The sequence below is a fragment of the Spodoptera frugiperda genome, chromosome 27 (genome assembly GCF_023101765.2).
Source record: "Spodoptera frugiperda isolate SF20-4 chromosome 27, AGI-APGP_CSIRO_Sfru_2.0, whole genome shotgun sequence".
Classification (NCBI taxonomy): domain Eukaryota; kingdom Metazoa; phylum Arthropoda; class Insecta; order Lepidoptera; family Noctuidae; genus Spodoptera; species Spodoptera frugiperda.
In genome coordinates, this window is record NC_064238.1 from 738,743 (window position 1) to 810,831 (window position 72,089).

Consider the following 72,089-nt stretch of genomic DNA (forward strand, 5'->3'; position numbering starts at 1 on the left):
ATATTCCATTCATATAAAGCATTCAAAACTACAGTACTGAAACACTCAATTCATATACCACGTACGAGTATATAAAAATCAATTCGACCCGATCCATGTTTCACGTTCAATTTCAATGTTTTTTCGTGGAATAAGTTTTGTATGTGGTCTCTGCATGTTTGATCATGTCGCCGGTATGCGGGGTACTGTAAACAAGTTGAACCGCGAGTTCTGTTTGAGTTACACACTGGAACTCCCACCGTCGAGGAACAAAGGGACCCACTCTTTATAACTTGTTATCTTGATATGTAGCTAATACATAGGCTTTCATAAAAGATTCTTGAATCTTTTCACTTAGTTCCCAAGTTAATTGTTTTGAAGTTGGTATTTGGAAAATATGCGGAAATTATGTAAATTAAAATAGTTCAAATATAGATAGGTATTTGTGGCTCAGTTATAAATTGATATAATAAGTACTGGTACTAAATATTACTTCATTAGCCTTTAAGTGGCCACTGCTGACCAAAGCCTCTACTCACACGGAGAAGGTTTGAGCATTAATCACCACGCTTGCTCAATGCGGGTTGGCGATGATATTGGTACTTAATATTAGGACTATATATAAGTAATTATAAACCTATTAATATTTATGAATATATTAACATAATTGTTTAGCAGCATTACGTGCTGTAATGTGCACCTCTGCCTACCCCTTAGGAGATAAAAGGCGTGACGTTATGTGTGTGTGTGATTAATATAATTATGAATTTGATGTCTGATGACTTCCTTAAATCCGCCTATTGCACACATTTTGCTTTTCATATCTTTTCTTTCTGTTATGGTGTAAAACAAAGCGTATACATAGAAAATTAAATGATTATAATACCGTATCTACCATATTTCCATGATCCTAGTACTACCCACTTAGTGTACTTGTGAGTTGGTTGTTGTTGTCTTTATTTTAATTGAAATGTTGTGTTCTTTCCCTAGCGCGGAACTATGGCGATCGGAACTTTCATCCTCGTAAAATATGTTATGAAATTCAGTTATTATGTAGGGAAAATTAATTTCGTATTACTTGTATACCGTACTAGTTTGTAAATTGTGATGTTAATTTTTTATATGGAATAGGAGGCAAATGAGCAGACGGATCACCTGATGGTAAGCGATTAGCGCCGCCTATGGGTACATCATCATCAACAGTCTTATGTAATAGTCTCCAAAATTTAAACACAGATCATTAAAAATTGGAATACCCAAACGTGATGGTCGAGTGACCAAAAAGGCAACTTTAGAACAAGAGACAGTTTCATTCGCGGGTCGTCAAAGTATTTATTATTGGTCATCATTATAGCCTAAAACTACGTGAAATAAAATAAGTTTACAACTAATACTACATACTTTTATCACAGTCTTCAAAACTACATTCTACAACAATAACTTAAAACGCCTTGTTTGAGGGGCCCCCGAATCTGTGTGAAGAGTTATTGCGGTTCAGTTCCATAAGACGGTGGTCACAACTCAGGCCCCTGTCAATTTACCCGCACTATTTATGTCCACCAGTGTCAAGTGATTTAAAAGTTTATGCCACCACTATTCCCGCTATTAATATGCCCAAGTGTTCGGCGAGGATTTTCTTTATTTTTCTGAGTGTTAAGTGAAGGGTTGACGAATTCTTGGTTAAAGGTTTGAGTTGATAGTTTATGTTGGAACATTGTACTGTTACTTGCATGTATTGAGAAATGGAATATATTTTTTGTGAATAGTGAATCATAATTACACTACATCATAATCATCATCATCATCTGATAGGGTTTTTGATGGGGGAAATCATTCAATGACTTCTCCATTACTATATACTCCCCAATGGTAATAATCCTCTACTACACGGAGATCGAAATGTGTGCCTACTCTTTATATTAAAAATATTTTAACAACAGGTAACGACCATTAATTACCAGTCCTAGTTTATTTATTTTCTACAAAAAAAAAACAGGATTTCGTAACCAATCCAACGCTGACAAAAGCCGGCAATTGTAATAAATCTATAGATGACTCCTCCACAGGGGAGATTATTGAAATATGATATACGAGTACTATGGTGTTCCACCATGACATGCTGTAATTGTTTTGGCGGTTCCATAGCGTCCCATGGGGGTAGTTACGGCGGATTATGGCGGGGGCATGGGCAGAGTCCACCTGTGAATTATTTACTAACCGGTCGTTTACCTTTATTAGTACGAGTATTACCATTATATTCTATAATATTCTCTGTTATTGCGCAACTGTATGCATAGGTACACGCACATATTTGGGGGCCCCATAGTCGTAATGGTATTATGTTAACTAATCGGCTCGTTAAACCACCATTGCCTTTTTGCCTCAGATCATCAACGTTTACTTTCTAAGCTATTGCTTATGTTATACTTTCTTGAGGATATTAAAACAAAATCCAAAAGCCATATCTCTGACTCACGGATCAAAATCAAAACACCACACATACAATCACTACACTAAACCATACAAATTCAAGTATTAAACCAAATTCTAAACATTAAATAGTCAGGATCCCTCTCGAATTCGATTCAACAACGCTCTCACAATCAGCGCCATATCCACAGTTATTTTGATGTTGACCCAAGAGCGTTGTCACTTGAAGCGAAGTGGTGTGCCATATTGTCTTAAATCCGGATCACACGAGTTCCGGGGCCCCCCGTCCTGACAAGGGGGCCCTCACATCTGTGGATGAGCAAACACAATGCAGCCCAACGTGGCGAGGAATAGTGTCGGCGTGGCAGCAGGCTCGCAGCTCCATTCTAGTGGCGCCCCCTGTTAGGAACTCTATCTAGTATTTAATGTCTGTCATTGTTGTTAGTTTGTAATATGGAGTGGTTAGAATTCCTGTTTTTGTTGTTTTGTGCTTCTTGCTTTTAACTATGTGTATGTATTGGAAAAACATTATTTTTATTTACTAATTAGTTTTGGTTTTGTTACATGGATGAAGCACAGCTTATAAAATAAGGTCGTATACTTTCTTAACGCAATTTTATTACCTTGTCTGAAAACTTATTCGTTTCATACAAAAGTAGCATCACTAAATAAAAATATCTTTCTTCCAGAATAAAAATAATGCTTATAAATCCGTCGAGATAGTCCAGATCAAAGCACAAGAACTAAAGATGGTGTCTATATTTATTTTATTGTCGACTCATGGTCTCAGGACTGAAGTAATCCCATTGAAATACACCGCACTGGTCCCGCTTGGCTTACTGCTGTATGAGGGAAATCCGTAGTGACATAAGTCCGGCCCCAAAACCTGTGTGCACACTGCACACTGCACTCGCATTCACTGAGAAATAAAACGCATAAATCTGACGGAATTCTGTAGCCACACAAAACAATTACTTATTTCAGTCCAGTCATTTGTCAGCTTGAGAAATGTAGGTACATAGTGTACACCACGGATTATTATCTTATGTACGCATTAAAATCACGTAATATCATTAATTACAACACCGAAGTCAATATATTAGTGCTAACGAGCGACCATTATCGCGCCTAAATCACGGCTAAATAGCTGGCAAAATAACAAAACTAACTAAATGCAATATATTACGGAACAATAGGAGTTAAACAATTCTAACCGAAATTAGAGACTTCATTTAACAATCGTTTAAATTTAGTGCGCCATTAGCGATCAACTGCGCGGAACATGGCCGGCCAAGTGTTGCTGTTCCGCGTAAAAACGAGAAAATACCAATCCGGCCAATATTTACTTTAAAATGTTTAAAACGTTGCGCGCCGCTCAATTTACTACTTTGAAACGACCAAATTTCGTTCTGATACCAATTTGTGCGGGATACGTACACATAAATGTCGGCACCGCACTCTCTGCCTACGCGAGATTGAAATTACCAAACATTATTTGTTCCAAATTAAAACTTGATATAGCAAATACGGCCAGGAGTCCCGCAGTTAAGTACAAATGTTACTATCGCATTCCCTATTATTGCTTGTGACCAGCGGTGTACGGAACATTCCAACTGTTGCCCACTCTAACAAATACCGCGCCGCGCGCCGCTGCACTATTACCGATACATTATTACTTGACACACATTACAAACTAAATTCGCCTCTAACACAATGGGATAAAGATTAGCGTGTGTGCCATTTTACAGTGAATAGATGTCCTAAGTCATTGTTCAAACTGGATTGTTTTGGAACTGCGTTGTTACATAACTTAAGATAAGTCCTGTACACAAATAGTTTCATGAGCTGCTGTAATTAAGGGGAAATTTTGTTTTATGACAGTCTGGGGATGTGAAGGCTGAATTACGAACTGTTAGCGGAGATAGTGGGAATGGTTCGCGTCTAAGTTTTGCTTAATTTTACAGCTGTGTTAAATAATTTAATGTGTATTATGAGTTTATGACCGGGCCGTAAATAAGTTCAGTCTAATGTTCGTGGTGGCGACCTTGCTTTGTTGAAATATTGTTTTATGGGGATAATTAGCAACTAGGTAACGAGTTAATGGTTAACGGTCACTACTTGATATGGTACTTACAACATTACGAGAGAGTATTGTGGGTATAGTCAGTTATAAATAATTATTTAGCAATTTTCTTAAAGAATTTATTTTTAGATTACATTCTTGCGCATTAAGCCATTGACAATTTTATTCAAAGTCATTCGGACTGCCTAGCGGGTTACCGGGGCTCTGGCTCGAAAAGCAGGAGTAGGAACGGAGTGGTTTTTAGTCAATAAGACATAGAGATCATATCCAGAAGAAGATCATATCCAGGTCTAAGTTCTTAGTGTTTCAAGTACGGAAACTAATTAGATAGACACAAACACAGCCCAATACAAGAGCCTAACAAAAGCCTACTCCATCATATTAGTCCACTTCAGTTAATAGACACGTGGGACACACGAGCACATTACAGAGCCGAAACTAGAACATTTTAATTAACGCAACATCGATAGTGTTGCTGTGTCCACGCGTGCTACTAACCCCCATTTATCATATAGGATTAAGCCGATCCCCCCGTATATTATTTTTATTCATCCCCAGGGGCGAATTGTGTCCGTTTGCTGGACAACGGATGTTTATTATTATTTGTGCGGTGATTTTTTCGGAAATGTTGTTTCTTGGTAATAAGATCAGTTTCGAAGTGGCCGGGTTTTAAGGGGTGGCTTTGGATCCGGAGGTTTTTAAGCTAGCGGGGTGTTTGGGGTTTTATTCGCTCGCGTGAAGGTAAACTAAAGGTTACGGAAGATTTACAAAACTTACACTACTTTTTTATCGATTTTTTAAGTGTGATTTTAGTTGTAATTGTATTGAACATGCCGAAATTGTACTAATAGTCTATCGACCAGGGGACGACAGATTTTGTAAACACAAGTTATGTGCGCAACGTATAGCGGGTTCGATTCCCGGAGCAACTCTTTGTCTGGTCAACAAATTCTTGTTTCGGATTTGGGTGTCATGTATATGTGAACTAGTATGTTTGTAAACGCACCTACGACACAGGAGAAGATCCTAGTGTGGGACATTAAAAAAAAGATATTTTTAACGATCGGAATGTCATCATAACTCTTGCTAACTCTTTAGAGAATAACATGTGTAAGGCTTTTGTTTATACGTCATCGTCATCAGTCGAGAGTCGTCCACTACTGAACAAAGAAACCTCCCCTTAGTCCTCCACGTAGAACGATAAATCAATCATTAGAAAATACTTATTATACTCAACCATCGTTTAAACAAGCGTTTAACTGTTGAAAGAAAGAAAACAACCTTATAGGTAAATAGGTACGAATGGGTGTGGTAGTAAACAATAATTTAAAAGCTAATCTGCAGCTCATAATTCATGTGTGGAGTATTTTAAAACGTGTTTAATATGGAAAAGCAAAAAGTGCCGCAGGATGCTAGTGCCGCCATATTTATGGCACCTTCGTCCATAATGGTGCATTAATCACCAGTCTGGCCAGGGGATTATTTTCGGTTTGGCTTGTTTATATTTTTTTTAGTAAATATTTTGAATATAGAATTTAGAAAGGATGGATAATAGCAGATTTAGGAAAGTTTACAGGGTGAATATGAATGGGGCGGTAGAAGGCGCGCTTTAGGTCTCACATAGAGAGACTAGATTGGCGATACATTAAAGAAGGGCCAAATTAAAATTGTCTCTGCTTACACCCATGGGAGACAGGCGTGAAGTTATGTATGTAGTTAATATTTTGTTAAGTTAAATCTCATCATCTCTTTTTTAGTTATAGTGCTGTGAAAAACAACGAAATCGAAATTGAATCGAAAAACAACAGACACAGCTAGAGGCGGGTGTCCCCATACGGGGCAATTATTCCCATAGAGGAATTGAATTTAAACTATAAATATTATAATATTCTATTATCATAATAATTGACTAACTTACTAGACATTTTATTGAAGCAAAACATTCATTGCAGTACTGAGCTACTGCAATCTACAGCAAAGAAAATTATAAAGTTAATTGTAAAATTAGCTTCGTTTAATAATCTATATCTGTGAGTAGCGACGTAACGAACAAAGGGAAAATATAAATAGAAGATGTACTAATGCAATTTGCTAAGTTATTAACTGGGCTCAATGTACGCGGAGATCAAATAATACCTAAGAAACCGTTTCACTCAGTTTGTGTTCAACCTAAATAGAATGTGGGCAGGACTGCCCAAGAGATGTGCGCTGTAGCATTACCGAAATAACTTTATGTAATGGAGCCTCCAGGCTTGGGTTGTTGTTGAGACAATTTCGGCCTCACAAATTATTCGAAATTAAGGCAGTACCGTGCTCGCTAAAACTTATTTAGACGCAAAATTTGTATGTTGTTATAATTGCTAATAATTGTACTGTCAGTATTTCTTACACTCATACCTATCTATAGTATCCGTGTTTCCATTAAAACAGGAAAACAAACTAATCAATTTGAGTAGCGATTAAACTAAAGGGAGGAACGTTTGTTCCATTACACTTTCTTTGAGGTTTCGTGTCACACTCATTCTATCTCACACTTTAATCTCCACTGGAAGGCACTACACACTACAGGACAAAAGATTCTTAAGCCGAGGCAGCAAAGAACAAATCCAAGTGGACAAATTGAAAAACCGCGCCGGCCCGGGGCCGTGGCGTACCGTTATGACCGCCACTACGCATTACGGCCGAATTCCCGTTTCGGTCGTCCGTATACGGCCCGAAATAACACAGATCGGTAACGAAACACAATGGCCTCTGTTCCGGGGAATCTATTCCGCCCCCTAATCCAGAAAGGTCGCTGGGAGCTATTCGATAACCACTTAGAGTGGGCACGATTGTACGGCGCTGATAACGGGCGGTGTCCGCGCCGCCGTACGCTTTATTGTGATTACAATATGAAGAAGTACACGTTGCCGCAGATTTTATTACTGCAAACGTTGTTGGGACAACGTTCTTAATTTGTGGTTCGTGACAGGGTGTTTTTTAAGTTTTATAATATTAGGCACGTTCTCACTGAAGAGGTAGGTTGCAGATCACAGAATTATTTAGTTTAAATAGACCAGGAAGACACTTTTAAAAGTCAAAACAAATATAATAATATCAAAAATGTGTATCTATCAGTCTGTCCTCTAGTGAAGCCATTTGCTCGTTCCAACGTGTAGATTATTATGGAAAAGAACAAGCAAGGAAATTCCATAGGTTACTCTTTTTCAATCAGGTTCACAATACAATTCTTGTTTACGTTGTTTTTTTTTGTCATGGTGAGATTATTCCGTATTTTCATGTATCAGAATTGCTGCAATTGGTACTTTGGTACAAGTCCCACTCGTCGACTGTCACATTGATGTACCTAGTGGTTACAATCAACAGCGACTGCCGAACACTACATTGAGTTTGATCCTCTTGTCGGGTGAGATTAGCTGATGGGATTACACGGGACTAATAACTGGCGAAAAGTGGCAACACAAAGTACAAACACAGGCCTATGTTATGTCATTTTACGTCATTCGACCTAATTCAGATTGCCTAATGAAGATAATTAATTAGAATGAACATGCAAAAAAAAACATCGTTTTATGAAACGTCATACTAATTCTGAGTACTTTTTAGCACCTAAATCCTTTACAAACAAGCTTATTTTGCTAACTAACAAAAAATACAACGTACGAGTAATAAGATTATGAGCAAGCAAGTAAATGCAAATCTCACATGCACGACTCACAATAAAAGAAGCGAAGAAACCTAAAACAAACGCTAGGATTGGAATGAAGTCTGCTTAATCTGCAAACAGAAGAACTTCACAACGTCTGTTTACTCGTAATACGTTGTCTAACACGACGGTAAGCCTCGAACAAAGTTTCCTTCATAAACGTTTCCCTTTATGCAATAGCTTCGGTCTATTTTGCAGAATTTATTCGAACCATTGGACTGATAATGAGGACCTTTCCAGACCTCGAGTTTCCACTTTATAGATCTGTTTGTATTAATCGACAAGCTTTTTATGGCCACCCTTTATATTTAGCTGCTCAGATTGATTTGAATTTAAATCTGGATTTGAGATAAAAGTCTTTAATTATTATGTTATCGGCTTACTCACGTAACTGTTTGACGAGGAACTAGCTAGAGGCTCATTTTCATAAGCAGAATTCCACGACACACGACGATAACATTATAATCAATTTAGTAGTCTCACAAATATTATAATAAAATTATAAAAGTTTTTCTTGAAATTTGCACTTACGCATGTAGCTTCCCACGTAATTTTACTTGGTCTGGCTTGTTTGTTACATTTCTGGATATAAAATATTTCTACAATTCCTTCACTAGGGACTTTCACATATGTGGGCCTAAACTTATTGAAATTGTTGTATATAAAAATAATTTATAGGTATATATATTCTACAAAGAATACATAAATGTCTCATTAGGACTTGAAATGTTCACCATGTTTATTTATGTCTTTGAGTTTCCTATATTTCGGCACGGTGTTATATTGTTAGTGATCACGTCAGTTTCAAAACTCATACATAAATATGTTTGGGTGCTCATAATAATTAAAATAACCTTCTCAAAATAAATAAATGATATCAAAGACAAATATCTCACCTCTAAAAAAGTGTTTCTCAAGCATCTCAACAAACTTTGTACAACTTGTATCAGTTAGACAATTATAAAGTTAAGATAACAGCATCAGATAACAAGATTATTGTGTTAGTCAATATTGAATAAGCTATCACGCATCGTTAGGGGCGCGCCTACCAAAATATTGTTAATAAAATTAATAACGTTGCAACTAATACGAGTCGAGTTGGGTCGAACTTTTATCTTTTATTAGCCCCGCATCGCACACTGCCATATTGGCAACGAAGTTTCGATATTAATGCCACACAAACTAGAGATTCTGGTCGTTCAATCATGTTTTCTATTGTGGTGTACGAAACATCCATAAATGTATTGCGGATATTACGTATTTAATCTTTTATCTTTTGTTTCCGATGGGTTTTGGGGGACATTGTGTTAGCTTGCTACTTTCGTGGATGGTTTCTTTGTTAATTGTGTTGTTTGTTTAGGTTAGTGTTATATTTTTGTTTTGGGCGTAGTTTAGGCAGATGTTTTGTTGATTTCAATTGGGATTTTTTTACTTACTCTTTCATCTTCAGTAGTTGCATATAAGCTTCCTGTTACAATGCTTGGCTAGTATAAATAGATTTATGACACTATATCCTAGGTGATTGATTATATTTGATATATAATTCTAGTAGCCAAATTACCTACAAATAAGTTACGGACATATCCATACAAAGAGTAACCACCACACCAAATTGATATTTTATGAAAATTAAAGAATAGGGGTCCCAACAGCCATTTTCTGACACTTTTATTGTCCGAGACGCACACAATGGTTAAATGATCGCTGTGGACCATATGTGGTTCATTGGGCTGAGAAAGGGTTAAGGTCGTCAGTCCGTCTAGCTAGCGGGCATGCCACGGTACATTTACGATCTCCATTGGCGGAGAATTAATAAATTGGGGGCACGTCTTTTATTTATTTCTTACAGTTGAAAAATACCCATTTCTTTTCTAATGTTGCTGCGGTTAAAAGGAATTTTATGAAGGAATTCATGTGTGGTTTTCGATTAAATCACTAAGTATTCAAACAGTTTTTAACAGAACTCGAGGATGCTTTTTCACCGGAGATATGCAATTTACCTATGCTACGAAGATGTATTAGCTTCTTCAGCATATAATTGAAAGCTATTCAGTTGTCCTGATAGTTATTATGTCTCACGAAAGTACTTATCCCTACTTCCTCAGTAAAAGCTAAAAATATTCACACATCACATTAATTAATTACCACTCTATTTATAATACCAAATACACTCCATTGTCATTACGAACATGATTTCCGTCCTCTATATTTAACATGGCGGCAAATGTAACAAGACGGCCGAATTAGACCATGCCATATTGCCGTGTTCCCAAATTAGCCGAAGTTTACAATTAATTGCATTGTACTAGCGTTAATTGGTATAGTGTTCTCTATGTCAATGGAATAGGAAGTCTTGTAACGGATTTCCGAACAGATCTAACAAAGGATTGAATTGAAGTTCCACTAGTAATTTGCATTGTTTCTGCTTGAATGGCGTGTCAAAATAATGATCGGTGCTGGTATTTTAGGCAGTACATCAAAGTGAATTTTGTATTAGTTGAATATTATTACTTTGTAACTGTTTTCGAGTTCAGGTTTTAGATCTTACTGAAGTTCGGTTTATTAATTTTTCAGACAATACCTTAGTTACTCATTGGGAAAACAAAGTTTACATTGATTGTGATTTTTCTACCTTTTTTAAGATGTTTGTATTGCTTACTATATGTATAGTTGACTCCACGAATACTCATTATAAAATGAGTATTCGTGTGGTTCATTGTCTACGCCGGAGTCAGACGTCCGTTGTATAGGCGAAAGTAGGCGTTAGCGTAGGTCACTATCGTAGCGAGACCTGCCGCAAATATAGCGGTAGATCGGCCTGCCGGGTATGGCGATTCAGCAAGGGTAACCCGTTGTTCTCACGACGTGGACAGGCAATGAGGATATCTATCGCGATAAAAAAATACTCATTGTATGTCCATTATTAATCCTAAAGCAATCTTAAACGACTAACGATGAACACAAAACGAATACTGTATTTTAGGTACATTATTATTACCACCATCTTATTGAATAAAGCATTGCTTAAGCCTTTACTTTCTGCGTGTAAGAGTATGATCAATATGGCCGCCATAAATTATTAATTCCCGCGCAAAATTTGCCGCGTCATTGTTTTTTAGTTACGGCAACACCTTGTGTTAAACGGTTTGTTGTGTATACTGCCGATGTAATCTTATTGGGAACTTTGTTTGCTTTCTCATTAATAAAAGTGATTTTGGTTGTAAATCACGCAAGACAGAGTTGCAGATCACGCAAGAAACAAAAACAACAGGTAAGATCGTCATTGTTATTGGGAACTTTTTAGTGAGAATGTTACTGACTACGGAAACTGAATCCTTGTAAAATAATCATCTGTATAAGTATAGAAGTATGTATGTATCCTACATCTAAAAATCTAAAAGTTCCTAAGGGTGCTTTTTCACCAGAGATGTGCTATGTTACGTTGCTGTGGATGCGTCAGGCTTTCACCTATCATACTCATTGGTACACATAGCAAAGTGCTCAGTTAAGCTATTTTTTTTATATGGAAAGATGCGTGCTATGGATACGTGCAATGGATATGTGCTAGGAATGGCTTTCCTACTATGTATTAAAAGATCGCATACTCGAGCTGCGCATCTTCCTCACACAGCTACATAACTTGGTGTCAATGGAAACGATCAGCTTTATTACATCTTCGTACCATAGCTGCATAGCACATGTTTTTTATTGTTAAATGGGCCGACGTTTGGCCGCTATCTCGCCTGATGGTAAGTGATGATGCGGCCTACGGTGGAGCGCGTCTGCCCATAAGCAACCTATTCACTCGGGCTTTGAAGACACCCAGGTTTACCCATCAGGAAACACAGACTCCGGCAAGGAGTTCCACTCCCTAGCAGTTCGCATAAGGAAGCTTGAAGCGAAGCGCTTCGTGCGTGTGGAAAAGCACGCTAAATCTCTTGTGGAAAAGCACGCTAACTCTCTACTCCAGTGACATGCATCACTTATGCTTATGACGCGATAAACAAAACGTTCCAACTTCATTTGAGTATAGAATTCACAACAGTTTCCAAACACGAGATTACAGGGATGGGAACGTCGGGATGTTATGGCATTCCGTCGTAAAAACAACAGTATAACACATAAACGCTATTATTATGAACAGGAGGACCATAATACTTCACAATAATAATAAAAATGAGCGGCCAAAGTAAACAATCAAAAACATTTTAGTACTAAACATTGGAAAGTGCGGTGTTGCCATAAAAACTCACATTCCAACTTCTTTTCTTTTTGGCGACAGATGTTTCGATATTAGGGGGTGGTTCTTTATGGTATCATTTAAATAAAGAGCCTCTTAAACTGTACTACGTATGCATATTATAATAATACGTACGGATATTCTTAAATGGCGAGCTGTTTTCATACACACACTTGAACGTTTACTTGCTTGCTTAAATAAAATGTTATACATATATTTTTAAAATAATGCAACGTCATGACTTTTATTATTACATACGTATACTTTTATTATTATTACACGTAATGCCGCTAAACAATGTACAACCACTTTTCACAATTTGTGTTATACGTCCCATGTAATAGGGGGTGAGCCTATTGCCATATACTGGGCATAATTTCAGACTCCGTGCTACTACTGAGATTTTTTTCGAAAAACCGAAAAAAGCCCAGTAATCTTTTGCTCGACCCGGGAATCGAACCCGAGACCCCTTGTCCGGCAGTCGCACTTGAGACCACTCGACCAACGAGACAGTCCAAATTAAAATATTGTTTTAAATAACCTATAGTGATAACCTGCTACTATAGTAATGTTTCATTTTACAAATCGGGCGACATTACAAACTTTTTACGAAAAATTTAACCATATTTCTCCTATTTCAAGACAGTTTTAATTATAAAGTATGAAAGTCACATCTTATCAATACTGCCATCTGATATTATAATAATACTTACTATAAAAACCAAAGTTATATCATAAAAAAATATGTCATTATGTTTTTTAGTTGCGTACATCAAATAAATAAGGCCAGTGGCTCGGAAAATAACTTGCGGTGAAGTTATCGTGAGCTGAAACGGTTTATAAAAGTCATATTTTTCTTGAGAATAATTGGTATATAACATGACGCCAGATTCAGACTCTAAGGAATTGGCAGAAGTATATTTTTATGATATACTTTTGTTTCTTTATTTTAAAGTTGTGTTAAAACATTTTGATGTGTTTCTTTTTATCTGAAACTAGACAAGCATTTGACCGCGGTCTCACCTGTAGGTAAATAATGATGCGATCAAGGTTGGAACACGCCTGTGTTTTCGTGAATTGTTATCATATTGCCACCCAATTGGGACTAATTGTAGCTTTTCTAATTCACATGGTATACATATAGGTACCGACTTACCCGACTTTTTACAAATTGTCATTACCACAAGCACAAAGAAGTGAAACTTATTAGATATATTTTTACATAATCCCATTGATCAACTTCACATAATCCTCATACGGTTTCCTTTTGGAAACTCATTTAAGTAGAAAATGTGTAAAGAATTATAATTCTGTATTTTTTAGTACATTACTGTAATATTTTTCTATGTACTCTGTGTAGCAAAATGTGATACAATTTAATAACATTGCTTCGTATTATAATGAAGACACCAAGTTATTAAAATGCCAACGGTCACGGAATGTGAGGAAAGTTAATTTTAAATATTTAGGTTTATGCTCATTTACATATTTGTTTTTCTTTGTGTTTACAGTCTGGCTAGTGCAGTGGTCAAATGTATGTCTTGAGATTGATATCGGAAATTAAATTGCTTTGAATGTCCTATTTTTTTATCTTAATCAGTGACACCTAAACAATAGTTTTATTCTAAACATTTTAACTTTATCATAGGTAAATTAAGGAAATTGTAAACTAAGGAAATACGACTCTATTCAGGCAGAAACTAGCATAGCTTCACCGCAAGCGACAATAGATCCACATGGCGACACGACTACATGACTACTATCCACCCACAAGTGCCTCCCAGATATGTGAATGTACTAGAAACCAATATCGAAGCACCTTTACCAAATATATTGAATTCCCGATAACACCTCCAACAATTCAAATGGCTGCGTCCTTCCAGCGAACGAATAAAAAAGAAACTAAATTAGGTAAACCGCTACCCGAAAGTACGTGGTGAACTGGCAAACGTATTCAGATTTAAATATCGCAGACGACCTTTGGAGGAGTTTGTAATATTGGAGACACGATGGCCGAAGGTATTGATGCTATATAGTAACGCGCCAGGGATTTCTGAAAGGTCCGGACCGACAGCAAAACGTGTTAGTTCGCCTTATTGAATATCGGGAATATGACGGGGTCCCGCAGGACCGAAATATCAGAGGTCGGCTGAGTTTGGCATACGTTGCATTCTCAGCGGGTTTCCAGATGACTTTTACACGTCCAGGTAATGGATTTCGGATGGTTATTGCTGCTGCGTAAATAAAATTAAAGTGCGTTGTATAGAAACTACATTTTTTTTTTTTTTTTTTTACATTTAATGGGTCGACGTTTGGCCGCTATCTCACCTGATGGTAAGTAATAATACGGCCTACGGTGGAGCACGTCTGCCCATAAGCAACCCATTCACTCGGGCCTTGAAGACACCCAAGTTATACCCATCAGGAAACACAGACTCCGGCAAGGAGTTCCACTCCCCAGCAGTTCGCACAAGGAAGCTTGAAGCGAAGCGCTTCGTGCGAGTGGGTGGGATATCTACCATGAAGCGGTGACGCCTCGCCGATTGTCTTGTGGTTCGATGATGAAAAGGACTAGGGGGAATCAAGTTGTGCAATTCCCCCGCACACTCTAATGTCGTCTTTTAGGCAAAATATTGGTGAAGTGCTGAAATGTTCTTGTGTAGTTGGGTAAAATAGGACCCTTAAAATATACAACAAATAAAAAATACAAAAATGAGCGTTTCACTGTCGTATGACTTCACTTATAAATTGTTTTTTACTTTTATTTGAAATATAATTTTGTTAATATTCCATTTAGTTTTTGAGAGTAAGGTCAAGGTTTTCTTAAAGTTTTCCTGGTTCTGGTTCCAAGGTTTTCCTATAATTTTGTTTGCTAGAAAAGACAGAATATCAAGCCTTTTCTTTTTGTGAGAGCACGGCAGAGATTCAAGTATATACCTACAAATAAAATGTCGCCGTTTCAGTTTAACACATATTACATAAACATTTTGAAGCTCATTTATTCCTTTTTTTATAAGTCAATATTTCTACATACTTTGGCCGTAAAGTGTAATGTTATTAGAACATTTTTGTACATGAATGTCACCCGGGGGCACCAAAGTTATAATTACAGATAACTTAAATTTCTGCGCTCCGAGCTTATTATGATTATATTTTCTTACATAAGGGCTATGTAGCAATATGCAGAGAATCGAAACATCACTTTTAAGACAAAGTAAAAGAATTATGTTATTATGGAACTAAGTACTTCTTTGGGGCGATGTCGGTTATATGCAATTATGCATGGTTTATTTTTGTCAATATTTTAATCTGATAGGTAATACCGAGATATAAATTCCTTATATATACCTAAATAGCCAATGCCTCAAAACAAAAGTTATATTAAAATTAAAATAAAACCCTCTACAATCTACATCTTGTATAATTCCCAAAATCAACACAAAACAATCAACGAAATTGATTTACACAAACTGCAATTCTAAATACGAAACTTAAGTTTGTAATTCCTTTGCGAAACAATTGCACGAACCCAATATCAGAGAGCTGTGGAGAAACTTAGCGAAACAATAATGGTAGTCATATTTCATTGTTTTCCCGTATCGAAGTCGCGCCTACGAACACCGCTCCAGATATTTGAGCGAAACACATTTGTATTAGTTAGTAAGTTTAATACAAACGTTATGGACGCGATGCAGATGCTGCTTACGTATTTTGTTTTATATAATATTTTACTCGTGGTATGTGAGAGTGTGGGTTTTTCGTGAGACACCTACTTTCAACTGTGTGCTATTTCTCCTTAAGTGTGGGATAACCATGCTTGGGCACGAATGGGCCGACTCAACCGGAGTGATGTGGTATCACTCCGGTTGAGTCGGCCTCACAGAAAACCGTCGTGAAACAACTTGTGTGTGTGTGGTTATTGGAGGCCCAATTACTCCCCTTTCCAATCTTTCCAATAATGATTCCTCAACAACCCTTAAATTCTTAAACCCCAAAAGGCCGGCCATGTCTGGCAAAGGCCTAGTGTTTCGGGTTACAAGCCGTGCTAGAGGCTTGTGATCCATGAGCAGCATTCCGCGACACACGATTCGGCGACTGTCGCGCTGCTACTGTTCATTCATTGTTTCATTGAAACTAATTACTTATAGTGCAAGCACTATCAGTAGTATTGACGACACATGATTTCAATCAACGACATACATTATACATATCGTTACTTATAGTCTTGGCTAAATATTATTATACAAAGTTTAATAAAGTGCCCTTTTTCACCACTAACATCCTTGTATCCCGCAAAGATATAGGTATTTCGGAAGGCAATTAAGATAAAGCCCCCATAGTTACGCGTAGATGGCGACACTGGCGCCCCCTCGCTTCATTATTAATGGACAACACTAACTCAATATAATAACTGTATTGGATTACAGGATATTGGAAGTCCGTGGATTATGATATTATTACGGAGGAGACATGTTTTTTTTGCTTTATCGGTTTAAGTTTTTTTGGGGAAAAATGTTGAGATATTATTTATTTTGATGTTAAAAAGAGCACTGTACGATTAACTTGTTATATAGGTCAGTTATTATACGCCCCTGCTTTTGTTAGGATTATAATAATATCTAGTTTATTTCAAAATACAACTTAGATCTCATTCATAATTACTGATAGAGACCACGCTTTAAAATAAACCCTTAACTTCACGGACGGTCTATTATTTACTTCTTTATTTGTTGACATCTCAAAATTACCTATTTATGGTTTAATTGGAATAAATGCTTTGACTTTGATTTTGAAAAAGTATGCTAATTAGACCCTCTTTTCAAAATAACAAAAGGAAAATATTCAAAAATAACTACTTACAATCACTTTATCAATAAAATAATTTCACATACATATTATTACTACCAACTACCATTCACATATTTGCAACACAGTGAAGTAACACACTGGAGAGAACAGTAACCACAATAGCGCTTGGTTTTGTGGTGAAGCGTTTTTAGTTCCAACCTCTGTTAGTTTTAAGTAAATGCGTTCGTGACATATGTGGGAAGGCATCTATGTGTTTAATAAATAATATATTATGTTAGTGTGAATGTGGAGAAAACAACATCAATAAAATTAAAACAAAACCCTTTTCTGTCAGTAGTTACGTCTGTTTAATAATCACATAGTTATTATTTTAAAAAATGTAAGATAAATTAAGGAAGGAGAGAGTCAGGCCCAACACAAGTATTGTATAGTAACTTACTGGGGCTGCTTCAATGTTAAACTGTTGTTGTAGTTTTTGAGATTTTTTTTTCTCACGTTGACGGCCCTGCTTTGGCTTGTATGAGTCGGTTTCACTATAGTGATTCCACGGCCTGACCGCAATCAAGCATGCAACAACGCTTGCGTGAAGAACTTAAGATATACGAGGCCCAACGCACTCTTAGCGGCTCTGGTGTTGCGGGTTTACATACACGGCGTTGATCGCTTTCTGTCGGATGACCTATGTTAACTTGCCTCCCTATCTCATGAAATATGCTACTTTTCAGCAGTCATTAGTTTCGTGTTTAATTTTTTTTTTTTTTAAAACGTGGCCCCGCTTTAGGATTTTCTCCTGTGTCGTGGGTGCGTTTACAAACATACAAGTTCACATACACATCACGCCCAGACCCGGAACAACAATCTGTGGATCACACAAAGAGTTGTTCCGTGCGGGAATCGAACCCGCGACACGTTCCACGGCAGCCAGTTGCCCAGCCGCCGCGCTAACCGTGCAGTCAATGGGCGAGTTTATTGTAGTAAATCATGATAAATTTTTGCCTCATTAAAAATTACTAAGTAAAATCAAATCATACCTTGACTAAACCTGGATGTCAAACCTCTTTCATGGCAGTACCTACTTATGTAAGCCAAATTGAATATCCAATATTTTTTGTTAGTAGAAATATCTCTCTAATTTCATTAATACGATAGCTCGTAGCTCATAAAGAAAAATACCTCGGAGCTGTAATAATCCCGGAGATCCGACATTTTCTTAAAACTGCGCATTTGGTATGTGACGAGATTTTTTCATCTAATTAATTTTCATATAAAAAATTGGAATTTTATTCATGAAACTGTGTACTGACTCGTTGATGGAGTGGTCGTCAGTGTGACTGTTGAGAGAGGCGTCTCGGGTCCGGCAACTGTTGCTGGGATCTTTACGATTTATTCAAAACTTGCTCGGCAATAACATTGAATCAGGAGTTGTGTTCCATATATACCGTATGGGGAGAACTCTTATGACTTAATTTAAACCACATAATATTTGATATCATCTTAAGCCAAAAAGTGCATTAATTTGAACTCTTTACAAATACAGTATTATCATTAACAGCAGCGCCGCATGATAAATGATAATGAAAATGATATTTAATTATTTATCAAGTTTTTTTCTGTTATCGTTGAAATATTTAGTTGTATTATGCTTATGTGGACGAGTACTACTTGTATTTTCATTTAAATCATATGAATGATCTCCATACTATATGTTGGTCATTCCCTATTACACGTGCCTCATAACGTGGGTGTATCAATATAATATGTATGACAATATGTTACATAAACTAATGCTTGTATAACAGGAATGTGGGAAACTTCCGTAACAGTTGTATATTGATATAAATGCTTGTAATATCTATTTTTGGGTTTGTATATTAGTTTTGAACTTCAACATTATTCACACAGGGTGACAGTTAACCATTATGTTTACTTTGATAAAAGCAGTATTGAGTATCAAGATACTATTACCAAGTGCAGTGTACACAGGCATTGTTTACAGTGCGGATACATTTAAAATATTTTAACCAATGTAGTGATTGTTTTAGCCTCATGTCATAGGAGATGCAATTTTTGCCATGCTCTTAATACTAAATCAAATCTGATCTCATGAAGCTTTCTTGTGCGAACTGTTAAGGAGTGGAATTCTTTGCCGGAGTTTTTGTTTTCTGATGAGTATAACTTGGGTGTTTTCAAGGCCCGAGTGAATAGGTTGCTTATGGGCAGACATGCCTTATCGTAGGCTGCATCATCACTTAGGTACCACCAGGCCAATATTTAAAAAAGTCTATTAAAACCACTAAACTAACAACAAAATCTGCCTATCCTTCCTAGAATAAAGTATACGAAGTTATTTCACCGCATACACAATATAAAACCGAGACAGAAAGCAACTGATTCAAGAACCCACCATAAATATCTTTGGGCAAAAACATAAAAGATCGGAAAACTTAGCCGCGGCTAAAATATTTGGTGAAAGATTAAAGCGGAACTCTCGAGGAATTTAGAAAAGGTCCCGACCCTCCGAATGGTTCATAAAAATTTTGGTGCCCCTTTATTGGATATAAGAAAACGAAGAGGTCCGTCTTTACACTAGCACATTAGTGTCAGCGGGAGTGTGGACGGTGTGAACCTAGTACTTACGTGTTGGTTTGTTTCCCGTGTCGTCACATTCTTTGAAGTTATTTTGGAGTTTAAAATAAGCTTATGTTAAAAGCAAGTACATAAGTATCTAGGAAATTGGTATTGAAAACGCAACGTCACGCCTTTTATTCAGAGGTGCATCTTAGCACATTACGGCTCTTAATGCCGCTATACAATGTACACCCACTTTTCACCATTTGTGCAATAAGTCCCATGTAATAAGGGGTGGGCCATTTGCCATATACTGGGCAAAATTTCAGATTCCGTACTATTACTCAGAAAATCCAGTAATATTTTGCCCGATCTGGGAATCGAACCTGAGACCTCTTACCCGGCAGTCGCATTTGCGACCACTTGACTAACGAGGTTCAGATGTATAGCGTAAAGAAGTTTTGAAGGTGTTTGTTGGCTATTTATTCCCATACCAAAAATACTTATGTTGTTGCTATTGCACATATTGCAAAAATTACCTTAAAGATTAAAGTTTTAAATTTCATTTTTTTCTCTTTGTATGCAAACAAACCAAAGATAATCTCCTAAAACCGTTCGTCTTCCATCAAAGTCAAACTTAGTTTTTATTCATAATCTGCAAACAGTATTTTAGAGCTCAAACAAAAGTACCTTCTACGTATTGAATGTAAAAACTTAATTAATTAATCATTTCTCTATCTACTGAATATAAAGGATTTTTCGATGATCTTGCTTGAAGACGCTGAAGTTTGATCTGATTCGCTGAGCGCTTTCAAGCCTTTATTTACCAAACTTAATTTCATAGACTCATCGATATCGATACTTTGTCAATAAGTGCCGACGATCGGTTAAATAATAATTATCATTTTAGAAGTTTAAAGTTGTTAAGATGTTTTTTTGTTGACGAAAGCGTTTGGTTAATGGTTTGTGTAAATTTAGATTTTAATGGGTGTGAAATAGGCGTTTTCGTAGCTATAAGTGACGTTGATCAGTCAATATAGTAATCATTTACTGTATCAGGGCTCAGAGATCATAGTCTTTTGCCATGGAAGAAATTTTATCGGGGCCAGAAGTAGCAGACCGCTGAGCCAATATTTAAAATGTAGATCTAAATCTACAAATTCTAAAATACAATCTAACAAATTCTATGTCACGAGAATTTAATGTTATTCTTATAATACACATAGGTCTTATAATCGCACACACTCACTTATGCAGAGTGCACTTCGGAACATTGCATTATTATCCGTAACTTACTATGTTTAAGAATTTCAATTTAAGCAACTCTAACCTAATATGAACTATATTTCAAATCCAAAAGTACTATGAGTTTACAAGTAGGTCAAGAAGAAAAGTACCAACACAATACGCTGATCACTTAAAACCCTGCACTCCGTTCCTTCAGCTATAATTATCAGTCTCAATACAAGTGTTACAACACAACACATTCCCCGTCCGCGGAGGAACTTCATCATTATTCTAACAAAAAGTTGGGAAATGCATACAATTCTCTCAAAGGCGTGAAAGACAATACGTATCACAAAGTAGAGGAACGCAAAGTAAGAGCGTTTGCTTGCCAAGTACCAGGAATGCAAACATGAGCTAGAGGTAAAGCGAGCAAGAGACGCCTTCTTCACAACGAAACGTCTTAACAACAAGCAAAATGCTTAAGAAAACACTACCTTAAGATCACACGTTACAGTCCACTTTCAAGAGAATCACTAAGAAGGTCGGATGCTCACATTTATTCGCGCAGTTGGAATGCGGCTGTTCCGTGATATGCTAAGCAAAAGCCAAGCAAACAAATTGGAAGCGACACATGAGAGGTGCACGAATAAAATGTTTCTTAAGAGAAAATACAGAGGAGAGAATTTAAAAACTATTCGCAAAAATAAACATTAGGTGTAGGCTGGTTTGGGCGCTCAGTCAGGAGCAGAGTAAACAATATCGAGGGTGTGTGATCTTCTTTCTACATGTTCGCATGTTTGCTTTCGCGTCGCCTCGTTGTACCTTTACAGATTAATATACATAGTATTCTTTTTGTTTAATATATATCACGTCTTATTTGCAAAAGGGTTGCAAGTGAAACTGTCGAGAATTGGTTTTAGTTTTACATTCCCTTAGGTATTTAAATGTCATTCATGTACTAACAGTTATAGGCACATCCGACCCCTTATAACTATACACTCATAATAAAATTTTGCTGGTGAAAAGTGGGTGTAATACATACTCCTCTTTAAAACGGTTACGCACCTGTGACACCTGTGGTGTTGCGGGTTTCCATGGGCGGCGCTGATCGCTTACCATCAGGTGACGCGTCTGCTCGTTTGCCCCCTTTTCCATAAAAAAGTAATTTGTTTAATAGCAAAAGTTTGTCTGAAGAGAAATAATGAAAACTGCTGAGAATAATATACATAAAATTGTATAAGAGTCATCTGGTTTGTACTTGTTTTGTTCACATAAATAAGAGGAATTAAACAGCCCTGTATCAATAAAATGCATCTCAGTTAGTTACAAGAGCTGTATATTAGCAGGCTTAGTTAGTGTTCGCCCCCAACGGAGCTAATCAGGGGTTTGAAGCCGTGTCAACAAAGCCACGTTGTTCCGCGCCCGTACTACCTACACTACAAACCACACGTGATATTTAAACTACACAATACTACTATTCTGTTAAGTAGGGAGATACTTGTAAAAGGTTTTTTCTATAGAGTTGAATAGTGGTTGTATTGTGATTGCTAGGCAATCAATGAATCTCTTAGGTTATATAGGGTGACTGGTAATTAGTGAAGGAAATTTAAACACGTGACTGTACTCATGATTACAAACAACTTTCCCAATTATGCTTTTTTTTGTATACTCATTAGTTTTATTTTTATCACAATAACAAAGTAAAGTTAGTAAAGTTCTAAAATACCTACCATATATTTTTATGTTGTAGAATCTTATAGAAGTAATGTGTTCTATTAAATGATTATAAAAAGGCTCTAATAACTTCATTCAAGAAAGCGTTTGTCATTAAAATGCTTTCGATAAAATAAATAGTCATACATTTTAAAAAAATCGTACCAGTCTTTTTAATTTTAATATAAAACAAATTGATTTCCATTATAACTTATTTATATAAAAAAATCTCAATTTATGACGACACATAAAAAATATCTTTAAAAAAGAAGCGGAAAAGTGTCCGGTACTCGTATACTATGTCACCTGTGGTCAAAAATATATTTTCTCGTATAAAAACGGGGAGGATAGTAAATTTTATCCAATAATGTATCGTGTGCGTTGTTTTATTTTCAGCTTCAGAGGTTAATAGTATTGACGGAAGTGACCTCAATCCGTTGATGTGGAAAGCGCTCTCCGTGCCCAGTTTTCAGGTTTTCAGGAACTGTAAAACTGAGATTATTGTTGTATTTATATGTTTTGATAACTAGTTCTTAGTGTGGGTGGTTTCAATTGTAATAAGTTTGGATATTATATGGGTCGGCTCAACCGGAGTAATACCACAGCTTCACAGAAAACCGACGTGAAACACAGCTTGTGTTGTGTTTCGTAGTGTGAGTTAGGTTACCAGAGGCCCAATTACCCCCCTTCCCAATCTCCCCAGTCCCCGATTCCCCCAACAACCCTTAAATTCTTAACCCCCAAAACGCCAACAACGCACTTGTAATGTCTCTGGTATTTCGGATGTCCAAGGGCGGCGGCGATTGCTTACCATCAGTGATCCGTCTTCGAGTTTACCAGCTTATTCCATAAAAAAAAAAATATATTTTGCTGTCAAGACAGCAAAAAAATATGACGATAAAGTAATATATACGAATATGCTTTCATTACCTATAGTTCTACGTTTAGGAAAAAAAACTTCTTGAAGTTCTGAAAGTTAGATTAGCCTAAGTTTGAAAACATGTCACGTCACACCGAACTGAAAGTTGAACTAAATATGATAAAATAATGGTAAACAAGAACAATGGCTGTATTAAAACATAGATCCATCAAGTCACCAACAAGCGGCGAGCTATCAAGATCCCGGTATGTGTCAGCGAAATCACTACGGAAGTTCCCAGCAGATTTATTCATGACTTGGCCAAATATTTGATTGATTAACGTGTCTGAGCCAGTCTCGGGGCCTTCGATAAACTTACCGACCACTTCATTTGCCGAAAAAGGCTCTTGTTTAAACTTCTCAAGGCGGAAAGTGATGCTGCTCTTTTTTATAGACGCAAAAAAATACATAAACTCCATTCAATTTCGTTAAAATAACGCCCGGGATGGAGGAGAATTATTGCATCGTACATAAAATCCCTTGGCGGGATTCCATTACGGCTGATATATAAGTAATACAATAACGGCTTAATGTATTTGTTGATAAGACTGATGTTGCGTTACTGCTGCCGTGAGCTTTAAGCGTTTTCCTCGGAACCTATAAATTAGGATCTGCAAAAACCTTTGTTATATCTTTAGTACATGTGTACTTGGAGTTTCTTGTTAAATATAATGTCATTAACACAATAAACATGCGATGTACCGACTTAATATCAATCGCATGCCTATAACTAGGTGCACAAATAAACGTAGACATCGCGACCATGGTAGATGACACTTTTCGTTAATTGTCTTTAAGGAAAGCGTGAGTAGTAACTTGTTAACAGAAGGAAAAGTGTGCAAGAGTAATCTAAAGATATTAAGATCAAAAGGAAAGTGAAATGGAAAGCACAATAACTTGGAAAATGTCACTTTGCCGTTGTAGGTTTTGAACCCGCACACTAAGCATGAGAAACGGGCGCTTTAGACCTCCGGGCTACCACGGTTAGTAGAAAGAGTGTAGTCTATACATATAGTACTATCTAAAAGGTATTGAAGTCTTCACCACCCGTAAAAGTATTTTAATGCAGCCCACAATAAATCCACCGATACAACATTAGCCCGAGCAAGTTCCACTCTCCAAGGGAAACAATCTGAAGACGTATTGCACTTGTTTGTGTTCAATATTCTTCTTCCTAACATTTTCAAATACGTTCTCGTTCGATGCAACTGGAAAGTATTCTTTTTCAACTTCTATTCTATTTATTTGAAAAGTTCTGTGACGTCATTAACTCGTATAGATCCTAAGTCATATTTTCAAGGCGAAAATGTGTTTGTTTATCTTTTTGCCGTGTCGCAATAGAACGTTTAGATGGCATGATTTGTGTGTCTAGAAATAAGAAACTAAAGAGTGATATTTGATAGTCAGGCGGTTGGAGAGTTATACAGGCTACTTTTTTTCTCAACTTATACTACAGATATTGTAAAAAATATACGTCGTACTTTTAACTAACTTCAAAAAAGGAGGTTCTTAGTTAGACCTGTTTGTTGCCATTGTCTCGCGTTTGGCTGAGCCTATTTTGAGCATAGTATTTTTCAGACTTAGGAGATTTTTCTAAGCACATTAACCGAGTTAAAAAATGAAGTTCAACAAAAGTGTGGTGAAGTCAGTTTTTTGAAACGTAGTTTCTCTAATGTTATAATATAGTGTATATATTATATTTTCCTCAAATAAAGCAAGTAAACCGGAGTATATAACATGAAACAGTAAATAAACACAAAATGTTGATAGAAAATATCAAGTATCGCACGTAACTCATCTTGAAACCTTATAGTACGCTGGCTGGCAAAATTCATTATTAAAATATACCGCACAGCTTTAATTTTATTCTAAAAATATTATTTAACGCCAACAGCGAGCCTGTAATTACTAAATTGTATGAAGAATTATGTGAGTTGATACTTTTTATCTAAACCTAGATTATTTTTCGTTATACTCGTGTAATACACGTGTATCACAATTTCAGACTCTGTGATAATTACTATAATCTAAAGGAAACTGCTTACCACTGTATTCAGAGTCATTTAATGGTTACTTAACCCAGTCCTTAGCAATTGTGTTCGGTAGTCGCCGCCGCCCATGGACACCCGAAACACCAGAGGCGTTACAAGTGCGTTGCCGGTCTTTTGGGGGTTAGGAATTTACGGGTTGTTGGGCAATCAGGGGTTGGGAAGATTGGGTAGGGGATAATTGGGCGTCTAGTAACCTCACTCACACAACGCAAGAATTGTTTTACGTCGATTTTTTGTGAGGCCGTGCTATCACTCATCCGTGCCGAAGTATTGTTCTTCCACACTTATTTATTTAGTAATCACGAGATATGGTCACAAAATAAAATTTCCTACGTGACCTCTTTATCCCACTCCTTTCTTTTTCATGTCAGAAGAAATAGGTAAGAGACTGACCAAGTAGCGTGATATAGGCTAGTTAGTTAATAGATATTTGAAAAATAAATATTCGTTACAATTTCGACGATCGAATCTTACATAACTACAAAGTCAAAGTCAAAGCATTTATTTCAAATAATCCAACATCCACATACGGTACATGCACAGAAGTTATCACTGGCTTATTTGTTAGTAAAGAAATACAAGTAAATATGTTATCCCCACTAAAGAAGGGTCTCCTTTATACGATGTTACATGTATAGGTACTTGTATACTATACATCAGAGGGCTTAGTACGAGTTTATTTTACGTTTAACGAGAACACGTTCGGCGTTCTGATTGGTTGGTTCTTTCGAGCCCACCAATCAGAGCGCCGAACGCGCTCTCGTTTTGTCTTCATACAACTTAAAGCAAACTTGTACTAAGGGTACTGTGGCGACCACACGTCTCGTCGACACGTCTCGCCGATACCCGGCTTAACAAAATCCCACTGATACATTAATTTCCCACCTTATCCCAAGACGGCTATTAGCCAATGTTTACGCTAACGATAAAATAGTGTTATTTTTCATATGTTTTATTGCATTTTTCTTAAGATAACATGTCTAATAAATACTTATTTATCTAACATTTTTTGATGCTGCACTGAATTTCAATAAAGTTTTGGATTTATTTTTTGAAACCTCATAATAGCTAAAATAAGTTTAATGAAAATGAAAACTTATGTCTATTTAAATTCAATGAACTTTGTTTTTACATGTTTACTATGAGGCTCTTGGTTCAGTTCACGGCTTATTATCACCCTTAGAGTTAGGACCCTCACGACATAGAAAATTGGAAGAAACATGATGTTATAAGAAATGCTGAGAGCTAAACCAACAACTCAAACACATGTAATAAGGACTAAACCTATTACCAAACATCGACCATATCGACATTGGCGATTACACAGCTAATGTAATTACATAATTGTAGTAAATAGTCATAGTTATTCCTTATTTACTATGAGCTTTTCGTGATGAACTTATGTTTTTTTTCTTTCCTTCCGACAATGTAAAATTTCAAGCCGATTTTGATTGTGTCGTTGGTCGAGTAGTCGCAAGTGCGACTGCCGGGCAAGGAGTCTCTTGTTCGATTCGGGCAAAGCTGTACATGGTACATTGGCATTTATGTGTCGTTATGTGCACATCTGCCTACTATCGGGGATAAAAAGGCGTCACGAGGTAACAAACTTTACTCAAATTAATGTATTAGTAGTAAATTAAAAACATCTAACTTCAACTACAAGTACATACCTACTTAAAAAGACATAATACAAGTTAGTTTCTTTTTAATTCCACGTTGCTTTAAACTAGGTACCTCCAATGTTTTATTTTCTACATTCCAAGTTGGCTTTCTGAAAAATTGCACTAACATTCAACTGTGAAAACATCTCAAGTAGACTGAGACTAACTTATAGGATAGAAAGATCTAGATCTTAGGTATAAAGAGTTTAAAAGTGCTTGTAATTTGAGTTAGGTACTGGCTATTAGATTCTTAGGTAACTGTAAGTTGAGAATCTTTTTCTTAAGTACTATTACTATGGTACCGTACTATTTTCTTCACTTTTTAATAATGTTGTCGAACGCTAGGATTTTCTCCTGTATTGTGGGTACGTTTACAAACATACAATTTTACATACCCGAAGCAACAATTTGGGGACCACTCAAAGAGTTGCTCTGTGCGGGAATCGAACCCGCTACACATTGTGCGACAGCCAGTTACCCAGAGAAAAGTCATTGCATGATTTTCCCCCTGAAAAAAGTGATGAGGTCCAATGTGTTTTAGACGCTCTGAAACTTTGAAGTGATAAAAAAAAGTACTAAATCTATTTACAATAGACTTACAACTGAGCAACCACTAGTAAAACGATGACACAATCACAAATTATGTTATCTTAGCTTAGTACTAATTAGTAGCGACCAGCACAATACTAGTACGGACTGATTTGATCCATTGTCCACCAATCAACATACATAATACGCACCTACACACATACAACACCACAACAAAGTATCCTGAATTAATTTAATGGATTCTCGACTTTACTGCAAAATAATAGAGCTGTAAATTAATTAAAGAAATGTGGTAATATAATTGTAGAGGTAGTGTGATGTGCTGGAATCTGTTCTAACATTATATACAGTATGTATTTATAAAGATATTCAACTTTACGGGGTTGTAACAAAGTTAAAATTTGATTGACGAAATTGTCTAACGGTACATCTGTACCTATCTATATAGTAGTCTATAGTCCATAATGATGGTAGCAATAGTTCGAGTTTGATCGACAGCACTAACTTAGCCGTTGGCAAGTAGGTATTCGTTGATCGTATTAGCGAACAAGCCGATTATAACGTTAGCTAGTCGGATTACCACATACTGATTTCTGTATGTGGTTTTGCTTGCGGAATTTAGGTTTTTGATTATGAATAAAAAGATCGGTCGAGCATTATCACTATACCCACTTCTCGCGAGTGTTGTAAGTATGGGAAAGCTATGCTTCGCACGAATAGGCCGGCTCGACGCTTGCGTTGTGTACTTAAGTGAGGTTAGCGGAAGTCCAATTACCGCCCTCTCCAATCCCCGATTCCCCAATAACTCTTAAATTCCTAACCCCTAAAAGGTCGATTCGGGGGTCCATGGGCGGCGCATGTTGACGAAGATAATATACTTATATGTACATTCTTATTACATAGGAATTACAACTTACAAAAAGTGGATACTACATTTAACACATGCAATTGTGCATCTCTGTTAGAGTCTCTTTGAATGAGTAGAGTCCTTCGGGAAATAATAGGAGTGATGGCGTTGTGTACACTCCGTCTCAATTCTCAGGACTGACAATGTATTGTTGGGGTTTCAAATTCGAAATTCCCTGTTATATACATACCGTCCTAGCTTCTGCCAGCGGATTTGCTCTATCTATCTATCACCTAATTCAGCTCATAACACTACATTTCATCAAAATCCGTTTAGTAGTTTTAATATGATTGACGGACTAACATCCAAATAAACAAACTTTCACCTTTATGATAATTATTGGTGTGATAGTAGTTTTAATTTTGACCCTAAATTACTCCCCTTCCTAATCATTCCAATCCCCGAATCCCCAACAACCCCTAAATTCCTAAACCCCGAAAGGCCGGTAACGCACTTGTAACGCCTTTGATGTCCATGGGTGACGGCGATTGCCTACTATCAGGTGATCCATCAGCTCATTTACCGGCTTATACCACAAAAAAACTCACCAGGTACTATTTTACAATGCTGACTTAATACCTCGGCTTGAGTTTTGATACACGTGCAGCTAAGGCGGCCACTGCTTCTCCGGGTGTAATAAGATACGGTAGCTCCTGCACGATGGATGGCGGTAATTTACCACCAGCCTTTCATCCCACACACAATGTTAAACTTTACTTAAAACTTGGGTTGCTTTGAAGGTATTTTTTTATGAAGAGGTTTTGTACGTACCTATGTATGTACATATATAGGTATATGTATCTATACCTAAGTAGGTATCATCACACTACAATATTATAAATGTGAAAGTTTGTTTTGTTTTGGATGTGTGTCCGTCAATTACGCTGAAACTACTGAACAAATTATGATCAAATGTTGACTGACTTAGGTGATATGATACTTTAACGGATTTTTATCCCACGGGAATATGGCATTTTATGGCAGGAACCAGTGAGTCCATAAACCATTTCATTTATTATGGTAGATCATTTGAATGTTATTGACAATCTTTATACTACTTAGTGTGGTGTAAATACCATTTTCTAATAATGAGAGTATATCCTGTATCTTTAATATTCTTGAGCTCTATTAAATAAATGGAAATTTATCAAACATATGCAAGTTACCTAAGGCTAGAACTAAATGTATTTATTTATGTGTATGTTTGTACATAAATACAGATATATTATTATTGTACATTATACAGCATAATTATTAATACCAGAAGTTATTATTGACAATGAATTGTACATTAATATACCTGACAGGTCGAATAAATCATTATAATTACGATTGGATGGGTTTAAATCATTTAATAACTTCTCTCACCTTGGGCTCACCCAAGTGAGGGAGTGTCAGACTCTTACTGATTAAAAATCACTCCGTTCCTACTCCTGCTTTTCGAGTCGGACCCCGGTAAACCCGCTAGGTAGTCCGCAGGTCCGGATCAGGCAACAGCCCTACTGGGCTTCGGCATCGGCAACGGCGGTGGTCTGCGCGGACTGCGATGCAAACGGCGAGCTAGTATCGCCGTCAGCAAAAATTCTAAAGTATAGAAAACTGCTTTTTCTGTAATAAGATGCATTGGCCTAATAATAAAATATTGTATGCCATCTTAAATTGAACAGGTGATACGGTTCACTCACTCGACTCATTTCGAGCTACGTCAGGAATCTATAATCGTGTCTGCATTCGCCACTAGTATAACTAACCTAATTTGTTAAGTAACTTAGGTATAGGTCGATAGGTGAATATGCATTTTATTAACATTGTTTGTAAACGAAATATTTTTTTCTAATAAAATAAAGTATACATGTACACAAGTGTCTGTCTGTCTATACAAGGATTAAACATTTTAAAAAAGGTGTGTTTTTAAATCACTTAAAACTACATTTTAAACTTTAAAAAAATGCGCAATTACATTTTATCCTTTTAAACTTTATTCACTAAAATGTTTTAACACAAAATTCAAATTACATTTTTATTTAATCGTCAACAGTTTTCGTTTTTATTTCGTTTTCCATTCCATAATAAAGCGGGTAACATACATATGTTAAGTAATAAATACATTTACTATTGTTGCCTAAATTGTTATTAGTAAAATTCAATTAATATTACGTATTTACTATTAACTGTCGCACTCAGAGACATAATGATAATGATTAGTTAAACTATTCCTTAGTAACGATTTTGTTCCAAAAACAATTGCCAAGTTCTGAGTACGGCATTAAGTGCATCATTTAATATCAGACAAAGTTAATAAACGATCTGAATTCAAACTTTTTGGATTATTTTGACATAAATTGTATTCAATTTATGTCTAAAACCTAGAATTATCCTAGAGATCATTATTTAGTTTTGACCGTTAGTGAACTAAAATGTGATTATCATACTGTGTACTTATTTATGAATTTTTAATGGTTACAAATAACATATCATACTCTGAGATCATTTGATTGCTCAGCTATTACAAATACATGAATAAAACGCCAATCAAAATCAAGTATAGACAATCTAAAATCGAGTTAGTTAAAACATTTATTTACATTTGCTCGTCCTTTTCGAGTTAGAACGTTGATCTGTCTAGTACATTTGCTTGTTCTTTTCGTGCCCCAATTAGCTGATAATCAGAGAACAACGAAATGTAGTCTCAATGAGGGATAAGGAAAAAGTACTACCAGTTGGTTGTTGTGTATTTATTTAGGCTGTTTTGTAACTAAGGATATTTTTCCAGAGGGTCTTGTCTTGTCTTTGTTGCGGAGTAATTTCTTTTCATATCCGTACACGGAGTAGTATGGCAGCGGCATCACGGTCGACGATACTGGCAACAGATCTGAAACATTAAACGGTTTTTCCTCTTATTTATTTGGGACATTGTTATAAGCATTTACTGGCTCGTTGATCCAGTCATGATTGTGACTATTGAGTTATTTTCTTGGAGATATTTTTAGAAGATTCGCGTGGGTTTTATGAGTTGTGATGTTCAATGCGTGAAATGTGTTCTATGAAAATCGGTACTATCTGGAATCTAATTCTTTATAATGTTTGATAAAATTTCCAAATGATTTATCAGAAGAGGATTTGTTCTCGATTTCCATTGAACTTTATTAATCCAGCGTATAATAATGTAAATTAATTTCTAGATTTTGTCTGATGTCTGAGTGAAGTTTTAAGTGAAACAGTACGCAACACACAAACAACACAAGAAACTTTCTCGTAAGTATATAAATAATTAAATACCTAAAACAAGTACCTAAGTGAGTTTCACTCCTACTTATTATGTGAGACAAAACATAGCAAATCTGGCAAAATGTGGGTGTTCTATATACATACATGCACACATAAGGATGTGTCTACATTATATTTGGTTACGCACTGTGTAAGAAATTATGACTATATTATTTTATACTTTATTTTATTTTAGACTGCCTCGTTGGTCGAGTGGTCGCAAGTGCACCTGCCGGACAAGGGGTCTCGGGTTCGATTCCCGGTCGGGCAAAGTACTACTGGGCTTTTTTCGGTTTTTCGAAAATTTCTCAGTGGTAGCACGGAGTCTGGAATTGTGTCCAGTATATGGCAATAGGCTCACCCCCTATTACATGGGACTTATAATACAAATGGTGAATAGTGGGTGTACATTGTATAGCGACATTACGTGTCGTAATGAGCACCTCTGCCTACCTCTTCGGGGATAAAAGGCGTGACGTTGTGATGATGTGATGATTATTTTATACTTTGTTTTATCATAACTATGCAGTCGCAGCTTGATGCAGTCGATGGACTGCTTTAAGCAGCTCGCGTATGGCGGCCCATACCAAAAAAGGTTAAAAGATTGATTGATATACAGAAAGTTACACTTTGTGCATGGGCAAAGTATTGACATGGGGTTATGGGGTCACGTCACTGTGCGGTAAACGTGTCCACCTTGTTTCTGCTTGTCAATGTCGTTTCTGCTCCGTGCATGCATGATGTGGTTTTTCACATTGATTAAAATATTTTACAACAGCAATTTGTATGTGCAAGTAAAGAATTAATGACTAATCAGCCTTCGTAACTGAACTTTCATTCGCTTTATTCCATATCATCACACATCAACAGCCTATTAAGTGGCCATTGCTGACCAAAGGCCTCTTCTCGCACCGAGAAGGTTTGAGCATTAATCACCACGCTTGCTAATGTGGCGGCGGATTTCGAACCCCAAACTAGAAATTATAAGCCCAGTTTTCCTCACGATGTTTTGTTGTACGGTTTGTCAGTGGTATCTAAATAATCTTAGAAAGTACGTATAACTCGGAAAAAGTCACATTGGTACTTGCCTTTGGTAGGTTTCGAAACCACATCCTCATGCATGAGAAGCGGAAGAAGGCGTCATAAACCTTCGGGCCACTCGCTTTATTTATAAATTATTTTTTCTATTTTCACAGATATCGATTATATCTCACGTCAAACAACATGCCACTAAAAAAACAAGTAGTCAAGACCAAAAATGCAATACGAAACAAAACAATTTTTAAACAAAAACAATAAATTACCTTGACATTTTCAATTGCAAACCGATTAATATTGAATATCATCGACATATCGACAGATAGAGCACTAAAACGAAATGACTTGTCAAAACGTACGTTTAGAATGATAGCTAGGCACTTGCCTAATGGTAGGTAAGCGTAACAGTTATCATTTGAAACTGACGCAATTTGCCCACAAATAGTTCAGTACATTGTGCCGTGGTACCGCCAAAATCCAAATAAGCGAAATAGATTTCTAACGTGCGGTTTGCAATCGTTGCGTGAATGTGCGGCATTCGCGGAAATGCTGAATGCTAGGTTATGTGGAGTAGGTTGCGGGGTTAGCCGGGACCTAGTTGATGGAATAGGTCATATTTAGGGTACAGTAATGAGCTTTAGACCTGATGGTATTGGGGAAATTGGGGGAAGCCCATGTCTTGTGGTTGATATCATGATAATTTCATCATTATCGCAATAATTATATGGATCTATGTAATATCTTTGTTGAATAATCTATTACAGTGTAAAACACTCATTATTGAAGTTCAGGTCGAAGGTTCAACAATGGCAATATCTAATGACTAGAGAAAAGTCAAAGTCAAAATTATTTATTTCAAATAGACCAGGAAGGCACTTTTGAAAGTCAAAGCAAATATAATAATATTAATAACGTCTGTCTGTCGGCCAGTCCTCTAGTGAAGCCATTTGCTCGTTCCAAAGTGTAGATTCCTATGGAGAAGAACGAGCAAGAAACTCCATAGGTTAAATGTTTGTGTATTATATAGGTATGTATACTTCTAGCTCGTTACTTAGTATTAAATAAGTAATGTTCGCATGATGATAATATGTTATGTCCAACTTAATTCAGGATCCTTGATTGTAACCCATATCTTATTTAAGACTTTATTAAGGAAAACAAATAAAGATTTTGAATTTGATTTCGAAACTTCCTACAAGCACGCAAATAAAAATATACATCATACAATAAAAGCACATTGTTTCATCAAACCCAATCTATTATTCATTGATGATTTATCAATATAAGTGGCCGTGACCGTCCCCAGTGACGATAGTGTAACAGTCATGAACTAGTAATAGTAGCGGACAATAACACAATCTGATGACGAATAACAATGACTAATGATTTGTGATGACTAACAAGTCGTTATGGAGATAAATAGTGCTCTGTGATTTTTTATAATATAACATTGCGTCTTATATTGCCCGAAATGGTAAGAGGGAGATATACATAACGTCACGCCTGTCTCCCATAGGCGGTAGGCAGAGACAAATGGAACGCTAATTGCTACGAATCTTACATACATATGCTTCTTTCGGTTCGTTAGTTTACCATACTAAATAATACATATTGTAAATGGGAAAGTGTTTATTTGTTTGTCATTTCTTCACATCGCAACAGAGCGAGGTTACATGTTTTTTTCTGTGCAGTTATTAGGGGTGCTGGAGAGTGCCATAAGCTACTTAATAGGCTCTTTCTAACCTCCACTTTCCTAAAATGTGAGGTGGAAGATTTGGAAATCCACCCCTATTCTTTAAAAAGCGTATGCAGCCTGTATAGTATTACCTTAAAATCTTTTTACCATACAAAAATTCCCTTTTAAAATTATCTTAGTTCACCTCAACTATCAGGATTCGTACAGAAATCCTTCCTCACGTCATCAGTCATAAAAGTCGGACAGAGTGCAGACCAGCACATCAAGTCCCAAACTGCCAAATATTTTCAGTCTTATCACCAGAGTGTAAAGTTGAAAATGTTTAAACGAAATCTGACAGATTAGGGTACTTTGATTTGCTGGTGTACAACCATGTATTCTAGGTTTTAAACCGCAGTAGTCGGTAGTTACCGTTTTAGAACGGGCTATAGTACATAAGTATTAGATAAAGTTCTACGGTATAAAGTAGTGAGAGGTGGCCATTACTAACTCGTTTTACTACAAATCTTAGAGGTTGCACGAACTATTGGTGTTGTATATTTCTTAGCTCTGTTTTACGCATTCCCTTAGATAAGAATGTTAAGGACTAATCATAGATTAAAATAAAAGATTTGCTTCCATATTTATGTCACTTTCACTAGATGGGTATTAAATAAATTTTCGTTATAAATCTTAACTAGATACAACGGTTTACTCAATATATGGAGAAAAGTTCCACTAGTTTCAAGTCACAGAGGAAGTCTTCATCCTGAGCAGGGTGCCCAGACGCAGCGACGTTGCGCAGCCTACTCTCTCTATGACTCAGTAGACGACGCATGATGAAGAGTCCCTCTGTAGTAGAGCTTTTCTCCATATATTAACTTAAGTAAACCGTTATATTTAGTTAATTTAGTATGTCTCACGATAGTAGTTATTATAAAAAAAAGTTATAAAACTTAGTCAGACAAACAAGCTGATTGAGTAGAATTATTAATACAAAATATTCAAAACAACTTATCATCTGTACCGCCGTACCGCGGCATCTATTTTCTTTTCCCATCCTTTTAGTAACAAAAACACATTCACGTAATAATTTTACCCAGTAAAATAACCCAAGTCTTATCACCTTTATCCAATCGGGAAGGATGTTCGTTATCTCTGCATAGAAATAACAGGCTTTAAGTACTCACTGACGCACTCACATTTTAGGCACAAAGAGGGTCCGAATTGCAATAAACATTACCTAACGTGCCTATTAGTCCAGTCAATTTAGGAATTCACCTCGGAATTCGAGATACCCAGCTGTAATTTTGTATATACTTGTATATTGACCCCCTAAAACTTGTCTCAAAACCTACATATGGTAGGGTGTAAGCAACCCTTAAAATTCAGGGTCAAAGGGCCCAAAAATCGTTTTTTTGCGGTTTTTTCGAAATATCTCGTTTTATGTGGGTTTTTGGTAGTTGTATTCAATAGCAATATTGTGAAATACGAAATTCTCTACAACTTTTGTATAAACTTTTTTTTTATACGGTGAACCGTTTTCAAGATAGAGGGCGGAGAGCGCGCGGTCACTGCATCTCTTCAAAAAAAATTTTTTTCCTCTAACCTATCCGTGATGGTTGTCTATGGATAGGATATTAAAAAATACGTCATGGTTCCTAAAACCATTTTTCGTCAAAATCAATCGTTTGAAAGATAGACGCTTCCAAAGTGGAAAAATGAGGTCTATAGAATGTGTCCTGCCCTCTAACTTTTAAAATAAGTGAGTAAGAAAACTAAAAAAAATATATGCTGTAGATTTTAATGGAAAATTTCAACGAAAATTGGTTTGAACGAGATATCATAATTAGTTTTTAAGAATTGATACATTTTAAAAAAAACACACTTAATTTTCCACTTTCTCAATTCTTTTAATCAATTCTTAAAAACTAATTATGATATCTCATTCAAACCAATTTTCGTTGAAAGTTTCCATTAAAATCTACAGCATATATTTTTTTAGTTTTCTTACTCACTTATTTTAAAAGTTAGAGGGCAGGACACATTCTATAGACCTCATTTTTCCACTTTGGAAGCGTCTATCTTTCAAACGATTGATTTTGACGAAAAATGGTTTTAGGAACCATGACGTATTTTTTAATGCCCTATCCGTAGACAACCATCACGGATAGGTTAGACGAAAAAAAAATTTTTTGAAGAGATGCAGTGACCGCGCGCTCTCCGCCCTCTATCTCGAAAACGGTTCACCGTATAAAAAAAAAAGTTTAGACAAAAGTTGTAGAGAATTTTGTATTTCACAATATTGCTGTTGAATACAACTACCAAAAACCCATAGGAAATGAGATATTTCGAAAAAACCGCAAAAAAACGATTTTTGGGCCCTTTGACCCTGAATTTTAAGGGTTGCTTACACCCTACCATATGTAGGTTTTGAGACAAGTTTTAGGGGTCAATATACAAGTATATACAAAATTACAGCTGGGTATCTCGCATTCCGAGATTCTTACCTAATTTTGCCTTATTTGACTGGACTATATTTATTTTGTGGTAAATACTCTTTGGTTAAAGAACAATGTGATATGGTATAACAGTGCTATGGGTCAAATTAATCCGGGTATCTAATCGATATGAGTAAGTAGAAGAATGATCGATATAATATGGACTTGCCACAGGAAACAAATTAAGTTTAAGATTATGAAAGGTCTATAATGACTTCATGGCTTATTTACTCGAATCGACTAGGGTGTGTAACTGAGTGCTCGTTTACCAACTATTCCATAAAAAAATGTGTAAATGGTGTGTAAAATAAAAAAAATACTATGACTAACGATGTATCATGTTATTTTACGTAGGCAGAGACTATGGAACGCCAATTTCTGCGAATTTTACATCTATTTTGACCATCTATTATTGTAGTGAGTCATCTTTACATGCTTGCTACAAGGCATACAATGATAGTAATTTGACTATTTAATGACAATTATGAACTTGTGCACGGAACTACAAAACTTTAAAACGAATACAAAAAAAACCCAAACTATGTCAGTTATTTTATCTTAAAGTATCCGCAGGTTAACTGCGTTATCTCACAGGTTTATATCTTGACCGTGGCCCGCGCGTGCGCAAGGCCGTTCACTTTGCTACCGCTTACTCCGTTATACGCATTTAAACTTACTTTTATTATACACTGGGATTATATAACATTAGTTGCTAATATTGATCTATACATGCAATGATGAGATTTGTAAAGTATTAGCTAAATGGTGATTGACTTAGTTTTATACTGTATTTGCATTTGATTGTACGGTTGTCACGGTGGCTGGGTGATGAGCTGCCACGTAACATGTAGCGGGTTCGAACTTCGATTCCACCCGATCCACAAATTGTTCTGGTCTGGGTGTCATGTGTATGTGAACTTGTATATTTGTAAACGCACGACCTCTTGCCTGGCAGTCGCACTTGTCACCACTCGACCAACGAGGCAGTCATGTTTCTATTTTTAGTGATGTTATAGAGATGCACGCGGATATGACATAATCTATACAAATATGCTTTTTGTTGCACTTTCACGCTAAAATAGGAGAAATCAGAAATATAGATGTAATTTTAAGAGAATGCTCTTATTTGCATTGAGATGGGAAACGTTTTTAATTAGGTTAAAAAAAAGAGAAGTTTCACAATTTAATCTGTATGTATGTATGCTCGTCTGCCATTATCTCGGGTTTGGCTAAACCGATTTTGATGCGGTTTTCAGCATAGGATATCATATTACCTTGGTGAAGAAAAGAAGATTTTTTATAAGGGGATTATTGTTTCTTAGCTCGGTCTTCCATGAAGTTTTTATTACTTTCAGCTCCAGAATGCTACTACTGTAATGATTGCACCATAAACACCAAATTAATTGGGCAACATTCCAAGATAAAACCATATTGCGTAGTTTAATTAAACAATCAGTGTGCTTAGCAAACATTGTTTTTTTTAGCACGGCTTGTTACCAAATCGGGTAAACCGCATTGACTCTTGATATTTGTTTAAATATGCAATATTGTACATAGATATCTCAACGCTGTGGTCTATTCTATTATATTATATAAGCTTGCATTAATATTTATATTTAAAGAAGCGATTTCTAGAAGTTATATCTGGGGTATATTAATAATATTAATGAGAGAAACATAATAAACTAAAAGTATACAAATAAAATATTATTAATTTAAATAAGCATTCTTAATTCGATACATCTGTAAGAGTAAGCTAATACTAGAAGGAACTATAAAAAAAAATGGATAGGAGTCTACTAAAATCAGTGTTTTAACAAGTTTATTAATAACAAAAGACCGTATTGGTCATTTTTATCAGGCTTTGGATAAAAACTATTCAAATAAACTTAAATACAGAAAGAGATTTGTATGAAATAGCTACCAGTTAAACTTATTATGAGAAACTAAAAACCTTTAATATAATAATTTTATAGCATCTAGTACCAAATAGGCAATGTGCAAACTGGGACGGCACTCACTACCATTCGAAAGTGCACCAGTCTCATGCGCAGTTAGTTATCAAGGTAAAGGAGTGCAACCTGCGCCGGCGCGCTATTTAGTCTACATTTAAATATTTTTGTTGTGACCTTTGTTCTGTCTCACCTGTTGTATTCTTATCTCTTTCTTGCACGTGCTAATTTGAGGAAAGAATTGAATTAGTCGTTGATTAGATTACATCATTAATTTATTTTGTGTTATTAATGTTTGTCTGTATACCGTGTTTTATGCAAATAAAAATATCTTTATCTTATCTTTAAATTATTTCGTTCGTTGGCTGGTCTAAATTTAGGAAACAAGGAAAAATTTATCAGATTACCGTCAGGATGATGTCAGATTTGCTTATTAAATCGTTTTCTGTATTATTTTGCCATAGTGTCGTATCGTAAGTGAGGTTTAGACGGCATGGTTTTTCATGGAGGGGTGACAATCAGCCAATCACTTATCCCGCTTTGGGTGAGGAGATAGGGTGGTTTTTAGTAAGTCTGATTCTTACTAAAACCACACTGTTGCTAGTCCTGTTCTTTGAGCCGGAATCTCGGTATCCCGACAGGTCTTCTGCTTCCGTAAGACAGCAGGGTAAAGATACCCTAGTGAGCCATTATAATTTTAACCAGTAGGTTTTTTTTTTTATTTTTATCCGATTACTAGCTTCTGCCAGCGGCTTCGCTCGCGTTCCCATGGAATAAAAAGTATCCTATGTGTTATTCCAGATCATAATGTTCCAAATTTCATCCCGATCTCTTCAGCCGTTTTGACGTAATTGAGTAACAAAAATTTACAAGCACACAAACTCACAAACTTTCGCATCTATAAGACTACTAGTAAGATAGTGTAAGGGATGTGGATGATGTCATAATATGTAAAGACACATTATTGTATGATTATTATCTGTTCCATTTGAATCATGAGTAAGGTTTAAAAATAACCAGGAAAAGTTTAAGGGAAAGGTTTTCCTTGAACGTAGCTCTGTTTATCGTTTCTCAGAATAACAGGTGCAATATGACGAAATAATGTGTCGAAGATCCACTTTAATACATCGTGACCAACTGGATACCGCTTCTGATTGTATTAAGATTGTGTAAGTATGAGTAGTGAGCGCGCTACTGAAATGGACTAGTGTGTGTAATCGAAAGTGCATATGTATTTGTATAGTGATGAGTATTGGCCGCAATGACGTAATTTGTTTCAATGTGTGTGTTACTTTTTGCATTAGTTTGTGATATAGGGACAAATTAAATCTTTAGGTGGATTATTTTTTTAATTGCCACGAAGCAATTACATTGCGTGATGGCTATTTAAACAAAAATGGTGCCATGGACATATTATTTGTAAATAAAATACACCTGAATGAATTGTAAGTAGTTAACTATGTGTTGAGTTTATTTTATTTTGCAAAAATAAATACGGTATGTTTTAAATATTTTTTTAGCTGTGTGCAGTTAACCCACTTTATAAGTCCATTTATTTAATCGTGCAATATTTATTCAATTTCACCATAAACATAATATACTGTGTTTTTATTAAAACTGGCATATTTATGTCATTTGGCATAATTTTTGGCAGGATAAAATAAATTCCAGTGGCAGTCAAAAATAAATAATTAAATTCATAAATAAACTCGTTTGATGTTCAATTAAAGCTTTTAAATTTAAAATATAAAATAGTGCAAGTACAGCGTGTCAACAAAATGATGTTACCGCTTCAAGGGACGTGATGTACAGCGCAAATAATTTATTGATGAACTGCAAAATATTTTAAAACCACAAACAAAATATTAATATGTGTAATTTTTATTATTAGTGACTATAAAATATACGTTAAATGATAGCTAACAAAATAAAACTGTTCAATAAAAAATCGTTGTTAAAAAAACAATAATTCAAAAGCGGGTTACACATGAAAAAAAAAACAAATAAATGTACCCACCGGGTTTCAAAACATTGTCAGAGTCCCGTCGGTACAGCATACCGGCACTCCACGTAAAAAAATAGCCGAACAACACGAAAACCAAACAAAAATTCATCGTTTAAATGGCACGTATGTACCAGGATCACAGAGCGCGACAGGAGATATATTTCAACCTGTATTTATTTGACACTCTTCCGTGTCGCGGCGGGCGTTCTCGAGCTCACTCGAATAAAGTATCGAATGTATCGGTGACATTCTCGATACGGCCGGCTGGCATTGGGAGCTCGGAAATCTAATATGAATACGCTTTTGGTAAATACGTTCTAGAGTCGAAGGCGTATACCGTTGCCCGGGATCACCGACTCCACTGTAAATAATGTCAGACATGTGCTTAATAAAATCGGGATGTTCTCGAAGGCAGGCGGAGGTGCATTTTGTATTGTATGGCTGTCTTTAAAATGTTTTACGTGCGGATTGGAGTAATAACTTCACACATCTCTCCTTATTTATTTTACTGTAATGTCTATACATTAACATAAAAAATTTAAGGTTTAACACACAGTGAATTGCTTCCCTTCAATATCTAACAATGTATTTAACTGTAAATATTTAGTTTCATTTATATTATTTGTCAAATCCGTAATTAACAACTTACCTATGCAATATAAACTATCAGCAAATAATCAATGACTCTCTAGTCACTGGTTTGATCAAAAATCTCTCCATAAAATCCATTGCAAAATGGAGCTGACCTGATAAAGAAAACACTAGTATTCTGCAAGTGAGAGAAAATCACTAAACCTTAATTTCGTCTAAATAGAATATCGATTCGCGCAAATAACTAAATCTAGGGTTCTAGGTTTCTAAGCCGGCTAGACAAATAAATCTAGGCTTAGATAAAAAAGGGATTTTTTAAATGGCTAGACGTAATTGAAAAAATAGAAGAGAAAATGAGAATAAACCCTTTTTACGCCTCCAACGGGTGTCAGTAACATTAAAGCTGAAACGAAATTGTACACTGTTGTTTTAGGTTCAGGTGTCCTTCAAAATGGTGGTTACTAAGTTTTCTAATTACTTATCCTAAAACGTACATATAGTAATAATAAAGTACGGTAAACTATGGCAACTTTACCAGACCCTTGGCAACTTTACCATACTATAGGTATTCGGTATAAACTCATTTATCTAAAAATCTACCCACTAGAATTCTGTTTTTAACCGACTTCAAAAAAAGGAGGAGGTTCTCAATTCGACCGTATATATGCTTTTTTTTATGTTTGTTCGCGGATAACTTTGTCGTTTATGAACCGATTTTGATGATTCTTTTTGTATTTGGTAGGTCTTATACCAGAGGTGGTCCCATTAAAATTTTATCAAAATTGGTTTAGCACTTTTTGAGATAATTAACAAAAACAAATATCAATACAAACATTTACTATTTCTGTTCGCGAATAACTGTGTCGTTTATGAACTGATTTGGATGATAATTGTTGTATTTCGTAGGTCTTACATCAGACGTTGTTCCATTAAAATTTTATCGAAATTGGTTTAGCACTTTTTGAGATAATTAACAAAAACTTTTATTTTTATGTATGTTAATCGATATCTCCGGCAGTTATAGACCGATTTGAGAAATTCTTTTTGTGTTTGAAAGAGTACGATGTCAGTGTGGTCCCATATAATTTTTTTAAAGTCTGACCATAAATGTAGAAGATAATCCAGGGAACTCCTCAAAAATGAACGGAATGTGCTCTGCGTTTGAGTTTAAGTGATGTATATTAGCTTATCTTTCTGAGTAACCATAAAATTCAGGACAGATGGTAGCATATCTGACAGTATAGTAGCATATCTGGTATAGAATGATGGGTAGCTTGATGTGCTGTCTGAGTTACATGACTGTATACCTATGTGGGTATCTAATCTGTTTGTGTGTTTGACAACTGACTATGTATGTAGCTTATGAACAGGTTACTGTCAGCTGTCGGCTCAGCAGATCATAAGTAAGGGTATCAGGTTAATATACATTTGAAAATAATGTAATTATGCGTCAATATGGATAGATATTAATATTATTCATTTAAACGGCGCAGTCTCATATGAGCAGCGCGTTTAATAGGTCGACCCATACTCAAATAAGTTATTCACTAAAAATCAAGAAATAAAAAACATTTTTAACAAAAAAAAACCGACTTCAAAAAATAAATATTCCAAAATAAATTAATATGCACTAAAAAGTAAAAGAAATAATTGCGTATTTTTCAACAACTTAATAAATCAACTAACTTTACTAACTCATCACACACATTATAATGTAAGTAGGTACAATTATTGTTATTTTTGGAGTCGGTGTCAGCCTAGGAAACGCCAACAACTAGCACGGTACGGGCGGAGTGGTGGTTAAGTACCTACTTACAACTGGTGTAAAACTGTAATGTTTTGTTGTGATAATAGGTAAATAACAAACCTATCTTAGTTGGCTGACACCGACTCCAGAAATAACAATAATTGTACCTACTTACATTATAATGTGTGTGATGAGTTAGTAAAGTTAGTTGATTTATTAAGTTGTTGAAAAATACGCAATTATTTCTTTTACTTTTTAGTGCATATTAATTTATTTTGGAATATTTATTTTTTGAAGTCGGTTTTTTTTTGTTAAAAATGTTTTTTATGTAATAGTAGTATTTTTTAGACTTTAAAAGGAAATATTTACTATATTTTGCGTAGACGTAAGACTGCTATTATGCCACTAATGGCCGTTACAGTGTAGTGCGTGAAAATGTGCTAAAAGTTAGTAGTTCCTAAATTGTGCTCACAGAGCCTAAATTATTTGTCACAGGTGATTGAAATTTTGATCTTGTATGTATAATATAGTTGGGATTACTGTTGTAATGTCAGCAATTGCTTTTTCTTTAATTTATTGATAAATAATCGCTTCGGTAATGTTGACACAGGTTAGGTAAAGTTGCCACGGCCTGCTTTGTGGCAACTTTACCTACAGTTAGGGTTGGCAATAAATGTTTTTTTCCTTGTTTGTGTGTATGTAACCATTTTCGAATACCTAAATTTCCCAGCATAATAGTGAATATCCTGGATGATAAGTTATAATGTATTTAATAATACCTTTTGTTTTGGAGCCAAAATGGCTCACATGAAACAAAACCGCAGAAAACTCGGAGCTAGACAATATAAAAAGTATACGAAAGTAATGTTAAAATTAGCTATGGAGATAGTGAAGTCAAAAAATTAAAAAGTCAAAAGATTAAACATTATTTTGTAGCCTTTTTTTACAATTTTAAACATAAATACTTAAAATTTTAGAACTTAATTTAGTTTAAAAGGGAACAATATTTTTGTCAGATATTTATGCTTTTTTTTACTTTAGGTTTAAGGTTTATAATTTTTTTTTTAAATATACATGTCAAAAGGTTGGTAGGGTTGTGCTGTAGACTACTACCGGGGTCCATAGGTGGCGGATAATGGAACGACGATGAGATATCATCGTTAGCTGCATAAGCAGTCCCCGACCATACAGCAATAAGCTACTTTTGGGCTCAAAAACAAAAAGCGTTTGAACGAGGCTAAAGTAGAACAATTGGCATCAATGCAGGATGTCAATTTAGGACGGCGGCGGAGGAGTACCTAGTGTACCAACGGCGGCGTCCACAGGCCTAGTCAGATGGCTTACTGCATACCTACCAACCCGCATTAGACAAGCGTGGTAGGTTAACTGTCTAAACCCCTACCCAAGCACCATGACTCTCACAACAAACAATTGGCCCCAAGTCCCCGGCGTCTCCAGTAGTGACGACGCCGATGACAGTAGGCTGAATCACTCTGGAGCAAGGGGCGCATACAATCCCCGGGTGAGGACTCCTAACTGTCGAACGACTTTGGCAAATCAAATGGACTCTGATAAACTAAAAATTTTAACATTTAATGTTAGAACTCTTGGCACCGAAGAAAGGCTTATCGAATTGGAACATGCACTGTCACATATAAAATGGGATATCATAGGTCTTGCAGAGGTAAGAAGAGAAGGAGAAAAGATCTTAGAGAGGGAAGACAGCATATTTTATCACATGGGTGAAAGCAGCAGTCAATATGGAGTAGGATTCTTAATACACAAAAAATGGAAAAACAACATCATAGAGTTTATATCATATTCAGATCGCATAGCCTTACTTAAATTTAAGATAGATCACACGAAGACCCTCACCATCATTCAAGTATACGCACCAACATCAACCCACACTGACGATGAAATTGAGGAGTTCTATGACCTCCTCAACCGAGCATGCGACGAACATAGGGGAACTTGGATGATGGTTATAGGGGATTTTAATGCAAAAATCGGCTCAGCACTACCATCGGATAACTACAACATTTTAGGACCACATGGCATAGGCCATAGAAACGATCGCGGCACGCGTCTAATTCAGTTTGCATCAAGTCAAAACTTAAACATAAACAACACATTTTTCTACAAAAAACCACACCGTCGCTGGACGTGGTTCTCCCCTGATGGCCACACCAAAAATGAAATAGACTTTAGCCTCTCCTCCACAAAACAAATAGTCACCAATATCGAAGTACTAAACAATTTTAAATTCAGCTCTGATCATCGCCCTCTCAGGATTACACTCTCATTTAACGCGAAAATACGAAGGATACGCATGATACAAAATTCTATAAAAAGAATAGATAAATCGACATTGATAGCTAATAAAGAATACTTCCTATTGGAGCTGAAAAACAGTTTTCAAACACTTCATTTAGACACAGAAGATGTAGAAACACAATACAGAAATATATCAAAATGTATACAAGCAGCGAGTCGAAACATTAAAACAGCAAGAACTAAAACGAAGAAATTAAGTCCATCTACCATAAAACTAATAGAAGAACGACAGAAACTTAACATTCACACACCAGAATACAAGTCTAAAGATAAAGAAGTTAAACGAAAAATACGTACAGATATCCGAAATTATAATACTCAGGTAATAAAAACCACTCTTGAGAAAAATCAGTCGCTTAGAATCGCAATCAGAGGCACAGAAAAGGGAAAAGTAGCAATAAGTAACCTCAAAGATAAATTTGGAATAAAACAGACGGATAAAGAAAAAATTTTAAATATCTGCACAGAATATTATACATGTCTTTATGCTGCCGATAACATCACCCAAACGCACATTTAAATACATATACATGTTCAGAAAATATCCCACCAATAAGTGGCTATGAGGTTCATCGAGCGCTAACCAACATGAAGTATAGTAAAACACCTGGTGAGGATGGCATTACCACCGAAGCTTTAAAGATAGGAGAAAAAGTTCTGTTGCCCCACATCACCAATCTGTTCAACTGCATATTAAAAACTGGTACACTACCCGAAAAGTTCTGTCACTCCAATATTATAATATTACATAAGAAAGGGGACAAATCAAACCTAAATTATCGCCCAATTAGTCTGGTATCTCATTTGTACAAAACATTTTAAAGTAATAGAAAACAGAATATCTGACAAACTGGACCAACAACCAGCCAGCCGAGCAAGCAGGTTTCCGACGCGGCCTCTCTACCACAGACCATTTACACACCCTCAACCAAATTATAGAAAAATATTCCGAATTTAAGCTTCCACTATACATTGCGTTCATTGATTACTCCAAAGCTTTCGACAGTCTCACCCATTCCTCCATATTCACAGCCCTACAGAACCAAGACATTGACCTCACATACATTAACCTGCTTAAACATATATATCAAAAGCACCGCAGCCATTAAGCTACACAGGTTAGGCCAATCCTTCCCTATTTCTAAGGGAGTCAAACAAGGTGACCCGCTATCTCCGAAACTCTTCACCGCAACTCTTGAAGAGGTATTCAAAAAACTTGCAGCGTGCTGGAGTACGAGGGGCGTGGTCGTCGGGGAGAAGAGGCTAACAAACCTCCGTTTCGCAGACGACATAGTACTCTTCTCTTCTTCAGCGTCTGAGCTAGGCGGCATGATCAACGAACTCAGCAGGGCGAGCCTTGAGGTTGGACTGAAGATGAACATGTCGAAGACCAAACTAATGACCAACAGTATCAAATATAGGTTAGAAGTAGATGGCGCAGAAATGGAATACGTCCATGAATACATCTATCTGGGCCAACTAGTCTCTTTCCAGGCGAGACAAGAAAGAGAAGTTGCTAGACGCACCGAAAACGCCTGGAAAAGCTATTGGTCCATGAGGGACCTAATGAAAGGAAACCTCCCATTGGCATTAAAAAGGAAGCTCATGGACGTGTGTATTCTGCCCATCCTAACCTATGGCGCTCAACCTGGTCTTTGACAAAACATCAGAAGTCCAAACTCAAGGTTTGCCAGCGAGCCATGGAGCGCAGTATCTTAGGAGTCCGACTATCGGATAGAATAAGGAACTCTACGCTGCGCTCCAAAACTCAAATCGCTGACGTTGGTCAGAAAGCCGCAAGCTTGAAGTGGAACTGGGCTGGACACGTCTGCCGCATGTCGGACGAGCGGTGGGCAAAACTCACTACTGAGTGGAGCCCACTCAACGTCATAGACGTCGCGGCAGGCCCAAAGGAGATGGCGGGACGAACTCGACGCCTATGAAAAGGATTGGCCACAGAAAGCTCTGCACAGAGACGAGTGGAAGGAGGGTAGGGAGGCCTTTGCCCTGCAGTGGGACGACCATGGCTAATAATAAATAAATAAATAATACATGTCAAAAAAAAATTTCTCTTTTTTTGACAACCCCAAGCGTAACAAATTATTTGTATGTAAATTACGATGAAACCCGTGGCAACTATACCTACTGTCTGTGTAGCCGTTATCTTTATAGATTTCCTCATATTTTTTGCATTATAATACGAAGAGGTCCTAGATGAAGCCCTCTGTACCTCAACAACTCTTTAATATGCAATACACGATGAATACGGCGCGTAGGTAAAGTTGCCAAAAATTTGGTATCTTTACCCATGTTGTTTTTTCTTTACTACGGCTAAAGTAAGCGTTTGTATATAATGACGGTTACAGTAAAGTGAGCCAGATAGACTACAATTCTAAATATATAGTTTTGGTTTCTATGCGTCTTATGGTTAAAAATATATTTCGATTTTTGTTCCAAAATATGGTAAAGTTGCCATGTTTTACGGTACTATGTATTAGACCTATTTATACAAGCTTTTAAATTTGAGGTAGTTAAAATTACATTGACGCTAACTTTGCCTTCCAACTTCGTACATTTATGAATGCTGCCACTATCTTTCCTATAGTATTATAGATTGGGTCAAGATTATCATCATCATCAGCTTATATGTGGCCACTGCTGACCAAATACCTCTTCTCACATAGACAAGGTTTGCGTATCAATCATCACGCTTGCTCAATGCGGGTTGGCGATTTCAAACTTATAATTAGAAATTATAAGCCCAGGATTCCTCACGATGTTTTCCTTTACCGTTTGTCAGTTGTGTATAAATAATCTTAGAAAGTACATATAACTCGGAAAAAGCCACATAGGTAGTTCGAACTCACACACTCTGATCCATGAGAAGATGTCGTCCTTAACCTCCGGGCTACCACGACATCATTCCCAGACTTTGAAACTAATAATTTTGAAATTGAAAGACCTAATTTATTAAATACACTTACCAACTAAATGACTGGTATTTTAGTGAGTGGATACTTATGGATACTTAAGTAATTACATTCTCGCCTTATTTGTCCTTGTAAATAGAGCGTGTTCAATAAAACCTGTTATCTATCTCATCTGGGATGCTGCATCAGTGTAACACATGGAATGTCTGCGTCGCAATATCAATACCTAGCTTTTCTTATCTTCTGGGAATACTTGAAAGCCTTAGGTACTATCCTAGATGCTAGACTTCGGCGCTTTCTAGGTAATATTGTTTTTGGATCTGAAGAATTGGATCGGTGGTGTTCCTTAGAGGCCTGTGTCCAGGAGTTACCCTTTATTTATCTGTTACGTAGGTACTGGTTTTTATAAATATTTTTTTAAAACGTTGCCCCACACTAGGATTTTCACCTGTGTCGTGGGTGCGTTTACAAACATACAAGTTCACATAAACATGACACCCAGACCCGAAACAACAATTTGTGCATCACACAAATGGTTGCTCTGTACGGGAATCGAACCCGCTACCCGTTGCGCGGCAGCCAGTTGCCCAGTGCACCAACCGTGCAGTGCAGTCAATTCAAAGCCTTTGACAAGTGAGTATGGCTCGAAAATTAATGGTAAGATATTTTTAGATTACCTAGTAAATTTCTGCATAGACGAGCACGGAAAACGACATAGGCCACTTTTCAAGGAAAATCAACACGGCTGGAGACGTAGGTTGAATATAGTAGGTAACTATGTATATATAGCTACAATGTACATACTCACTACACAACTTATCTTAGTTACAAAATCTTTTAAGATCACGACGCTAGGATAAAACTTATGACAACTAAATACCGTAGAAGAGCAAGCTTGTAACAAAATGGCTTTGTACACAATTATAAAAGTTAACTAAAGACAAGGTATAAGGAAGCTCGTTTTACTTGTAAGTGGCGTCTTTTATTAACCCCTTTGTCTTTGTAATAGTTTTATTACAAGAAAATGTGCACTAAGTATGACAAGTATAGTCTTGGACGGGCACTAAGTTTCATGAAGGTCAGTCCTTCAAGAGAGTACTAGTTTTTTTAAGGTCTGTAATGTACTTGTAATTTCTCTGGTGTTACACTTACTTATGAATAGTGCTGTTCACTTAACATTAGATGTTCCGTCTGCTAGTTTGTCTGTATCCTATAAAAATGTACCTACTACTACCCAGTAGGATGAGTGACGTCGCCGCGTCTCTTGATAAAGAGTCTCTGTGACTCGAAACTAGTAGAGCTTTTCTCCATTAATGTATGTGAGTAAAACGTGATTTTTTAGTTAATGCACCTACTATAGTTGATTAATTGAGTTCGTTGCTCTTTTTGTTAGGGAACCGAATAAAATGCTGTCAAAGCTTGAATTATTCGATCATTAAAGCCAACTATCAATCTCCTATGATTCATTCCCATATTAGTTCACACCATAATCCAAATCCACTATATCACCATTAATTACTAATTTTTTGTTCAGTTTTTAATACAAAAACATTAAGCGACAAGTTTCCATAAAAGGGCCGGTGAGATCATTGTTTGTACCTTCTTGTTGAGTGTAAGATGAGTCAAGGCGGGGGCGGCGGCGATGAGACGGACAACGACTGTGTTCCAAATACGAACACTGTGTTACTTTTGTACATCACATACACATTGCAGGACTATGGCCCTCTACATAAGATGGGTTTAAAATTAGATATACTTAGGCTTCACACTGGGCACGCAGTCTCTTTTTTAAGGAGGGTAAATCATCTAATTACTTATCTCTTGGTTGAGGCGACAGGGAATGTCAGACTCTTTCTGACTAAAAATAAACCCGTTCCTACTCCTGCTTTTTGAGCCGGAGACCCGGTAAGTTCACTAGGTAGTCCGCAGCGGCTAATACTGTCTTGTCTATGTCAAATTGTTGTTTGTAAACGCACTCATGACACAGAAAAAAAATCTAGTTTGGGGCAATTTTTTTTAAGGGTATAGTCGTTTAGATGGGAGAGAGTGAGACCTTCAGGAGCAGTGGTTTAGGTGTCAATATGATAAGTATATTTTAGTCATGTCTATAATATAAAATGTTACTGACAGATTTTATACCATTATAACCAGTGAGTGTTTTGTGTCTACCTTTAAGTCACTGTGTCGTGCAGTGTCGTATGATGAAATTCTTCCTATATGTCGTTGCTTTGAATCACCTCGGATACGAATCCTTACCTTCCTATTAGTATGTGTTTATTTTGCATTAAATTAACCTTTGCTAGTGATATTTAGATGTGTTATTACACTCACGTGGGATGGTAGTTAAAGCTAGGTTTGGTTTTAAAAGCTTAGCATACATATACTTATGTAATAATACATTATTCAAATATAAATAATTACCTGAATTAATTATTTATCTTAACAATATAAATATAATAGGTTAAGTGACTATTTTTTGTTTAAATGTCCGTCTTGTAGATTATTTTAAAATATTCGACACGTATTTTTTATTTTCTCACGAAAGCATATACTTTGTAGGATATATTGATTTAAACTATCGCGTGACGACACTTATAGGTACATTTTTAAGTAGAAATGACGTGTATGTGTAAAAATACGTGTCTAATATTTTTTCATGACCTAACTGACGGACTAAAAAGATTTTCGGGTTCAGAGAGTGAGTTAACAGAGAATGCATCTATATTTGCGGTCACACTTGTACACTATAATATCACCTGCGTAGTGCGCTAGTAGTTAGATACACTGGCCATCATGATCAAAATTGATCGGGAGATTTATTAACATCAACAGGTCCTCGTCACGAAAGCTAGTACTCAGTTACTAGTTCATCCATATATATAAGTATATATCTATAATAATAATACTATCATGCATTTTCTAGAAACATCCACACATCTGATTTAGGTGTTTTGAGTACTAAATATAACTGTTGATTTTTTACAATAGTTTCTTAAAACGGTACAGCGAGCCGCTTTTGTAAACTTGTCGCAGACGTACTTCCATATACAGAGGACATCACGTCATGGCCATACTTAAGTATTTACTTAATAAGAATAATGTATTTATTTGGGAGGATTTTAAAAGTTTAGTATTAACTATCTTTTGCCAGCTACTTCGCCGGGTAATAGGTAGCCTATGTGTTATTCCAGACCCTAATCTACCCCTGTTCCAAACCTGATCCGGTTGCCAGCTCGGACGCTGCTCACGTTCCAGAGGGACATGGCTATCCAGGTGATCCGTGGATACCGTACGATCTCCGGGGAGGCGGCAAACCTCCTCACCGGTTTATCGTCGTGGGATTTGGAACTCTGGTGTGACGCAACCGAGGGCTGGGCTCGCTATCATTGCAGCGGTAAAACCCCTTCTTTGAGGAGTGGCTTGAAAGACGGTATGGCGTCCTCACCTACCGCCTGACGCAGGTGCTTACTGGTCATGAGAGCTTCGGTAGATTCCTGTGTTTAATAATAAGTAACTGTGTGTTTAAAAGTTGTCCATTGTAATAAACATACGATTCCGAAAATATGAACAATTTGCCAGCACAATGACTTACCTAAAGTTAGTTAAGTATATTTTTTGTGCTTAAAATAAAAACAATGTTTAAGTAAAGACAAAAGCCAACGTCCCCAGATGACACAGAAACCTACAAGAGTTCCAATTTACAAATCTACCAATTATCATAATTCGCATCGTTCTACAAGGATTTCAGGTAATAAGAGTGGACTTAAACACCTGTTACAATCACAACCAACCTTAGTGTTAGGAGACACGGTCGAAATTCCATTGTAGCATCTCTAGACGAATTCTAATTTGGGACTGTATCACAGATAAGTATTACGTATAATTAGCATTGTATAATTAAGTCGTGCGTTTAGAATTCAAGTGCCCTGTCTAATCGTTTAATTTAGTCTATGAAGTTTGTGTAGCTCAATATCGAATTATCCAGCCTAAGAGTGGTAGGGATGGGTGGCCACTTAATATCTGAATAGTTTTAAGAGCACCCTGTTTGACTTCGTCTCGTCCACAAGATGCTTGACTTATGCCAAGAGCTTTTAATAGCTAATCTAAATTAGGTTGAGAGGTACTGGAATTAATTTTGATGTAATTTTATAACGGACTTGTTTGGTGTAGTGGTTTCAATAACTGCTTATTCTGAGCCTGTACATTGCCACGGGAAAACACGTCTTCCATGGTCTTATCGCCTGTGAAATACCCTTACATGGGACTCATTACATATGTAGTGAACAGTGGGTATATTATCACGGAGTTTAGAATTGTGATTACAGTCACATGGGATGGGATTCACACACAACTAGCGTAAAATCTTTAGGTTAAGCAAAATAGGAAATAAATTACCTATGCAAATTTCCGCAAGGCAGACATGTCATCACATAAAACTATAAATTAAGTAATTATTTAAATCAGGATTACCTATTTAGTCTCTAATTTAAATAAATAACCTTGAAATTGAGTATGTTTTAGTCTGTGTTTTAATTATGTTTATACATGCAATAATATTAGAATTTTTATTTGTACATAAACTAGCTACATAACTAGCGAGCGGTTTCACCTGCTCTGCTCGGCTCCTATTCATCGTAGCGTGATGTTACATACCCTATATATAACCTTCCTCGATACATTGATTATCTATTACAAAAATAATAATTATTTAAATTGATACAGTGGTTTAGGTGTAAAGAACAGACAGAGACGTGAGGTACTTTCGTATTTATACATATAATTTATCACTTACTGCTCGGCTCCTTTTGATCATAGCGTATTCTTATATCCTATAGCTTTCCGAGGAAAGCTATAGGATATAAGAAGAGCATTTACCGAGGTAAATGCTCTATCTAACACAAAAATAATTATTCAAATCGGACCAGTAGTTCCAGAGATTAGCGAGTTCAAACAAAACACACTCTTCAGCGTTATATTAATATCTAGATTTATTACAAGTTGACAAAGATTTTCTATCCTTCAAACGTTATTTATTTTAACGACACTTCATACCAGAAAACATCGAGTAAAAACAGTGAAGAGCCACCAAAACAATTTGACTTCCACATCACGACCAGTATAAAGTAACACAAATTTTCTCACATAATATCAGTGGCTACAGGTGCAAACTATATCCTTGTGGGGGTAGCAGGACCCTCATATCACATAACCAATTACAGATGAGCTCTCCAAATTTACCTATAGTAGAAAATAAAGGTATTTTTCGAAGTTTCTGGAAGGTTGTGAAGGCCATTTTAGATTGGTAGCAAGTTGCAGTAATATGAGTGTCAAGGGAAATAACAGGGGCCTGGTAGGAAGGGCGGGAGGTATATTGCCACGTAAGATAGTTCACGAACAACAAACTGTTACTTTTGACATTAATTTTGATTTTGTTGCTACACGTTACACATTTTTGGTTTAATTTATAAAGGTCTAAATGGTTTTATGTGAAAAAGTACTTACATGTAAATAATGTGTGTGAGTTTGTAATGTAATGAATGGGGTAGATGACTACTTTTTATTTTAATGTCCGTTTTGTAGATTATTTTAAAACATTAGACACGTATTTTTTATTTTTTTACGGAAACAAATACTTTCGAAAATAATATCAATTCAAAATATCGCGTAACGTCATTTCTAGGTACATTTTATACGTAGAAATGACGTATTTCCCACTCCTAAACTTTGATTCGTTTGTCTAAGAATTGTTATGTTATATGACAAAATGAAAAAAAAAACGTGTCTTTTAATTTCTATACCCCGTCATCATCCCTATTATTTTCCTAGCAGAGTATACACTTTCCTTACCAGTTTTGTTGCTACAAACTTAGCCCAAAATATAAGTTACAGTACAATCAAAATCTAACGAACACAATTCTTACCATTGAAATTTGACTTATACCACGTCAGCAATAAGGTTCACAATATTCTTACATGTAAGTGTATACACTGACTTCAATAGTGCATTATTAACTACATCAGCACGAGTAATTACTCGCTGCTCCGCCTGCATAAAGCTCCCAGTAGACTTGCTTCCCCTCTCTTTATATAAAAACTATATGCAACGTAATACTACTCCATCTATTTTGTTCCAAGAATAAGTTATAAAGAAAAATTGGATAGAGGAATCTAATGAGATCGGACTTGAACTGAAATTAGTTCTTTTTCCTGAAGACGTTAGATGGTAATTTCAGCACGCTTATTTAATCCTTGAAGAGGTTAAGAGGAAAAACTGAATATTCGATTTGGTTTGGGAATAGAAGACTGTGACTCCTTGGTCCTTTGGGCTACTCGACCAACTAGGCAGTCTTACATAAAATGTTTAGAATAAAACCTACGTTTAAGAAAAACCGAAATTTCGTAAATTAAAAACCATAAAATAACTATTATACATTGTACTACCTGTGTCTACTCAGCTTAGAATTCGGTGCCACGAGTGAAAAATTTATGAACATTGCGGAATAGAAAAAAAAACATACCAGCCGAATTGAGAACCTCCTCCTTTTTGGGAAGTCGGTTAAAAATACACGAGGAACAAACTCAGTTTCCTGAATTGCAGCTTCATATATTTATATTATAGGTTGAGGTAATTAGTCTCATACGTTGACACTACGATAAGATACCTTAAACCCATCATGTAAGACTTATAACCATTGGAATCGCAACACAGCCGTAACAGAAACAAAGTAAATACCAAGACTGGGTAATCTACAACGAATAGATCGGCCATTTTGGCAAAATAAATTCCACGTAACACAAACAAAAATACACCTTACTAAACTTAGTATATGGTAGAAATTTGCTTGTGTGTGGTAAAAAATCGTGCAAGGGAATATAATGAAAGGCGAACTAACATTTTTATAGGGGTTTCAACGAGTCTCGGAGTGCCACCGTTTTACATTTAAAGAATACCCATTGTACTATGTGCTATGTAACACGTCGTTTATGGGGGACTACTATCTTTATGTCACGTTTATCGCACGCTCTATATATTTGATTATTTAAAGTTTACAGTTTAGTGCTTTTAAAGTCTATGGATTGCAGGAATTGCAGTGGATGGGTAGTTGTAGATGGTTTTGTTTTAATGAAATAAATATTTCTAGTTGTATTTTCTAACTATGTGCTCTATTCCTAAGTTCTATAGCGTTTGTTTTTTTTTTCAAAATGGGACATTAGGATTTTATCCTGTGTCTTGGGTACATTTACAAACAAATTCACACATACACATGACACCCAGACCCGAAACAAACATTTGTGGATCACACAAAGAGTTGCTCCGTGCGGGAATCGAACCCGCTACACACTGCGCGGCAGCCGGTTGCTCAGCCACCGCGCCAATAGTGCAGTCCAAGCGTGATGATAGGTTAGGCTGAGTACACGTAAAGTGTACAATGATTTTTTCCCCAGAATGAATCCTTGTAGTAAACATGACAGTTTAAATAATGATTCCGCTGTAACTGAGAGTTAAGAAGTTAAAAACTTGAACTCCTGCTTTAATGTTCAGCTGTCATTTGTTGACCCCTTAACACCAACAATCAAACAGATTATCTATTTATTCTAAACTCAACCATAATCTCACATTCTACTGTTAACAAACCTTAACCTCTTGTTTGTCACGGCAGGAGGGGTTACCATCGGCGTCGAGACGACGATGAAGTATCTAGGACTCGTCCTCGACAGTCGATGGAACTTCGTGGAGCACTTCCGACGTTTGGCTCCTAAGTTGGAACGGACGGGGGCTGCGCTTAAGCGGCTCCTGCCAAACCTCGGGGGGCCAAATGCCTCCTGCCGGAGGTTGTACGCGGGGATCGTGCGGTCCATGGCCCTCTATGGCGCCCCTGTGTGGGCGCCGAATCTGATGCGGCGGCCAGCTCGGACGCTGCTCACGTCTCAGAGGGTCATGGCCATCCGAGTGATCCGTGGATATCGCACGATCTCCGGGGAGGCGGCGAACCTCCTTGCCGGATTACCGCCGTGGGATTTGGAGGCGAAGGTTCTCGCGCGCGTGTTCAGTTTGCGCGCCGACGCGTGTCGCCGGGGCGAAACTCCACTGCCGCGCCAGATCAGTGCGTGGCGGGACGAGCTCCGGCGCGATCTCATGGCGGAATGGCAGCAACGACTGTCGCAACCGAGGGCTGGGCTCGCTGTCATCGCAGCGGTAAGTCCCCTCTTTGAGGAGTGGCTAGAGAGGCGCCACGGCGTCCTCACCTACCGCCTGACGCAGGTGCTTACCGGACATGGGAGTTTCGGTAGGTTCCTGTTCCTTATTGGGCGGGAGGAAACGCCCGGGTGTCATCACTGTGAGGACCGCCCGGAGGACACGGTAGAACATACGGTGGCGGTGTGCCCTGCGTGGGCTGAGCACCGCCAAGTCCTCAGGGATGTGGTCGGCGACGGCGACCTCTCGCGCCCGGCACTGGTTCAGGCCATGGTGCGGAGCGAGAGGGACTGGGATGCCGTCTCCTCCTTCTGCGAAGCAGTCATGCTAGCTAAGGAGGAGGCGGGGCGCGTGAGAGAACAAACCTCCTCACGCCCCAGCCGTCGCGAGAGACAGTCCGGGCGTCGGGGATCGCGAGACGATCTCCGGCCACCGTAAGTGCGGGCCTGCGGACGGCGAGCAAGGGTAGCTCACCGCCCGAACAGAACCAGACCCGTGCGTGCGGCGCGTCGCGTTCCGCGCGCGCCTCAAAGAGCCATCAGACCACCACAGATGGGGCCCAGCAGGGCTGATGCCTGACCCGGAGCTGCGGACTACCTAGCGGGTTTACCGGGGCTCCGGCTCGAAAAGCAGGAGAAGGAACGGGGTGGTTTTTAGTCAGTAAGAGTCTGACACTCCCTCTCGCCTCACCCAAGGCGAGAAAAGTCATTGGATGATTTTCCCCCTCAAAAAAAAAAAAAAAAAAAACCTCTTGTTTGTCGGTATATGGGACACAATAGAAAACACATTGTGTCTCGTGTAAATCTGCGTTCCGGTACACCACGGGTAAAACCCGAAATACGTAAATCCCAATACCAAAATAATAAAATCCCTCAAAATAACAACACCCCATACATTCATACAACACCAACAAAAATCATTCAATACAACATACAGTGTGTTCGAAAAAAGATCCCGTTTGTATATTTACCTATATAGAATTTTCATACAAGTTCGGTGTTTGTATTTTTAGTACCTGCATTGATTGTTGCTATTGTTGCTCGTAGCGAGAATATTGGTATATTTATTGCCTATGCTATTCTGGAGCGTGTTCGCCTGTCACACGTGACTTTAGCAGGTCAGTGTGACGTTGAAACGATTATTAATTTGTTTTTAAAAGGTAATTTTAGATGTGGTGTTGTGTTATAGTGGGTTTGGTGTTTAGTGGTTGGTTCTGGGTTTGGTAGTGATAACGTTTTTGAGTTAGGATTACAATTCAACAGTAAATACCATTTTTAAAGGGGAGGGGGAATAATCCAATGACTTCTCCGGCCTTGGGAAAGGCGAGACGGAGTGTCAGACTCTTACTGATTAACAACCACACGTTCCTACTGCTGCTTTTTGAGCCGAGGTAACCCGCAGCTCCAGAAACAGTAAATACCTAAAGGTAACGTTAATTTTGACCATCTAAATGCATCTAGAATTATGCTTTTGATACAGGAAACATGATTTAATCATTTCATGCACCTAAACTATTTAACGGTTTTAGAAGATAACAAATAGAAAAGTTAAACCAACCCGAAGAAAAAAATTAAAGTAACTTTCTATAATTAATTAAACACTTATGTAAATACACTTTCCAACTTAACCATATCTCACACACACACACAAACAGAGCTAAAACAATAAACAAATAATTCCATTACTCCAACACATACAATATTGTAGAGCAAAATAAATTAGTATTATCAAACAAGACTATGAATATGAACTTGCGAAGGTAGTTTCAAACTACGTAACTTGGAGCCGAGTGTTTGCACAAGACTTCGTTACTATGAATACGGCGTATCTCTGCAATTTTGCACATTCTACTCATTATAATCAGTTCAGTGGTTTCTGAGATTAGTCTACTGTAATGAACGGAGTATTTGTTTGAATATGTCTAAGGGTTTCGTTTGTGGTACAGTATTGTTTATATTTTGTGGATGGTCAGTGATTTGAGACGTTTCAAGATGAGTTCATTCTTGATTGATGCTGTCTGTGATCGTTTTGTTATAAGCGTGAAGTAAAATTTTGTTATTTTATTGTAACTTTCGTGAGACATACTAAATTAATTATTATGTTATCGGCTTACTCACATAATGTTTTGACGAGGAACTCGACTAGTTTCAAGCCATGCTAGAGGCTCATATTCATGAGCAGCATTACGCGACACACGACGCGGCGATTGTCGCACTGCTACTGGCGATTCGAGCTACGCGCCCATCGCGCCCTCTGCCTGGAATCGCGCGTACTATCCGGCGCGCGCGACGATGTTGGCTCGTTAGACTCGTTCGCCGGCGGCTGCGCAGGTGTTGGGTTCGATTCTCGGGTCGACGCAAAAACGGATCTAGGATTTTCTCATGTTTCGTGGATACAAACATTTAAGTTTACATACACATAACACCCAGGTTCAAAACAACAATTTGTGGATCACATAAAAAGTTGCTCCGTGCGGGAATCGAACCAGTTCCACGTGGCGTGGCAGCTGATTGCCCAGCCACCGCGTCAACCGTGGAGTCAAAAAGCTAGCCATGGAACAATTTACTAACACCATACTCCACAGATCAAATTGTTTCAGATGCATCATTATTATGAAGCCATTACAATAAGTAATTCTCATATACAGGAATCCAGTCTCTTAGCTCAAATATGTAGACTATACAACCAAAGAAAAGAGACAATATATACATGACCTTGAAAGATCCCAGATTCAATCGCCCATTCTAATATCCTCAGTACAAAGTAAGTGAAGAGCTACCATATCAAACGTGGTCCCCATACATTGCACAAGTGCACAGGTACTAGCAGATGTTGCAATACCAGCAATATAACTGCAATAACTCCCATTTGTCTTTGCACAGTGAACGGATCAAACATAGAACCGCATAGCAATATACTCTTTGTGTGCTGTGTGTTTGAAAAGATTGTGGGAATATTCCAATTGCAACACCCGTGTTGTTGGGCAGGATTTACAGAAAGTCAAATTGGAAATGGCAACTAAGAAAACTAACTTAAGTGTGGGAGAGCCATGCTTCGGAACGAATGGGCTGGTTCAACCAGAGTGATAACAGGGCCTCACAGAAAGCCGACGTGAAATAACGCTTGCGTTGTATTTCGTTATGTTAATAAGGTTACCGAAAGCTCAATTACCCCATTCCTCAACAACTCTTGAATTCCTGATCCCCAAAAGGCCGGCAACGCCTCGTAACAACACCTCTGGTGTTTCGGGTGTCAATGGGCGACGCCGATTGCTTACCATCAGGTGATACGTGTATTCGTTTACCGGCTTATACCATAAAAACGATCTTTCAATTTCTGATAAACCAAAATCCTTTGGAACTGTAATCTCCAACCTGTCGGTCAATTTATTCTGGAGAGGATTATTGATATGGTTCATAGTTCAGCAACTTAGTGCTAATTAGGATCTTCTTGTTGTTGATTTAATTGATTTTCGTCCTTAATTCAATGCAATAACCTTGATAATCTATTGTTTAAACGTAAGGTACACTGTTACCTGTCGATTCTTCTGTTCTATCTGCCATACCAAGTATTTGATAGCTCAATTACCGGTCACACGTTTTTGATTAACCGCGGTGAATGTTATTATAATAGTCCACTATTTTTGTTTCTCTCATCTCTTTTTTTTACTATTGTTACTATGTGTAACCAATCGGTTATGGAGGCTGTTTGATGGACTGGTAATCAATTAATTGATTGTAATGAAAATAGTATGGCTATTAAATGTAATGGATGGTTTTATTTGTTTGGCACGTTTTATTGAATTACCAGTTAGTGTAGTTGCGAGTCACGTAAGAGCTGATTAACTGAGTTGTATCGGATTGTGAACCTAAAAAGAGTAACCTATGGAGGACACTTTGGAACGAGCAAATAGCTTCACTAGAGGACTGATCGACAGACAGACATTTTTTAACATCATAATATTTGCTTTGACGTTTAAAAGTGTCTTGCCGATTTATTTCAAATAAATAATGTTGACTTTGACTGCACATATCTAGCAGAAACTCCCCCTTAATGCTTTTTAATGAGTTTGAACCTTTCGCAAAGAGTTGCTCCGTGTAGATATCGAACCCGTTATACGTTGCACGGCAGCCAGTTGCTCAGCCACCACGCCAAACGTGCAGTCAATTGAAGTATTGATGTTGAAGTAAAATCAAGAAAAAACAATAATTTTAAAGTTTTTAGGTCAACAACAGCATTCAAATATGTGTGTTTAACCCTAAAAACACAGTTTTCTATAAATAATATGCAGAAGAGAGACAGGGTGTCAACGAGTGTTCCTTCAAAGATTGGATGTTTTATCCTCTGTTACAGTTATTGTAAGGGGTGGCAATGACCGACATCAACCGGTTTATGGCAACCCTGATTCAGTTGGTGACTACTATAAAATAGTGCTGTGCGTAAAACGTGCGTGCAAGCTACGAGTTGTAGAATTTGTTCTTGTATGAATTTTATATGGATAAAAATATACTGTAGTACATTAAATTTATAGGCTCCATATACTCTGTTTAGAAGCAGTCAGGGATAGCAATATTCTGCAAAATATTATTTAATTCTGGATACCTATGCAGTAAGAGTCGTCGTACTAACAACCGATTGATACACATAAATAGATTTTGCTGAGATTTCACTGAATGCGCAAATCTTTCAGTCAATATTGGGTAACTCAAACACCAAACATTATTGGTTTTCAATTCAAAATTTAATCAAAATCGTAAGCAAATAAAGACAACTAACTACAGTATTTATCTTCACAAAATAACTTGTAAAAATAAACATTTAATAGGCGGCAAGAGAAAAGAACACGCAACAAAATTCTCGTACAACAATTTAAACTTGCGTTACACAAATGAGAGCAACTTTAAATATTGCTTTACAACGAACGGTTTTAAATTGAGCTGTGTGAGCTTAGAAGGGGACGAGCGAGCGAGCTTAACGGGAAGACAAACGACCGAAAAAAGACCATTGAAATGACGCAACGTTGCAAAACACCCGCTCAGACGTGTCCGCGAAACTGTTGCAAAGAAGAACTTTGTGCGGAATGGAAAACGCGCCACTTTGCCGCTACAGGCGGCGCGGCGGGACGGGGCGCGGCGCGGCGCGGCGTGGCGTGGCGTTTTGTTTGCATACTGCTATTATCTGCCGTTCTTGGTATTAAAACGCAGAGGTACGAGGTAAAGTTTCGTGTTACTGCGCCTGATTTGTTCTGATTGGCAACTGTAACGTTTTATCACATTGGACAATTGGGGTTTTTCTGTTTATGTGATAACCAGTCGATAGCTTAACCTCTCGTATATAAGACAACAATAGAAAATATATTGTGTCTCGTGTAGATCTGCGTTCTGGCACACGACGGGTTAAAGGAAATTTGTCGTATCGCTCTGATTAAACAGAATTATAAAGGTCCAATACTCAATATTGTAAACATTTGTATAATTTGTTTACTATCTAACTCAAACCCACATTGTTTTCCCAACGTTCTAAATATCAACAATACGTGGTGCCACTACAAAATTGACTTTAAACTTATTGAAATAGGAAAGTCAAAAAGTCGATACTTGATACAAGCAAAGTTAATAATTTTGAGGGATAAGCTGTAAACTAAACTAACGAGGCGGGTAATATCTTGAATTCCTGCTGGATTTAATATAAATTGTTTCATAATAAGCAAGTTTGTGCATTGTTAAGTTAGTTCAAATATTTTAGTTATTAACTATAGTCAAGTGCAAAATAAACGGAGAAAACTTTCGAGTTTGTTGTTCTAAATATAGATAGACACTACCTGTTTTGTTCCATAGATGGTGAATAGAGTCACTTTTAAACATGAGATTGTATGTTGTCTTATCTATTTTCTATTTTAAGATAAAAAAAAGCTGTTATTAAAAACAGTTTAAAATAACAGTTTTTGAACATACTTTGTCTCTTAAAGACGTTAATCGTAATAACAGTTAATACTTGATTGTATTATGTTTTAGTAGTAAAGTATGTTTAAAATAGAATTTCCGAATCATTACGTAAAAACTTTTTTTTTTGCGATTCAACGAAGCTATCTGGTCTACGGGTTGAGCAAAATTTTATTGTTAAGAATTTTCAATTAAACACTGTTTCGATGTTGTACAACAAAATAGTTGGAAATGCAAAGACAATAAAGATGGTAAACGATGAAACTCAACTACATACAATACTTCAGTACAATTAACTTTATACAAAGTGAGAAAAATGCATTTTTCAGTAACATTCTCCTTGCACGCTGTATTCGCCGACATTTTTCGACAGAGTGCTTGATTTTATGTCCCATTTTGAAAATAAATGTAAAAGAACAATGACTGCGCATTGTCTGTGAAAATAATGTATCGCAAGACTCAAATTATGAGACAATGCACTCTTTGTGCGAAACTATTGGATTTTATTTGTTTGTATTACTTATTATTTGCAAATAAAGAACACATACAGCGCCAATCAGCCACGATTAGCGACATTTTCTAAAATTTCAGTGACCGTCCGTGCGATAGCCGTCTGCCAAGCATGGGGATTATTGTCAGGGCTCCAGCTAGAAGAAAAGGAGGAGGGACAGGCTGGTTTTGAGTCAGTAAGAAAACGGGAGAAGTGATAAGATGGATGGTAAGAAGGAAAGATGGTTTTCCCCCTCAAAATAAGCATGGGCATTATAGCAAGCCTTTTCATAAGAGGAAGGTTTTCATTTCATTATCTAGTGGACTTGACAATAATTATTAAATACTTGGACAATAAGTAAGTGTCCTAACTACGAGTATATATTATTATGTATTTTTTATAAACTTTTATATCTAATTGCATACTATCAATATAAAACACGATGTTTTATCACTTAAACTACATAATATCGAATGTCCTGATTGGTCGGTACTTCGTAGCATAAAAATGCAAGTTTAATATTTTTTTTTAACATTTCGGTTCGTCCGATTACTGATTCAGGTCAGTGGGTGTCGGAAAATATGTTATAAAATGCAGTTTATTTTACTTTCAAAATAAAATGAAGCGTTCTTTGATTAAAATAGACAGGTTTTATTATTATAACGACTTTTATGAAAGGATGGTTGATTGTTTTTCAGTTTCTATTTACCGTATTCTTATAATCAAATAACCAGATTAAACTGCGGACTGCCTAACTGATTACCGGGGCTTTGACTCGAAACAGAAGTAGGAAAGTGGGGGTTTTAGTCAATGAGAGTCTCTCTTTCGGTTCATCCAAGGCGGTATAGGCTGTAAATAACAAAAACGCTGTAGATTTAGCTCTAATTTGAATATACAATAATACGAGTATAATGCCATGTCCATTGTAAAGTCTTTCTTATTATTTGGAATTACACTAATATTACAGATGTTTGGATGTTTGTCCATCAATCACGCTAAAACTACTGAACGGATTTTGATGAAATTTAGTATATAGACAGGATATGAGCTGACTTGGGTGATAGGATTTTATGCCACGGGAACGCGGACGAAACCGCTGCCTGAAGCTAGTTGTAAATTGTTTATATCAGAAGCAAGCTATTCATTCTCAATCTCGAGACTCTCAATTAGTTTAATAGACGTTGCAACACTTGAGCACATAATCAACAACAAACAGTAGATAATGATCTGAATTATTTCACTACATACAAGGGCGTGGTAGACATGCCAGTTAAATGGCCTAAAATGCAGCATGCCTGTACCTAGTACTATAGGTACAGCAGTAGGCACTGGAATCCCTAGAGTAGGGCATAATCGTGGCCTAGTCTGTCAGTGTGAATATGCTAGTATGTAATGCATTTCTAGGATCTAAATCTGCCTGGCATATTACTTATGTATATGGTTACTACTAGTCAGACTATGGAGTCTATCACCTTAAGCTGGTTGTGAGCAGATGGCCAGTACATAATGTTCTCGAAATACCTTGTGTATCGCCATTTTGTTTCATAAGAGTCATAATTAAAATGGTAGATTTTGTTTAATGTATGCATTGCTTGTTTACCCTTTTAGGTAAATAGCATGCCTTTTTTGTTCTCTCGCCTTGGGCGAGGCGATAGGGAGAGTCAGACTCTTACTGACTAAAAACACCCCGTTCCTTCTCCTGCTTTTCGAGCCGGAGCTCCAGTAAACCCGCTAGGTAGTCTCAGCTAGAATGCCTCGTTGATTGAGTGGTCGCATTCTAAAATTTCTCAGTAACTAGTAGCACGGAGTCTGGAATTGTGCCCAGTATATGGCAATAGGCTCACCTTCTATTACATGGGACTTATAACACAAATGGTGAAAAGTGTGCATCTCTGCCTATCCCTTCTGGGATAAAAGGCGTGACGTTACTTGTTATATTATATTCTTTATACGACATTACCACAATGTACTCAACGTAATTAGTGAAGTTATTAACAAGATAGAGTTGCATTAGGTATGGTTTTAATTAAATCTCACGTGGCGACGGTGTTTGACAAGGAGTCGCCGCGCTCGCGCCACAGCCGACTATGTTGACACGCTTGCTTCTGTATCAACAATGTAAATATCATAATTAACAACAACTACATATAAATATTACTGTGAAGTATGAAGAAACTTTGTAGTTTCATTGTCCTTTAGATGACTGTTTCTTAAGCATGAGGGTGCGGCTTCAAAACCTACTTGGTTGATTAATGTGACTTTTTCCAAATAATACCTATGTAAGATTATTTAGACGCTACTGATCTGCGGTAAAGGTTAAAGAGAAATCTTTTTTTAACTTTTTCGCAAAAAATATGTAGGTATAGATATACCTACATATTTTTTTATGCAGTAAGCCGGTAAAAGAGCAGACGGATCACCTGATGGTAAGAAAAAGCCGCCGCCCATGGACACCCGAAACGTCAGAGGCGTTACAAGTGTATTGCCGGCCTTTTGGGGGTTAGGAATTTAAGATTATTGGGGACTTGGGGATTGGGAAGATTGAGAAAGGAGGGTAATTGGGCCTCCGGTAACCTAAACTCACACAACGCAAGTTGTTTCATGACGGTTTTCTGTGTGGTCGTGGTATCTCTCCGGTCGCGCCGGCCCATTCGTACCGAAGCATGGCTCTCCCAAACTAATAATTTCTAATTATCACTCTTTAGTCTCAGCATTCGGACTTTGTAGGCTACTTTGTAGTCTATCTACTGACTTAGGTTATCTGGAGTCCATTTCCTTGCCAGAAAAAGGGACACTATAAATAGGATTAATGACTGTGTTTGCCAATTCGGGATTTCGACAACGGAAATAAGGTCGATAAACATTTAGCTTGCTGAGCTAAAAATAGACTGAATATTTATTTGAGACGTATTTTTTACAGTGTAGGAGTCAAGCAGACTATTATCTCGATGATAAGTGATTAGCGCCGTCCATGGTCAGTAATATCGTTATTGACATAAATGAAAGAAAACAATAACTACAAGTGATATTTCTAAAAATAATTATGCACCGTCACGCCTCTTATCCCCCAAGAGGTAGGCAGAGGAGCACAATGCTGCTATACAATGTACACCCACTTTTCATCATTTGTGTTAAAAGTTCCATGTAATAGGGGTTGAACCTATTGCCATATTATTATATTGGGCACAATTGTAGACTCCGTGCTACTACAAGATTTTCGAAAAACCGAAAAATGCCCAGTAATACTTTGCCCAACCCGGGAATTGAAACCGAGACCTCTTGTCCGGCAGTCGCACTTGCGACCACTTGACCAACGCGGCAAACTCTAAAAATAAAACAAAGCAAATCCAAAAACAAATCTATTAACAACCCTTTAAGTAAAACATGAATGAAGAAATACGGCGAACGCCACACGTTTACACATAACGCAACCGAAGCACGTACACACACAGACGCACACTACAATACGTACGTAAACAAATATAGTGACACCGAAACAAATAAATTTCACGTTAAAAGGTGAAATTTATTATAGAAACTATATAAAAATACCGAAGTGTTCCCTCGATTTGTTACATTTAATAACGACGATAGAATCCTTTAGGGTGTGGACACAGTGAGTTACGACCTCTCTGATGTATTTATGTACGAAAAACAAAAGTTTAAGAGGGTCTCTATGTGAGGCACATTTATTTATCAGTTTCATTAATTTAACAGTTTTTGTTTACGACGCAGATCGCCTTCTTTGGGGGTCACGGTCATTCATGTGTACTTTGTACGCAATTTATTGCTGTTCGTGATTTTCGGGTCTTAATTTTGAATTTGCGACTTTGCAACAATACTACGAAGCTTATTCGATACTTTATGTCAATTGACAGTTTGTCTATTATGTTTTCATAGACGTTTTCTTTATCATTGGCTATAAACAATTTATTGTTCGCTCGTTAATATTAACAACCTCTCATCTATTGAGGGTGGTTAGCAGTATGTTTATTTGTTTAAGTAGCATTCATTTTATTGAATGAATTGAACATCGATTCATAATACTTTAACGTATAATATGAGACTACAATTTTGGGCGTTTAAAGGTTTTTCTTGGTATTTAACCATTGATAATATAAGCGATTGAAAAAATTAAGAAAGCAATTCTCAGAAGCATTTAGCATACTTTTCTCAAAGGAACTTATTCTCGGAATTAGTAAAACGAAAAGCCGTAGCCGTTTTTGTAAACACACCATTTTGTGTAATAAATAATTAAATTAATCATCGTCGGATTACACCAAAGACTTTGTTTGTGGAAGACGATATCTATGTTGAAATACTTCAGTCGTTTCCAAAGTAATTATTGAGTTTAATTAAACATTTGATTTAAGCAATGTGTTTATACGGAAGAATTAAATAAATACTATTTGTTTTTGTTGATTTAAACCCGAGGGATGGTCGAACTCGTTACGTGTTTAGTCGGTTTTTTAATACATTTGTTTATTTTTTTTTGTTTCTAATACATGCTGTTTGATTTGGATACCAAATAATTAACAATTTTTATTAACCTTTTTCTTTCATTTGGGATAAGGGTGAACCAGCAAACGAAGGGCATGATATAAAATAATCGTAATAACAGATTTGTAAAATGAAGTGAATTTATTTTTCAATCATTTAATATTTAATTCCCAAAACGTTACAGTAAATAAGGTAATATAGGACTGTATACTCAAGTATCAGTACTATTTTATTAAAGAAAAATAGAATAACCATTTCCCGCTCCCGCTATCGCGTGCACAATGCATACCCCCTTTATCGAGAGGGTTATAAATTGACGGTTCGAAAGTACGTTTAAAACGCAGAAATGGGGGGAATTTAAAAGTGGGGCTGTTAGGAAAGTGTTAAGTATAGGAGCATCGTTTTTTAGGCTTCGTTTGTAAATTGGTTTTCCTTATTGATAGGCTTTTGTTTTAAGCATTTTTAAACCTATTTATTATAACATTACAATGTTCTTTTTACCGTTGGGCCGTTGTTTCTGAAGGTGTTGTTCATTTAATCTAGCGAATGTAGGATATTATTTGTGCTTATCACACTTATATTATAATTATGAAAGTTTGTTTGTTTGGATGTTTTTGTCTATCCATCGCGCTGAAACTACTGAACAGATTTAGATGAAATTTGGTTAACAGACAGGGTATGAGCTGACTTGGGCGATACTTTTTATCCCACGAAAATGCGGGCGAAACCGCTGGCAGAAGCTAGTAATATATAAATTGGTCTCTAATAGTTTAAGTTCAACAAATGCTTGTGAAATCAGAAACATGTATGTACGGTTTAACAACATAAATTTTACAATATATTTGAACCTGTATCAATACAATTAAACCAGTAAGTTCCACTTACGGAGTTTTAACTGAACCATACTGAACAATTAAAAAAACAATGCCTCGTTTAGCAAACGACTCTATTTGCTCGTCGTTCCCGAAGACACCTCGGAAGGAACAGAATTAAACAGAGCATTACTTTCGACGACCGGCGCCAAGCAAGCAGCCGGCTGGATGCACTCATGCTAACTACCCCGAAATTGCATGTTAACCGCACTTTACTACCCATTTACAACTCGACTAGACTATTTTAATACCAGATTTCGTATTCTTTTTCACAGATTTTTGTTTGAGAAACTTTTATTGTTTTGTTTAAGTAGGTGTTGACATAATAATTTATGTTCATTATTTTTTATGGCATAGGCCGGTAAACAAGCTTACGGATCACCTGATGGTAAGCGATCAGCGCTGCCCATGGACACCCGCAACACCAAAGGAGTCACAGGTGCGTTGCCGTAGAAAGGAATTTGAACTACTAACCTCCTGTATATAAGATAACAATAGAAAATACATTGTGTCTCGCGTGGATCTGTGTTCCAGCCTCCAGCACACGATGGGTTAATCAATTAGAGTTTCGTTGGTCGGTGGTATCAAGTGCAACTGAAGATTCAGATTTCCTTACAACGTTTTCTAATACCGTACATGAATGGAACCTAACTAATTTATTCCAGAAGTGCTAAATACATTATGTAGTCTGACCCAAAACATAGATTGTAAAACATCCAACGTACCTAAGGCTAGGGCTGAAATAATCATAGTGCGCATATCTATAAGAGATAACGCTCTAACGGAACTATGGAAGCATTAATCAACCCGGTCCAAGGTAGTCGGAGCCAATAAGGTTGTATATAACTCAGCGAATCTAATTTGGCTCGCCCGACCCCCGTCGCCCGTGGAAGGGTTAAACGTATTATACGTAGGTGCTAATATCGGACGCTGCTATCGTTTCTACTGCGGAATTCTAATGATTGGCCCAAGCCGACTGGGCCACTGTTTCATGTTTACTACGTATTTTGTTATTCGTTGTCTAGTGATAAGTTTGGCTGTTCTGAATTTTTTGCTGGTTGTTTTGATATTTAGATGATCTTTTTAGGTTGATGATGACCTGAATCAAGGTGGGTGTAGCGAGGTAGGAATCCTTAGTCTGTCTACTCAAAAGCTAGGTGACGGGCTGATGAAAATGAACATGTCTCACGATCTAGTTCATCTAGTAAAAAGGTTATTTCAATATTACAAACAGACACTCCAATTTGTTTTATTATCTACACTAGACGAACTCACCGACCACCGTATCCACCCAGTAACAAAAATCACAAATAAATCTTTAACTACGACTTTATTGATAAGCCAGACCAGACATATCGTCGTAAGTATAAGAAGTTTCTCATCGCTTATTGACACCTGTGATACGGCGGACTTTCCCGATGTATTGCCAGCCTGAAGCTGAAAGTTTACAAGTCACGTGCCTGTAATTTCCCGACACCCTTCGAAGTGGGACGTCAAGCTGTTTGCCGAGACATTGCTACGAATGCCGAATAGATATCGATATGGGAGTATGGATAACTATCTTGTAGATGTTTAATTTGTATAAGTTACACGAATCCGTCTGGTGACGTCATAGACGTCTGGGGTGTATTTGTGACGTCGCTTGCTCATCTCGTGGGTGTCGTAGGAGCTCACTATGCTATCTACAAATTACCTGCGAAGCGAAGATTATTGCAACCTTGGTCTCTTATGTACAGTGAGCCTATATCCTCGCAGTAGTCGGTTATTATCATCAGCCCTTGTTTGTCCACTGCCGGACATAGGTATCTTCAATAGAACGCCACTGAGTTCAATCTTCAGCTCTTCTTATCCAACCACTGCCAGCCACCGTCTGCGGATATCGTCATTCCCCCTAGCTTGCGGGCGCTTAACATTACATTTACCTGGATGCGGTCTTTCTTTCTTTCTTTTCTCTTTCTTTTTTCTTTCTTTCTTTTACATCATTCTAGAACACGACTACCCCAACGGGTATCAGTTCTTCGACAAAACGTAACCAGCCCTCTGCCACTTCAGCTTAATAAGATCTTTTTATTTAGATCGGACGAAGAAACTGATGGGTTTTCACGTCGCTTCTTCATCAGCTGCAGAGACTCCCCGAAAGCCTTGCTCTCCTACAGATATGTTGCGTCTGCCACAATTTTGTCTCCTCATGCAGGAGAATCATTCATCCCGATCATATGACCACCTGTCACTGACTATAAATGAAGTTTCCCAATAAAATATATTTATACGTGGCTCATTATATTAGAGCAACTGTCATGTTAGCCCGCATATAAAAACATAGTGTCTAGGTTAATATAGCACACCAATAAATAAGCTAAGACAGTGAAGAAACGAAAGCAAAAGTTGAACGCCAATTTCTCTCACCGACGCGAATGTGTAAAAAACTTATGAACAAAAGAGAATTTTGGAAAGAATATTGTTGAAGTTATGATATAACATTATTAAAATTGACGCGAGTAGTCACCCGTATATTGATAACGTCAGCCCGCGGAACGAGGATCTGCCACGGAGTAGCAATTCCGTGGAAAATATTTTTTCCTTTTGTTTGTTTAAAAACGTACAAGTACCTTCCAGCTTAAAATATGACTGAGTCGATGATTGAGCGGTTGAAATGGGACTACTGAGAAAGGAGTCTAACACTAAAGCAGGTATCTACCTTGTACCGTACTTAAGTCGATTCTAGGAATGACAATGAAAAAAAAAATCGGGGTCAGGAATTTTTAAAGGGGGAAAATCATCGAATGTGGTGTCCGAGTCGAGAGGTCGAGTGTGTCAGACTCTTCTTGACTAAAAATCACATTTCTACTCCTACTTTTCGAGCTGCAGCCCCGCAGCTCTGGAATTATTTTCGGCATGAGAGTTATAATAATTATAATTGGTGAAAAGAGGTTCTTCCTTATATGTGTATGTAGGTACACTGGTACCTAAACCTTCGGAGCTTAAAAGGTGAGACGTTGTGTATTTAATTACGTACCTGAGACCTTGAGCTTAGCATTTGAGAACATGCGATCATTTGTGTATGTGGCACTGAATATCCCAGGTTCACTTTATAAAGGCGACCCAAAGGGGCGACTTGATTATTGTATCAACCAGTTCCCAGTAGAGGCTCGAGTTTAGAAGCCAGGTGTCATCCTCTGAATCTCTTACTTATTGCCAGTACT

The 72,089-nt window shown here is 37.0% G+C and overlaps 2 protein-coding genes across 2 annotated transcripts; one reads left to right on the forward strand and one right to left on the reverse strand.

The window, feature by feature from the left end:
* Positions 1–31,562: 31,562 nt before the first annotated feature.
* LOC126912602 (uncharacterized) lies at positions 31,563–41,593 on the reverse strand. The gene is made up of 2 exons (XM_050705455.1): positions 41,293–41,593; positions 31,563–31,714 (listed from the first exon to the last, which is right to left on the reverse strand). Exons 1-2 carry the CDS (start codon positions 41,387–41,389, stop codon positions 31,578–31,580), a joined length of 234 nt encoding a protein of 77 aa, XP_050561412.1. The 5' UTR covers positions 41,390–41,593; the 3' UTR covers positions 31,563–31,577.
* Positions 41,594–45,029: 3,436 nt separating this feature from the next.
* LOC126912619 (uncharacterized) lies at positions 45,030–47,614 on the forward strand. The gene is made up of 2 exons (XM_050705626.1): positions 45,030–46,277; positions 47,102–47,614. Exons 1-2 carry the CDS (start codon positions 45,030–45,032, stop codon positions 47,612–47,614), a joined length of 1,761 nt encoding a protein of 586 aa, XP_050561583.1.
* Positions 47,615–72,089: the final 24,475 nt, after the last annotated feature.

Bases quoted from the DNA above. Each gene is read 5' to 3' on its own strand.
- LOC126912602 (XM_050705455.1), bottom strand. From the start codon at position 41,389: ATGAATTTTTGTTTGGTTTTCGTGTTGTTCGGCTATTTTTTTACGTGG. The intron at 31,715-41,292 runs GTGGGTACATTT...TTAATGTTTCAG, and splicing joins TGACAATGTTTTGAAACCCG to ATCTGTTGCCAGTATCGTCG.
- LOC126912619 (XM_050705626.1), top strand. From the start codon at position 45,030: ATGACTCTCACAACAAACAATTGGCCCCAAGTCCCCGGCGTCTCCAGT. The intron at 46,278-47,101 runs GTAATAAAAACC...CCTATTTCTAAG, and splicing joins TCCGAAATTATAATACTCAG to GGAGTCAAACAAGGTGACCC.